The following is a 72,089-nucleotide window of genomic DNA, read 5'->3' as shown; positions in this document are numbered from 1 at the left end:
GCAGCTGTGGCTCAACTCAGCCTGTTGTCAACACCTATTGTATAAACGAATTCACACGTTCATTGAATCCCCTTAGGACAACCACTTAAAGACAAGTTAAAAAAAAATCCTACCAAAATGTATATTGAGCTCTGCATGGAAAATAGCTTACACGATTACAAATTATTGCAAACAGATTTTGTGGAGGCAAATTGAGGCAGAGGCAAAAAGAGAAAGACTAGCCACCCAGGGACACAGGCAGGCCCTGGTGGGAACAACTGCCTGCCCCTCTCTGCCCACCCCCCACCTCCCAAGCCAGTCTTCCTGAACATCCTGCAGAAGCCTGGCACAAAGGGCTCAGCTGTTCCTCCTGGAGGTCAGGTGGACTATGACCCAAACACATACCAGAACATCAGATATTGAACCACAAGAGATAGAAAAGGGACACTTCATATATGCTACAACACACTGACAACTAATTTCTGGCCCCACTTGTCCCTCTCTAGCATCAACACATTTACACTGTCCTTTTTTGACTCTCCTTGCCTGGGAAGCAGGGGAACAAGACCTCAGACAACATGAGGCATCCTGCTTAGCCACAAGTCCTAGTTGGGGACTTGTACCAACCAACCTGCCAGTACTTAAGAGCATTTCCTGAGTTTCTTATTCTCACCTCCAAATTATCTTCCCTTTGCTCCTACTTTTCCTGCCTCATAATTCTTTATTTGCTGGGGACAAAAAACGGACCCTAGGCCCAAGATATCTCTAGGTGGTATCATCTTTGTGCGCGGATCCAGGATTTAGGAGACTCTAAAATCAGGGAGTGGTCCAGGTGCTGGTGGCTCCTGCCTGTAATACTAACTACATCAGGAGGCTGAGATCTGAGGATTGAGACTCTGATCTCCAATTAACCACTAAACAAGCCAGAAGTGTATATAGCTACAGGGGCTGAGGAACAGTGCCCAGGCCCTGAGTTTAAACCCCAGGACCAGACCAAACCAAACCAAAAACCCAGGAGCACAAGACAGACTCAAGGAATAACCATTGATTGTCCAGTGCCTCTGGGACTTCTACTTCTAGGGAGGTCTCCTAGCCACTGCTAGCAGGGCTGAAACCCCAGGCTTCGAGGCCCTTTTCTTTCTGATAGGCAGAAGGCCCTAATGCCCCTGATGGAAGTGGGACATCTTTCTTCATTCCCTATGGGGACTTTCCCTCCCCTGGGGATCTCAGGCATTGTTGGCCCTATGTGGGGTCAACAGGGAGCCCCTGTCCCTTCTGTCACTCTTCCTTTAATTGGCTTGCCCTTCCAGAGAACAAGGTAGGTTCTTAACTGGGGGCCTTCCTCAGTCACATCTCTTCCCATACTTCTGTAATTCACCCTTGAGTTAGCATATATATCCCAGGAATCCACATAAAGACCGAGAGAGAAAGAGAGAGAGAGACAGAGAGAGAGAGAGAGAGAGACAGAGACAGACAGAGAGACAGAGACAGAGAGACACAGAGAGAGAGAGAGAGAGAGAGAGAGGGAAGGAGAGAGAGAGAATTTATGTGGGTAACATATGGATGGGTCCCCCAAGAGTATCAGGCCTTTGTTCCCTTTCTAATTAGATCCCCCTTCAGAGGTATATGATGGCCTTGGCCAGTGGATGGTGGCTGTAGGGTTCTGAAAAAAATCCCTCATTGGCTGTACTGACTATGGAGACTGCTCTCCTGCCCTTTCTCCAGGCATCTAGGCACAAACTCACTGAGTTCTGGAGTCACAGAAACCACAAATACTTGGAGGACCAAGGGAAGGTCTCACCAGCTCCAAGCACCCAAAGCCAGATAAACCTCTTCTGTCTCCCACCTCCTGGATGCAGAGAGGTCAGGAGCACAAGGAGAGTGGTTGTTTCCTCTTAGGCACATTGGGGCTCACTTGGAAACATCTGAGATGGAGACCCTGACTTATGACGTCCCTTTTGCTGTCATCCAAAGATAGGCACAGATCCCCCTAAGTTCCATGAAAAATCTCCCTTTGCCTGTTGCAAAGACATTGGTGGGGCATTGACCCTCAAAACTTAAAATGAAAATTAAAAAGCTCAATATGTATTTTAATGTTTTTGTTTCTTTCATGCATGTGTTTCTAACGCATTTATAATATTATCTCTTTGTTGCTTTGTATGTCCCTCCCCCACAGTGTAACCCCCGCTTTCACTATATTTGATGTCAGTATAACATGTGGAGGAGATGGGGACAAACAAGTCGTTTAAGGATTCAGGTGGACCTGTTGCAACAATGAGAAGTACAAAATGTCATGTCAAAACCAGCTTTACAATGTCGGGGGGGGGGGGGGGGGGAGGGGGGGTATGATTGGGTGGGAGGGAGGGGGGAGGCTGGGAAGGGAGGTGAAGGGTAAACAAAGGAGGAGGCTGCAATGCTTGGTAAGAAATGTATGCATTATCCTGCCCATGTAATTGTAACCCCTCTGTACAGTATGTTCTCAAATAAAATAAAATTAAATTAAAAAAAAAAAAAAAAGAAAATTAAAAAGCTCCTCTTTCTCTGCCCTGAAGCTTCGCCTAAATGCCCTCTAAGAGATCAGGAAGTTGAGCTAATGTGGCATCATCAGTTATGACACTGTACTACAACTAGACTTTTTTTGTAAGAAGGCAATATGGACTTAGGTTCAGCTATTAGCCAAGCTCTCTATTGGTGAATTTTTAAATATATTCTGCTCGTGGTAACTGGTGATTGTTTAAAAGTAGAACCTCTCTTTATGGTTGACACATTGTCTTATGTGAGTCTTGCCCGATCAGAACTTTCTGGTGATGCCCACCACTTTTATGTATCATTGTACTGAGACACAGATTATCTTGGTGGTCTTTGTACATTTATCTTGAAACAGAGATGATAGAAGAGCTGAGATTCACACAAGGGATATGAAATGGGGATCATCATCACCAGGAGCCTATATAACAGGCTGCCAATTCAGGTTTCACTGCTTACTCATTTATACTGAGAAGCCCATACTCTGCTCCTCCTGTTCCTCCTCCTTTTCCTCCTCCTCCATCTCCACCTGCTCCTTTCCATTCTCCTCCTCCTCCTCCTTGCCTGGGAAACAGGTCGACAAGACCTCATATGCCATAAGGCAGGCCTCACAGGGTAGAGCTCTAGGTTGGGGGTTTGAACCAACCGGAGACTTGCTAAGAGGCTTTTCTCAGTTTCCCTGGCATCTCAGACTTTCACATCAACTTTGCCACTACTTCCACAATTCCTGACTCTTAATTGCTTGTTTGCCAGAAAAAAAATACCTTAAGACCCCTAGAAATTAGGTAACTGTTGTACAATATATTAAAATAAAGCTACATTCATAATATAAAATATAAACTGAGTTTCCAGCTTTTTCCTGTGCAGACTTTGTGCACATACCCTGTGTCCCCTTTTACACATTGTAGACAAGGGAATGGCTCCTACCGCAAGCAGTACTCAGGACTGCAGTCTTGGGAACTCTTGGCAACAAAGAATAAAATATCCCTAGACAGATGAATCCATAAGAAAATTGTGATGTGGACACACACACAAGGAAAGAGAGAATGGAATATTCCTTAGTACTTTAAAAAGTAGATGCTGTCATTTTGGGCAGCATGAATGAATCTCGCCTAAAAGTGCTAAGTGAAATAAGCAACATAGACACAGATACTGCAAGATTGACTACTCTGTAGAATATTTTAAAAGCTGGAAGTATGTAACTGAATAGAACAGTGGTTACCAGGAGTGGAGACTGAAAACATGGGGAAATGTAGGTCAAGGAAGACTAAGCAACACTCACATGAAATAAATAAATCTACAGTTCTAATACACAACACAGGAGTTATTCAAATGTGATTTTTTTAACATGGTGGTACAAGTATTTGAATCCATACCATCTATCTTCTTGAGATATGCTCTACCAAGGAGGAAGAAATTCTTCCTGCAGGGAGTCTTTAAATTGAGCAAAAAGAAAAACCAGCTCTTTTCTGGGTATTCAGACAATAATCTTATCTCCAGTTTCAAACTCTAGCTTTTGCAATTGTGTACATTTTACACACACACACACACACACACACACACACAGAGAGAGGTTGAATTTATTTTTTAACCTGGAGAACCGGCACTAATAAAATGATTACTTAGAAATATGTTCTCTTAGAAGTATGTTCTCTTGCTAACTATTGACAATATAGACGGAAGGCATTTTCCTTTGACTGGAGTAATTTCATCTCTAATTCGCCAGCTATTTAGGCTGCTTGAGTCCTGGCTAATGAAAATAAATTGGCCAAGCAGTGACTTTCCCACCAACACATGCAAGAATATTCCTTGTTTTCTGTTTTTGTTTTTGTTTTCCCTCTAGGTGGTCCAAAGAATCGAACTAGGGGCCTGGGTGCTCTCCTTAAGGTTTTGTGTTCAGTGCTAACACTACAATTTGAGACACAGCTCCTCGTCAGAATTTTTTGGATAGTTAACTGGAAATAAGAACCTTAAGGACTCACTTGTCTTGGCTGGCTTTCAGCTTAGGTGGTTACATTTCAGCCTCCTGAAGCTAGGCTTACAGGACAGAGCCACTGGAATATAGCCATTTTTCTTCCTTCTTCTGTTCCCTCCTCTTTCTTTTCTTTCTTCCTTCCTTTCTTTCTCTCTCCCTCCCTCCTTCCTTCCCTCCTCACTCTTCTTTCTTTCTTTCTTTCTCTTCTTCTTCCTCTCTGCTTTCCCCTCCTCCCCATTCCCCCCCTCTCATCCTCCTCCCTCTTCCCCTCCTTGCCCCTCCTCCTCCTCTTCCTCTCTTCCTCTCCTCCTCCTCTTCTCCTCCTCCTCCTCCCCCACTCCTTCCCCTTCCTCTTCCTCTTTTTTTATCAGGAAGCCTGTGAAGACTTAACTTATAGTACTGTAAATATGAATAGGCAATCGTTTTGTTTTCACAGGATCCTCAGTATGATTGGATCATTGTTTTACCTCATGGGGATACACTTGCTTTGAACAGCAGACGATCTTTCAGACTTAGGCAAATAGACAACAAAGCTGGTGATGGCAAAGGTGTCAGCACTGATGCCTGACACTGGACATTTGGTTTCTGTCCCTGTCTCTGCTAATGCTATGTCCTGCAGAGATGGAGGCCTGAGTCTTCTCAAGATTTGGCTTCATGGGTAGGAGAAGGCAGTCAAAATATTCCATGAATATATCTATCTATCTATCTATCTATCTATCTATCTATCTATCTATCTATCTATCTATCTATCTATCTATCTATCTATCTGTCTATCTATCTGTCTATCTATCTATCTATCTATCTGTCTACAGATAGATAGATAGATATGAAACTAGGGAAATTGAGGGGATGGGTGAGGTGAGGCAAGATGCATCATACTCATAAACTGATATGTTGACTACAACTCATTGTACAACCCACATAAAGACAATAAAAATGGCAATAGCAACAAAACTGATTTTGCTTCCTCCACACTCAGTACCAGGGCCCAGGAAGGTGTTGCTGCTACAGGGATTGACATAAATACTTCATTAGAACAGATACTGAAGCTTGCCTTCATTTACCATGGCCTGGTCCTGAAATTCACACTAAGTAAGGGAAAAGGGTTCACACTTGTCAATACAATAAATATGCTTCTGGAAATTTCTTAAAAACAATGCAATTGAGAGGCTGAGATCAGGAGGAACGAGGCCAGACAGGACAAAGCCAGTTTTGAAGAATCTTCAAGAAAGACTGGGCTTACACCAGCTATGAGAGAAAGTATAAAATTGGAAGACCAAACTCCAGGCCCAGCCGTAGGAAATCTAGACACCTGACATTAAATCACCAGGGACAATAAAGCATGGAAAAATAAAGCCTCAGTAATTGAGCATATGCCTAGCAAGAACAAAGCCCTGATTTCATAACATATTCTTGTCATTAATAATAATCAGAGGTACCAATTATGTTTGCCAAAATTATTCTTTTTTTAAAGAGAAGTTTTATTGGAAAAATAGCTGCAAACCAATTTAGGCTGAAATGATTACAACATTTTACAACTGAACCTCTTCTCCCTGCTTAAGGATCAAATTGGTTGAGCTCTACACTTGTCTGACACCATGCTGTGGTGAATATATAACCAATCAAAGAAGTAATCGGGCTCCAAAATTATTTTTTACAGTAACAAGGAGCTAGATTTTGGAATCTATTACTGTGCTTTCATCTCATATATTTCTAAACAATTTTCTCTTTGATTATCAGGTTCATTGGTTACCAGAGGCTGAGTGAAAAAAACGTGAAAATAGTTTCTTCTTTTTGTGTGTGTGTGTGTGCCAGTCCTTGGTCTTGAACTCAGGGTCTGGGTGCTCCCTAAACTTTTGTGCTCAAGGCTCCCACTGGAGTCACAGCTCCACTTCTGGCTTTTTCTGGTGATTAATTGGAGATAAGAGTCTTGTGGACTTTCCTGCCTGGGTTAGCTTTGACCAGGAATCCTCAGATCTCAGCCTCCCGAGTAACTCGGATTACAGGCGTAAGTCACCAGAGTAGAGCTGAAGATTTTTTATAACTAAATAGATGTGTCTTATGAACAGCAGTTTTTTACTTATAAATCTGCACTGAATACACATTCCACATGTGTCTGAAAATAGCAACATATACATAACGGGGATTAAAAGTCAGAAACCAAGCAAAAACTGTATCACTGAAGGTGAGCATCATACATTTGTTTCTCCCCATCCCCTAAATAGTTACCCACCTCAGACAAACCTGATTTAGTTTCACAGTAGTCATTTTAACAATCTGTCAGTTCAGGGCTGGGAAGGTGGTTTAGTGGTAGAGTGCTTGCCACATGTGCATGAAACCCTGGGTTCGATTCCTCACTACCACATACACAGAAAAAGCCAGAAGTGGCGCTGTTGCTCAAGGGGTAGAATGCTAGCCTTGAGCAAAAGAAGCTCAGGAACAGTGCTGAGCCCCTGAGTTCAAGATCCAGAACTGGCAATAATAATAATAATAATCTGTCAGTTCATTGTTCAAACAAGTTATATCATTTGAATCCAGCCCTGCCCATACCAAACATTTTTCAGTTGCTTCTGTATTATGCCTATGGCCCCAAGTATGAGTTCCTGTATGTGTATAATTTAGATCTAACTTCCACATCCAAGTGTGAGCTGTTCTGGCTTGTGCTTCGAGGGTATTCTGGGCAGGTTAGGAGCATCTGTTCTGTGTGAAGTGCTTAGTGTGTGTTTTAGGTACGATGCATAGAATATGTTCATGTGCACCATTCCCATTGTGAGATTGCCAGACACAACTTTTTCTGCATCAGGAACCTCACTACTTTTAGTTTGTTTCCTGTCTTGAAGATTATGGTATGGATGCATGCCTCCCTGGACGTTTGCAAATAGGAAGTATACATGGGAATAACAAAGCAGGTCCTCGGTAGCCAGGCTCTAGGAAGAACCATTCACATCAAGCTACCAGGGAGGGATGACTTATCACTGAGGATAGTAAGAGCCAGGGCCCTCAGCAATGCGGCCTACTCTCCAGCCAGAGTAAGTGCACTGTGCTAAGAGGGCGATCATTAGAATGGGCACGAGTGGATGAGTCTCCTCCTCTCAGTTTGCCCTGTCAGGCAGAACCAGCTATCAGTTTGACTTCTCCCCCAGACTGTGTAAAAATTGCCGTAGATACCTCCTAGGCTCTGTGGCCTGTTCTACGGACAACTCAAGGACTGAATAGAAACACTGGAGAATCACTTGGGTGTTCACGCCGATTAGGAAGACAGCTGATCGTGGCCTCTCAGAGGGCCACAAAGACCAGAAAGCTTTTCAGACTCTTGAAAGGAGCAAAGATAACTCAGTTAGTATACCGTCATTACAGAGAACACAGATTGTATCTGACAGTCATTTTACTATGAACAATTCATTAAAGCCACTTGCTCAACCATGTCCTTTGCTATACTATCCACCATAGACAATGTATGGAAACAACCCAGATGCATTTCAGTTGATACATGCAACAAGAAAATAGGAGATATATATCCATATCTATATATACACACATATACATATACATTATATGTACACACATGTTTGCATGCATATATAATGTATATACATATATACACAATGGAATTTTACTCATCAATCAGAAAGAATATTACGCCATTTGCAAAACTATGGATGGACCTGGGCCAAATTATGTAAAGTGAAATAAGTCAGGCTTACAGAAACAAAAGATGTTTTCTCATATGTGGAAGGTAGATTCGTATATACAAACATATGTAAAGATACATATGATTATATGCCCATGTGCACAAACCTATTAAGTAAAGTATGCCATATGAATGGGAGAATTCCAGTGGTGCAACTCCTTTGAACAACTGACAGATTAATAAAATGAATACCAGGAAGCTGGTACTTGAGATGTTAGGAGGGGCAAGGTTGAACAGAGGAGGGGTGGATGAAGAAAGACAGTAAAGGTAGGAGAACACAGTCAGAATATTCAATATGTATATGTGAAACAAAACGAGGAAAATTGAGGGGATAGGTGGGGATGGGAGAGATGGGGGAAATTATGAAAGAAGTGGCACTGTTGTAGTAATAAAGGAATATGTTGCCTTTTAATCTCTTTGTATGGCTACATAAGAGTATAATGAAAAGAAATACATATACGTGCTAATTCTTTGATGGAAGCGCCATTATTGTGTTTATTTATAGTTAAGGTATTTAACCTGACACTTTGCAAGATATGCACATTGAGAAATGATTACTACAGTTGAACAAAGTAGCCTGTCACCTTCCTTAATTGTCGTTTTGGTTCTATTTGCAAACATGACCTTTCCTGAAAGCCTTGCAGTCATGATCTATTTAGACTAATTACAATCATTGCAATTAGTCTAATTCTATTTAGGGAATGTGTAATCAGCCTCCATCTTGTAAATACATAGTCTCAGAGACACACTCAGTCTTTGGTGGCTCATGCTTGTAACCCTTGCTACTCAAGAGTCTGAGATAGGAGCAGCATGGAGCAAATCCAGCCTGGGAAGGAAAGTCCAAGAGACTTTCACCTCCAGTAAATCACCAAGAAGCTGGACCAGGAGCTTAGGCTAAGTGACAAAACATGCAAAACTGGAGACCCGACATTAGTATCAACCAGGAAAAACAAGGGCTGGAGCGCTGGCTCATTAGTTGAGTATGTGCCAAGCAGGAAAAATTATTGTCCCAAATCATTCTTTACAATAATGGAGAGCTAGATTTCTGGAATCTATTACTATTCTTTCTGCCCACATGGTTTTGAATGATTTTCTCTTTGACTTACCAGCTTCATTATCTACCTGGGGACTTAGGGAAAAATATTGAAAATCTTTATTTTTTTCTGCTGGGCCTGGGTGCAGTCCCTAAGCTCAAGGCTGGCCCTCCACAGTGGAGCTGTGCCACAGCTCCACTTCTTATACTAATTTTTATGTTATATAGTTATGGCATTTGACATGATGCTTTGCAATATATATGGTCAAAAATGATTAATACAGTTGAACAAAGTACCTGTCATCTTCCATAATTATTTTTTCAGAAATGTTTATTTGTAAAATGTCCTTACACCAAAAGCTTTGCTTGAAGCATCTAAATCTAATTAGTCTATTGAATGAATTTGTAATGAGTCTCCACCTAGTCAACATAGAGTTCCAGAGAGTTGGGCACTGGTGGGTCATGCCCTGTAATCCTAACTACTCAGGAGGCTGATATATGAGGATCATAGTTCAAGACCAGCCTGAGCACAACAGTCGGGAAGACTGTTACCTCTAGTGAATGGCCAAAAAGCTGGAAGTGGAGATGTGGCTCAAGTGGTAGAACTGTAGCAATGAGAAAGAAAAAAAAAAGATCAGGGCCAATGCAATGGCCCTGTTATAACTGATATACAGTCTCAAGAGAATATTCTTGTTTATACATCAGAGTGATCTGATGCCCCAGTAGAATAGTAATGACTGAAGCTGACCATCTACATATTTATTTTAAATATCTACATGACACACCATGGTATTCTCTCAGAGAAACACACCTTCCCCTTCACAGTCCCTAGACTCCCTTCTTACTCTCCCCTCCCCCACCTCAGCTTCTGGTGCTTGAACTCTGAACCTGGGCGCTGTCCCTGAGCTGCTTTGGCTCAAGGCCACCTCTACCACTTGAGCAGCAGTGCCACATTTGGCTTTTTCTGAGTAGTTTATTGGCGGTAACAGTCTCACTGAGTCTCTTGGCTAGGCTGGCTTCCAACTGCCATTCTAAGATATCAGCCTCCTGAGTAGTTAGGATTACAGGCTTGAGCCACTAGCACCCAGCTGTCGAGACGGCTTTTTTTTTCTCTTTTGTCTGTCTGGTCTGGAGGCCTGGGCATTTTCCCTGAGCCTCTTGGTACTCAAGGCTAGCGCTCTACCTCTTGAGCCACAGTGCCACATCTAGCATTTTCTGAGTGGTTTACTGGAGATAAAAGTCTCAGGGGCTCTCCTGCCTGGGCTGGCTTCGAACCATGATCCTCAGATCTCAGCCTCCTGAGTAGCTAGGATTACAGACTTGAGCCATCAGCTCCTGGTTAGACTCCCTTTTATAGTCCCTTTCTCTCTCCAGGAGGTAGGGGAGGGGCTTAGGGTACATGGTCTCTACTACTCTTCTGTGTGATGGAAGATGATCAGTTGCATCTGTAGTTTGGAAAGGAGACACAGATACGCATATGGAAAGTGGGAGTATACAGTTGCCTAGTGAGGAGAAAATGAAGCCATAGATACTTGTATTTGAATCAAGACTCCACCAATCATTCTTTCTGTAACTTTCGGCATGTTACTTATCTTCTCCGTGTCTCAAACACAACATTATTTTTACCTTTTAATTTTATTTAGCTATGCTGGAGATCAAACCAAGGGACTCTCTCTTCTGGAAGCCAAGTCTACTACCACTAGGCCTTTCCCAGCTGTGAGTGAATTTGTGATAGCCTTAAAGAGCAGCTTTTAACGGAGCATTGGCCACGCTTTTGAGACGCATGAAAAACTTCCTTTTCCACCACTGTCACACATAAAAGCTACCTCATTTGAGGCAGGGGACTGTGGCTCATGCCTCTAATCACACGACTCAGGAGACTTAGAGCTGAAGATACTGGTTCAAATCCAGGTATGAGACTCTTTAGTCAATTAACTCCAAAAAATCCAGAAGGAAAGCTATGCTTCAAGTGTTAGAAACCTAATCCTGAAAACAGAAAAGAGTAAGGGTGCAAGGCCTCTAGGTAAAGGTTACTTCATTTGTAAAATGAGGATGCTGATGATATTTGAGATAATTATGTATTTTCCCAGGTAAGTGATTTCTAGTGTAAAAGTAAAATGTCTCTCCTTATTGATTATACTCATATGGGTAGGTTGATAAATGCCCTGCTTTTTTTCACCATGTAGAGAATTATAAATTTCACTTGCATCCCTGAAATAAGCAGAGATAAAGAAATCCCTGTGTGCTTTTGTGAACTGCCACCCCCCCCCCACTGCCCCCCACCCCTGCTCCTCCACAGGAATCAGAGGGAGGCTTGCTAGCTGCTCATTTTATGCTATGGCTCCCAGAACACTGGGGAATGTCAAGTCCTCCTACTCCTGGTACTTTGACCATCCCATAGAACGTTCTAATTCAATGGGAAGTGTCTCCTCAACTATCAGGGAACACAGATAAATATTCCCAGCAGAACAGACAAGGTTCTTCTGATTACCAAAAACAAAACAAACAAACAAACAAACAAAACCCTCCTGATGTTAACGTGCCCACCTGTGGCAGGCCTGTCTTTTTCCTATGAAATTGAGAGGCAAAAGCAGTTCCCAGGAGACACTGATCTCCACATCTGGGGCACTCTGCCTTTGGCTACAGCCTGAATGCATGCACCTTCTTGATTTGGTTTTTCTTTTCCAGTGGCCTTATTCAGCCTAGACCAAGATATATACACGCATACCTAAATACCTACATGCATGTGTACATACTTTAAATAAAATTTTAAAACAGCAGGCACCTGTCCTCACATGTGTACTTAAAACCAGATCAGCACATTCAGGAGCAGGCACCACTGGTAACCTAGCCCAAGTTCCCAAGGGGTCCGTCCCACCAGTGACAGATATCACCTTGGTGTCCCTGAAGCTCCTCTGAAGGCTGCAGTCTGACTCCCCAGCAGGGGTCTCAGAGTCAGGCTGTGGGGAGGGTGGGCTGGACACCATCTCTGTGGAGCCAAAATTTGCATTGCCTTCTGTGTAGGGAAAGTGGCCACAGGCCTTCCTTCTACCAGGACAGCCTCCAGGGAAGCATAGGCCACAAAACAGGGACAGGTTCTATAAAGCATTCCCTTTTTGGTGGTCCATGCCCTGCTACTCTGACCAACACTTTCCCAGTGTGACCTCTACCTCTGAGAGTTGGCTTCTCCCTGTGGTTTTAACCCTCGGTTTCCCAACACAGTGCTGTTTGCTTGCAGGACTTGAGCAAAGGAGGCAGCACCACAGAAAGTAGATGGTTGACCTGCTCCAGAGCTAAGAGACAAGAGAAATAGCATGGGGTGGTGAAGAGTGAGAGAGATAGAGAGAGACAGAGAGAGACAGACAAACACAGAAAGAGACAGAGACATAGAGAGACAGAAAGAAAGGGAGAGAGGACGACCGTATGGGAGAGATACAACACAAGAGAGACATCATGAGAGATTGAGAAAGCATTAAAGAGACAGAGACAGAGAAACAGAGAGAAGGAGTGAGAGGAGGGAGAAGAAGGAAATTGGATGGGGTCAGAGAAGGAAAGAGCACAAGAGTGACAGCATGAGAGAGACAGCACAAAAACAGGAGGGCCAGGGAGAAAAAGAGGGACACAGAGTAGTAGAAGAGAGAGAGTAGAGTGAGAAGGGACAGAGCACTAGAGACAGCACCTGAGAGGGAGAGTCAGTGCTAGAGAGAGACATATCCTGAGACACAGCAAAAGAGTGACAGAGGATGGAGAGAAGAGAGAAAGAAAACAAATGAGAAGTGAGGTTAATGCAAGTTGCAAGCAGCAGTGTGTGATACCCAGAGGAGGCATCTGTAGGTCTCCTATTTATTGGAGTCTTGTCAGTTTGGTAACTGGCGTCTGCAGGAGCAGTAACATGGTATTGGAATTACATTTTTCTAGTGATACTGCATACATGCTCTATACATTGGCGCACACATATTGGGATATTGCTTTGTGTTTACCTGTGTGTCAGGATTCTTTTGTTACTTTTGCCCCTCAAAGCCAAGTGAATGGCTTTGGCTGGTTGGAGCTTTCCTTTGAGAACAGAGAGAAAGATCAGAATAGGAGATCTCCATATTGTGAAAAGCAGAATTTCAACAGCTACCACCTGTCAAGGGGATACTCTCTCTTTGCCTGGACTATCTTGGCATTCAAGACAATATTCTCAACAATTTTTGTCTGCCAAGACTGCTTTTCTTCTTTTCAGTTGGCAGTTGGTTACCTTGAAAATACTTGAGGGTATGAAACAGCTGGGTTAACACTAACCATCTGTGGTCAATTTTATTTCTTTATACAACATATCTGTGGGAAATAAACTCAATAATCTGGGCTTCAGGTCTAGGATGGGTAAAGAGTTGTGCATTGCGAAAATTGCTTACTTTCTCCAAGTACTAAGCCCATGCTCACAAAACATATGTGTAGTATATTTAGCTGAGTGTGGGCATTGCAATGTAAGGAGAGTGTCAGTTATGTATCAGATCATGAATGCCATTACAACCAGTGAGAAGAGAAACTGCTGTGCTGAGTAGTATGGAGACCATTGTCGTTTTTAATGTAATATGTTTCCATTGTTTATTGGCTTTCCTTTCTTTCTCTTTTCTTCAGGGGATGGGTGCCATCAGCCCTGGAGACACCTAGGAAACCCCTCACCAGTGAGTCTGATCCTGGAGATAGGGTCCACTGGCTGGGTTTGGCTGGGTCAAAACTCTGTGTGTGTGTGTGTGTGTGTGTGTGTGTGTGTGTGTGTGTGTGTGTGTGCGTGTGCGTGTAGGTGTGCGTGTGGGTGTGTATGTGTGTGTGTGTGTGCACGCCAGTCCTGGGTTTTGAACTGAAGGCCTTGGCACTGTCCGTGAGCTTTTGTGCACAATATTAGCACTCTAACACTTAAGCCACCTCTACCTCTGGCTTTCTTTTGGCAGGTAATTGGAGATAAGCGACTCCTGGACATTCATGTCCAGGCTGGCTTTGATTCGAGATTCTCAGATCTTAGCCTTCTGAATAGCTAAGATTATTGGTTTGAGCCACCATGATTTAAGCTAACACTGTCTTCTCATGGAAAAAAAACCCAAAACTAAGGAAGAATAGAAGGCTCAGCTGGGTCATCCCTCAATACTGAGCCTGAGCCTGGAAATAGGGGCTCTGATTGAGCCTGGCTCGGTCTCATGGATAGTTTGTGGATTGATGCTGGTTCTTTACATGAAAACATTAAACTAAAACTATAAGAGGAACTGGGAATATGCTTAGTGATAGAGTGCTTCCCTGGCATGCATGAAGCTCTGGGTTCAATTCCTCAGTAACACATGAACAGAAAAACCTAGAAGTGCTGCTGTGGCTCCAGTAGCAGAGTGCTGAGCAAAAAAATCTCAGGGACAGTGCCCAGTCCCTGAACTCAAAGCCCCAAGCCTGGCAAAGTTTTAATGATAATAATGATGATGATGATGATGATGATGACAGAAAAAGATGAAGAAGAAAAGAAGAAGAAGAAGAAGAGGAGGAGGAGGAGGAAAAACAAGTAGTGGTGGGAAAAAGCATGTCATTTACATGGTGAAAAAACAACCTTATCATTGAAAGAGAGGGCCTGCTAGCTGATGCTACCTTCTCAGTCCACACAGTTGCAGGGGATAAGAGTGGGGACAGAAAGTCAAGATACCTGTGTCACACTTAGCTGCTCCCTTCGTCCAACTTAAGGAGGCATAGGTGTTGGCCTGAAGCACCTGTTACATCACATGAGAACCTTGTATTTGGACATATAGAAGAGAAGTGTTCAGTATCATGACTAGGTTTGTAATATTTAATGAGTGGGTAAACATATGAGTAATAATACAGATTTGGTATTCATCACTTGAAGCTTAACCCCTAAAATAATTCAACTTACAAAATTTTGAGTACCACTGTCTTGTCACTGGTGACAATATTCAACTTATTATTAAAATACTATAATAGAGAAAGATCCAAAATTCTGGCTTTTAGTTTTTAGATTTGAGCTACTATTTACATGGGATAATCTACGTAAGATTATGTGTAAGTGCAAGAATTGACAAATGAATTTCACTGTATGAAAATGTATTGCTATCCTGCAAACATATCGCATCCCTTTGTGAATTATTTTTTACAGCTATTTAATGTTCTTTGCATTTCTGCTTTGCTGATTAATAAAAAGTTTTCTCAGAGAAAAAGTTTTCAGAATTTATCTGCCTAGACAAAAACTTTCTGATTAGAATGCCAGTAGCTCAGGAAATAGGGGCAAAGATTGACAAAGTGAAATTATATCAACCCAAAAATCTTCTGCAGAGCCAAGGGTGTAGAACCTGGCCTGAAAAGACATCCCAAGGAAAGGAAGAAAATCACAATCAGCTGTACTTCTGCCGAGAGACCAATATCCAGAAAGTACCGGGGAGCTTAAAAAATAAATGTCTCAATCATAAATGGGCCAATGAGCAGAACAGATAGTTCTTACAAGAAGTACAAGCAACCAATCAATAAAGAAATGTTCCACATGTCTGGCCATAAAGGTAACACAAATCAACATGATATTGAGATTCCAGATCACTCCAGTTAGTCAAAATGCCATCATCAAAAACACAATTTCTGACCAAGAGGCAGGGAGAAGGGAACCTTCTTCATACGCTGTTGGAGAGAACGTGAAATAGTGCAACCACTGTGGAAATCAGGGTAGACATTACTCAAAAAAGCAAAAACAAAAGTTTACCCTATGATCCAGAGAGGCAAAAAATGCAAATCAGGATACTACAGAGAGAGGGGCACAATTTGCAATTTATTTAGACAGTAGCCAAGCTATGGAAATGGCCCAGATGTCCTACTACTGATGCCTGGATTAGGGAAATGTGGGCTACGCACACGCACACGCACACAGGCACACCAACACACACAGACACACCCTGGACTACCGAGTCATCCCTCACACACCGGATTATGCAGTCATAATGAGATTACGGAGCAGAGCACAGCGGTGTGGGGGACCCTGTGCAGACCCGCGTGTGGCTGAAGGTAAGGACCGGAAATTCATCAGCCGCTGCCTTTCCAGTCGCCTTCGCCGGGCCTGAGTGCGAATTTTCGCCTCTGCGGCCGCTCAGAAATCAAGGCTGTCAGCGCAGCCATGACCAGCAACGACGAATGTTTCAGTTGTGGCCAAGCTGGCCACTGGGCCAGGGAATGCCCTACTGCTGCGAGACGGGGGCGAGGAGGACCGAGGGGTTGGGGCAGAGGGCTCCAGGTTTATCCCGCATCCCTGGTAGACTTCTGCTACCGCTGCGGGGAGTCCGGACACCTTGTCAGGGACTGTGATCTGGAGGAGGACGCCTGCTACAACTGCGGCGCAGGCGGCCACATCGCCAAGGACTGCAAGGAGCCCAAGAGAGAGCGGCAGCAGAGCTGCTACAACTGCGGCAGACTAGGCCACCTGGCTCGAGACTGCCAGCAGGCAGATGACCTCAAGTGCTATTGTTGTGGCCAACCTGGCCATATGCAGAAAGACTGCCACAAGGTGCAGTGTTACAAGTGCGGGGAACATGGACATGTGGCCATCAATTGCAAGAAAGTACTAGAAGTCAGCTGTTACCGCTGTGGTGAGACTGGACATTTTGCCTGGGAATGCACCATTGAGGCCTCGGCCTAATTCTTTTCCAGCATCGCCCCTCCTCATTTCTGCTGATAGTGTATTAATTTCTCTGATACTCTTTGCTGGCCAAAGTTGGCCGATGGAGGCTACTCCCAGGCCAGTGAGCTTTAATTGCTCTGTAAAAGGAGGAAAGAGGTGGATGAATAAAAATTGACATTCTGCATTTATGGTCTTTTGCTGTGTTACACAACCCCTTTCCATGCCCTGCTGAGTAGGGATTGATGCATAGGGAGAGTGGAGTCAGACCTCAGCCTCCCAAATAGCTAGACACACAGGACTGGAGTGCCTCACAAGTACCTCATTTATTTGTTTTGGTTTTCTTTCTCTGTTTTATTGGGGGTGGGGAGGGGGAGGTGTCTGCAAAGGAACTTTGCAAGGAAGGAGGGAACAAAATGCCATCGTGTTAGGGACTGGAACATCTGAGTGTAGAGGGAATACCAGTCTAAGAAAACTGAGGGAATGGGCTGAATTCCACAAACAGCCTTCAAACCCTCAAGTCTGCCTCGTTTCCCCAGATGGCCTTATCTCTGAGCCATTTGTCCCAGCTTTCAGTAGAGGGGCCAGCAGCTGCTCAGGACTATGAAGTAAGGTGAGGATGGACTGTCTTCAAACAGGCAACGTGGTTTGTTAATTCAACTGGTGGTGAACCTTTTTGTGGGGAGGGATCTGTTTACCCTGATACACAGCTGGGACACCCTTGGCAATAGAGACCACTGTCTGGGTCTGGGACAGACTCTCAGAGGGTCTGGGGAGAACCCTGATTTGGGGGGAAAGAGCTATCACTCGGGGGGTTCAAATTCAGGGCCTTTGTACTGTCTCTGGGGTGCTTTTGTGCTCAAGGCTACAATTGTACCACTCAGAGCCACAGCTCTGCTTCCAGATTCCTTTTGATAGTTAACTGGACGTAAGAATTTCCCAGACATATCTGCCTAGGCTGGCTTTGATCCTCAATCCTTACCCCCTACTTTTCAGCCTTCTGATTATCTAGTATTACAGTCAGGAGCCACTGGCACCTGGCTTGACACTGGCTCTTTTCATGAAAACAGAAGGGGGATGAGGAAAAGTGGGGAGGGAAGTAGGAGGAAGAGAAGGAGGAGAATGAGGAGGGGATCAAGGAGGAGGAGGGAGAAGGAGGAGGAGGAGGAATAACAGGAGGAAGAGGAGGAGGAGGAGAAGTGAGCAAGAACAGCATCTGGCTTGGAGCAAGGCTCCGTGTATTTCTGGTATCATCATCCCTGAAGATAGGGAGATTGGCATGTGGACACGTTTGGGGAGCATTTTTCTCCTATGTCACATGCCTGCCCAAAGCCAGCAAAACTAATGTCAGCACTTCGTTATCTCCGTGTCCTAACACTCCAAAGTTTGACTTTGAATGGAAGTTGCAAGGGGCAGCACAGAGTCCAGGACAGAATGGCCATCGTGTCACCCGATGGGCAAGCTGCTGAAGCTTGCTCAGCCTGCTTGTGCTGACCTTTCATTAGGGACCCTCCTCACACTCTGCAACTGGTCAAATTGATACCCCCTCCCTGTATTTGGAGACTTTCTTTTTTTTTTTAATTTAAATTTAATTTTATTTGTGAACATACTGTACAGAGGAGTTACAGTTACATGGGCAGGATAATGCGTACATTTCTTACCAAGCATTGCAGCCTCCTCCTTTGTTTACCCTTCACATCCCTTCCCAGCCTCCCCCTTCCCCCCCAATCCCAATCCTTCTCCTTCCCCCCTTCCCCGCCTTCCCCCCCCCGCCCCCCCCCCCCCCCCCCCCGCACCAACGTTGTAAATAAAGCTCGTTTTGGACATGACAACTTGTACTTCTCATTGTTGCAACAGGTCCACCTGTATCCTTAAACAACTGGTTTTTCCCCATCTCCTCCACAAGTTATACTGACATCAAATATAGTGAAAGCAGGGGTTATACTGTGGGGGAGGGACATACAAAGCAACAAAGAGATAATCTTATAAATGTGTTAGAAACACATGCATGAAAGAAAAAAACATTAAAATACACATCTAAGCGTTCATTTTCCTGACATCATATTATCTGACCTTTTCCGCTTGACTCATACATATAGTAGATATTACAAATAAGGGAAACCATGGGACCTACGTTTCTTTGGGCCTGGTTTACTTCACTTAATATAATTTTTTTCAAGTTTTTCCATTTCCTAACAAATGGGGCAATGTCATTCTTTCTGATGGAGGCATAGAATTCCATTGTGTATATATACCCCATTTTCTTAATCCATTCATCTACTGAGGGGCATCTGGGTTGGTTCCATATCTTAGCTATGGTAAATAATGCTGCAATAAACATAGTTGTGCTGGTAGCTTTAGTATGGTCTTGTTTGTGATCATTTGGATATGATTTCTTTGTTGCTTTGTATGGCCCTCCCCAACAGTATAACCCTTGCTCTCACTGTATTTGATGTTGGTATAATTTGTGGAGGGGAAGGACAAAAACAAATCGTTTTAATAGGGATACAGGTGGACCCATTGCAACAATGAGATGTACAAGCCCTTAAGTCGAAAAACAAACTTTACAACTTTGGCAAGGTGGAGGGCAGGGGGGATGGCTAAGGGGGGGAGATGGAAAGGAATTGGAAGGGTGAACAAAGGAGGAGGCAACAATGCTTGATAAGAAATGTACTCATTACCTTGCTCATGTAATTGTAACCCCTCTATGTGGTATTTTCACTCACACACACACACACACACACACACACAAGTATGAGAAGTGGATCCCCTCCTACTGTTCATTCCCTTAAGAGTCCAAGGAGCTAGTGCCCTCATTTTGTGGATTGAGAGCCAAAGTCTGGGGAGGAAGAACACAGTATATTTAGGAAAATAATAGAGATTTTGTTGAGGGTAATGCTTCCAACACTTTTTTTGAAATACAAAGGGAGGGGGAAGCGGCTGTTAAGTTGTCTACAAGGCACAATGCTGTCATCTAGTGGTCACACAATCATAACCACAGCTAGTATACAAAATTTCATATACTTCACTTGCCTTGAACCTGGAGGTGAAGGGTAAACAAAAGACCCACAGTACTCTCTAGTAGCTCCTAATAGACCAGGAGGACCACCCCTGGGAAGTAAGCCTTCCATAGTGCTGTCTTGGCATACACAGCCACTAATTCTCCCATCCTGACCACAAATCTGAGTTGATTCTGGGCTAGGGTTGTCAGGTGCTGGGACTAGGTATCTGCCATCTGTGCCAGTGTCCTTCTTGGTGCCTCAGATACCGTTCTTCCAAGACTGATTATTGAATGTCCACCTAGACCTGAGATTGGAAATGGATAAACTAGTACTGATCCTATACCTTTTGACCTGGTGGTCCAGTGCTCCTGGCACGCCCCTCCAACTCCCCCAGACTGTGCACTTGCTTCCTCTGTGAACACTCCCTGCTAACTGTGAGCCACACCATAGAATCACACCTCAGTGGACTCTGCCTGGCACCTCTGCTCTTTGGGGGAAAGTTCTCCTGACGTTCCCCTCCTGCCTTCAGGCCCTGGTGATGAGTGAGGGAAACCAGCAGGGCTTTCCCTGGGCTGTCACCTACTGTCAGTGGACTCCTGAGGAGACAGTGGCCTACTCCTGCAGTGACAGGGATTTCCTGCTGCTCTTGCTGTGGGTTCCAGGACAGACTCCATAAGGATTATTGGGCTGCTGTGGTCAGGTGGGCAGGATGGGGGGCGTGTGGCAGTGCTTTCACCTGTCCAGTTTGAATCACCTGTCATCAATGAGCAGGACTTTGGACACAAAAGGAAAGGAATACAAAATATCTGTCAATGAGTAAGGTTCTGCCTTTCTTTTTCTGTTTCATTGCCTGATATAAATTTTGTATACTGTGCCACGGTTTGTGGCGGAAAAGGTATTGGGCCTTTCCTTTTCTTTCTTTCTTTTTTTTTTTTAGGTCAGTCTTGGGGCTTAAACTCAGGGTCTGGGCACTGTCTCTGAGCTTCTTTGGCTCATGGCTAGCACTCTACCACTAGAGCCACAGCACCACTTTCGGCCTTTTCTGTTTATGTGGTACTGAGGACTTGAACCCATGACTTAATGCATGCTAGGTAAACACTCCAGCGATCCTCACCCCCCTCTAACTTTTAATTCTCCCTAGTTTTTATTGCTCACATACCAAATGAAAATTTGTTTCTAAACCATTACTCATGATGTAGTGTTTCTGCTGTTGATAGATGGCAGTGTTGCTCCATAACAATTTTGAACTTCTCTGTCCCCCTCCCTTCGCGGTGGAAAAAAAAAGCGCTGGGTTTTTTTCCCCTATACATGCCTAGCTAGTTCCTTTGCTTACCTGTTCCTAACATTCCTTGCTTGCCAGCCTCCTCAGCTTGCTTGCCTCCCTTCCTTTCTTCCTTTTTTTTTTTGTCAAGCTTGGGGCATGAACTCTGGGCTTAGGCCCTCTCCCTCATCTCTTTAGCTCAAGGCAAGCTCTCTACCATTTCCGCCATAGTGCCACTTCCAGCTTTTTTTGCTTATGTGGTGCTGAGGAATGGAACCCAGGGCCTCAGGCATGCTAGGCAAGCACTCTACCACTGAGCCACCTTCCCAGAGCCAACTTCCTTTTAACTACTATTTAAAATTGTTTACATATCTTCTTGGCTGATTAATAAAAAGTTATCAACTTCCCAGCCCCTTTCCTCCTTCTTAAACTTGAGTGTTCCTCTTCCAGCCCAGAGAGGGAATTTGTTATAGCTGGCACTTGAAGGTACAGTAAGCAGGTAACTTGTGGGGATAAGTGGACTTAGCAAAAATGGGAAGGAGACAGCTATGGGGACACAAGTGTGAACATGTTCAACACCCTGAGTACTCATACATTAACAATTAAAAGTGCACAAAGGACATAGCTTGTAAGATCAATAGAAAGCCCATGAATTAGGAGATCTTCACTAGCCATACAACAGACAAGGGTCTCATATCTAAAATATACTTGGAACTCAAAACATTAAATCCCCCAACAACAAATCCTCAAAGAAACACCTGCCCAATAAATAAGTGGGCTAAAGACTTAAAAGAAAAACTAAAAAAAGAAAAGAAAAGGAAAAAAAAAGAAAAACTTCTCCGAAGAGAAAATAAGAATGGCCAGTAGACACATGAAGAAATGCTCAACCTCTCTAGCCATTAAAGAAATGCAAATCAAAACAACATTGACATTCCCCTCAACCCAGTTAGAATGGTTATAATCAAGAACTCTAATAACAACAGATGCTGGAGGGGATGTGGACAGAAGGGAAGCCCACTGCATTGTTGGTGGGAGTGTAAATTTGTTCAACCACTTTGGAAAGTAGTATAGAGGTTCCTCAAAAGACTCCACATAGAGCTCCCCTATGACCGAGCAATCCTACTTTTGGGCATTTACCCAAATGATCACAAACAAGACCATACTAAACCTACCAGCACAACTATGTTTATTGCAGCATTATTCACCATAGCTAAGATATGGAACCAACCCAGATGCCTCTCATTACAAGAATGGATTAAGAAAATGTGGTATATATACACAATGGAAATCTATGCCTCCATTAGAAAGAATGACATGGCCCCATTTGTTAGGAAATGGAAAGACTTGGAAAAAATTATAGTAAGTGAAGTAAGCCAGGCCCAAAGAAACCTAGGTCCCATGGTTTCCCTTATTTGCAATAACTAGTATAGGCCTGAGTCAAGCAGAAAAAGTCAGATAAGATGATGATAAGCGAAATGAACCCCATATAGATAAGGACACAAGTGGATTTTCTTGCTGGCTATAAGATACCATGTGATTTTTTTATTGCTTTGTATGCCCCTCCCCCATGGTATAACATCTGTTTTCACTGTATTTGATGTTGGTATAATTTGTGGAGGGGAAGGGAAAAAACAAATCGTTTGAATAGTGATACAGGTTGGCCCATTGTAACAATGTACAAGACGCTATGTTGAAAAATGAACTTTACAATTTAGGTGGGACTGGCAGGGGTGGGGGGAAGGGGGGAGTGCAGTTGTGGAGAAGGAAGGGAAGGGATGGTAGAGGAAAAACAAAGGAGGAGGCAACAATGCTTGATAACAAATGTACTCATTACCTTGCTCATGTAACTAACTGTAACCCCTCTGTACAGTATTTTCACAATATAAAACCTATTGAAGTAAACAATTAAAATTGAAACCCATTTGGACAGCCACTTCAAAATAGTTAAAAACAAAAAATTAATATGGAGCTCTGCATAGAGAACAATAGCTTATACCTTGACAAATAATTGCAAACTGATTTTGTTCAGGTGAATTAAAGCAGAGGCACAAAGGGAAAGAATGGACAGTAAGGGAGAGAGTCAGCCCCATGTTAGAATATTCCCTACTCTTCTTCAAACCCTGGGAAACCTAGAACACCCTGAACACCCTGGAGCAGGCCTGCTCAGGGGTCAGGGAAGTCCAAGAGACTCCTATCTCCAATGAGCTACCATGAAAAAATATCACACCTAAAATTGAGGCCAGATGGGAACCTACAGCTATTCACCATGACTAGGAAGAAAGCAATTCATATATTGCATCTTCCAGAATTTGAAGAGGGCTAAAGTAACTCCGTTCAATTACTCCAGGCTGATGGCTATGCATCAAGGAGAGAATGAGTCCAAAGAAGCCCCTTCCCAATGATTAAAAGATGCTTTCTATAATCACACCAATGTGCAAGTAGGACAAAGAGACCTTGCTTAAAGATAAAATTTCAGGCCTGGGAAAGTGGCTCATTGGTAGAGTACTTGCCTTGCGTGCATGAGGCCCTGAGTTTGATTCCTCAGCACCACATAAGCACAAAAGGCTGGAAGTGGCTCTGTGGCTCAAGTGGTAGCGTGCTAGCTATAAGCTGAAAAACTGAAGGACAGGGCCCAGGCCCAGAGTCCAGGCCCCATAACCAAACAAAGAAAAGGTAAAATTTCTTTGCATTTTGTCTTTCTTTCCTCCATCCTTCCTTCCTTCTCTTTCTTCCTTCCTTCCTTCTCTTTCTTCCATCCTTCTCTTTCTTCCTTCCTTCTCTTTGCTTTCTTTCTTTTTTTTTTTAAATTTAATTTTATTTTATTTGTGAACATACTGTACAGAGGGGTTACAATTACATGGGTAGGATAATGTGTACATTTCTTACCAAGCATTGCATCCTCCTCCTTTGTTTACCATTCACCTCCCTTCCCAGCCTCCCCCCTCCCCCCCAATCCCAATCCTTCTCCTTCCTCCCGCTTCCCCCCCCTAGCCCCCCCCTCCCCCCGCACCGACATTGTAAAGCTCGTTTTGGACATGACAACTTGTACTTCTCATTGTTGCAACAGGTCCACTGGTTTTCCCCCATCTCCTCCACAAGTTATACTGACATCAAATATAGTGAAAGCAGGGGTTATACTGTGGGGGAGGGACATACAAAGCAACAAAGAGATAATCTTATAAATGCGTTAGAAACACATGCATGAAAGAAAAAAACATTAAAATACATAGCTAATAGTTCATTTTCCTGACATCACATTATCTGACCTTTTCCGCTTGACTCATACATATACTAGATATTGCAAATAAGAGAAACCATGGGACCTATGTTTCTTTGGGCCTGGCTTACTTCACTTAATATAATTTTTTCCAAGTTTTCCCATTTCCTAACAAATGGGGCAATGTCATTCTTTCTGATGGAGGCATAGAATTCCATTGTGTATATATACCACATTTTCTTTTTTTTTTTTTTTTTAATTTTATTTTATTTGAGAACATACTGTACAGAGGGGTTACAATTACATGGTCAGGATAATGCATACATTTCTTACCAAGCATTGCAGCCTCCTCCTTTGTTTACCCTTCACCTCCCTTCCCAGCCTCCCCCCTCCCCCCCACCCAATCATACCCCCCCCTCCCCCCCCCCCCGACATTGTAAAGCTGGTTTTGACATGACATTTTGTACTTCTCATTGTTGCAACAGGTCCATCTGAATCCTTAAACGACTTGTTTGTCCCCATCTCCTCCACATGTTATACTGACATCAAATATAGTGAAAGCAGGGGTTACACTGTGGGGGAGGGACATACAAAGCAACCAAGAAATAATCTTATAAATGCGTTCGAAACACATGCATGAAAGAAACAAAAACATTAAAATACATATTTGAGGGTTCGTTTTCCTAACATCACCTTCTCTGACTTTTTCCGCTTGACTCATACCTATACTAGATATTGCAAATAAGGGAAACCATGGGACCTAGGTTTCTTTGGGCCTGGCTTACTTCACTTAATATAATTTTTTGCAAGCCTTTCCATTTCCTAACAAATGGGGCAATGTCATTCTTTCTGATGGAGGCATAGAATTCCATTGTGTATATATACCACATTTTCTTGATCCATTCATCTACTGAGGGGCATCTGGGTTGGTTCCATATCTTAGCTATGGTAAGTAATGCTGCAATAAACATTGTTGTGCTGGTAGCTTTAGTGTGGTCTTGTTTGTAAACATTTGGGTAAATGCCCCAAAGTAGGATTGCTGGGTCATAGGGGAGCTCTATGTGAAGTCTTTTGAGGAACCTCCATACTGCTTTCCAAAGTGGTTGAACAAGTTTACATTCCCACCAACAATGAAGTAAGGTTCCTTTCTGTCCACATCCCCTCCAGCATCTGTTGTTGTTAGAGTTATTGATTTTTGCCGTTCTAACTGGGGGGAGGTGATATCTCAATGTTGTTTTGATTTGCATTTCTTTTATGGCTAGGGATGTTGAACATTTCTTCATGTGTCTATTGGCCATCCTTCTTTCTTCTTCAGAGAAGTTTCTCTTTAAGAATTTCGCCCACTTATATATTGGGCAGTTGTTTCTTTGAGGATTTGTTGTTGGGGGATTTAATTTTTTGAGTTCCAAGTATACTTTAGATATGAGACCCTTGTCCGTTGTATGGCTAGTAAAGATCTTCTCCCAATCCGTGGGCTTTCTATTGATCTTGCTAGCTATGTCATTTGCCCTGCAGAAGCTCTGCAACTTTATGCAATCCCATTTGCCCAACCTTTCTTTGATTTGTTGTGTTTCCGGGTCTCTATTCAAAAAATTTCGGCCTGAGCCAAGGAGACCTAGGGTTTCTCCTATTCCATCCTGTAATGTTTTCAGAGTGTCTGCTTTGACTTCAAGGTCTTTGATCCATTTGGAGTTGATTCTGGTGCAGGGTGATATATAAGGGTCTAGCTTTAGTTTTCTACATGTAGTTAACCAATTTTGCCAGCACCATTTACTGAAGAGGCTGTCTTTCTTCCATTCTATTGTTTTAGCTCCCTTATCGAAGATTAGATGGCTATAGGTCTGTAGGTTCATTTCTGGGTTTTCAATTCTATTCCTTTGGTCCTGAGGTCTGTTCTTATGCCAATAATAAGCTGTTTTGATTACTATGGCTTTATAGTAGAGTTTGAAATTTGGTATTGATATTCCTCCAGCAGTGTTCTTTCCATTGAGGAGCGTTTTTGCTATTCGGGGTCTTTTATTGTTCCATATGAATTTTTGGATTGCCTCTTCTATTTCCTTGAAGAATGAGGTTGGAATTTTGATAGGTATTGCGTTGAATTTGTAGATAGCCTTGGGAAGTATTGCCATTTTCACGATGTTAATCTTTCCAATCCAGGAGCATGGGAGGCTTTGCCATTTTTTTAGTTCTGTGTTGATTTCCTTTTTCAAGATTTTAAAGTTTTCATCATAGAGGTCCTTCACTTCTTTAGTTAAGTTAATTCCTAGGTATTTTATTTTTTGTGGGGCTATTACAAATGGAGTTGCTTTCCTAACTTCAGCCACACTTTTCTCATTGTTGGCATATAGAAAAGCCATTGATTTTGGGGGGTTAATTTTATAACCTGCTACTTTGCCAAAGTTTTGAATCAGCTTGAGTAATTTGGGAGTGGAGTCTATGGGATTCTTTAAATACAAGATCATATCATCTGCAAAGAGGGAGAGTTTTATTTCTTCTTTCCCTATTTGGATCCCCTTTATGTCTGCATCTTGTCTTATTGCTTTAGCTAGGCATTCTAATACTAGATTGAAGAGAAGTGGAGAAAGTGGGCATCCTTGTCTTGTTCCTGAGTTAAGAGGAAATGGCTTTAGCTTTTCACCATTGAGTATAATGCTGGCTGTAGGTTTGTCATATACAGCCTTTATTGTATTGAGGAATGTTCCATGGATTCCTAATTTTTCCAAAACCTTCATCATAAAGGGGTGTTGGATCTTGTCGAATGCTTTTTCTGCATCTATTGAGATAACCATGTGATTCTTATTCTTGCTCCTGTTGATGTGATGAATAATATTAATTGATTTGCGTATATTGAACCAGCTTTGCATCCCTGAAATGAATCCTGTTTGATCGTGGGGTATGATTTTTTGGATGAATTGTTGAAGTCGATTGGCCAAAATTTTGTTGAGAAGTTTTGCATCAATGTTCATCAACGAAATGGGTCTATAGTTCTCTTTCTTTGATGAGTCCCTGCCTGGTTTTGGGATGAGGTTTATGATGGCTTCATAGAATGTGTTCGGTAGTGAGCTTTCTCTTTCAATTTCATTGAAGAGTTGGAGGAGTATTGGTGTGAGCTCTGCTTTGAAGGCCTTGTAAAATTCCACTGTAAAACCATCTGGTCCTGGACTTTTATTAGCTGGGAGGTCTCTTATTGCTGTTTCTATTTCAATGCTTGATATGGGCCTGTTAAGATAGTGTAACTCATCTTGGTTTAGTTTTGGCATGTCAATATTTGCTAGGAAAAGGTCCATTTCTGTCAAGTTCTCAAACTTATTAGCATAAAGTTTTGAGAAGTATTCCCTTATAATGTTCTGAATCTTGGTTGTTTCCGTGGTGATGTTTCCATTCTCATCTCTGAGTTTATTAATTTGGGTGTGTTCTCTTCTTTTTCTGATAAGATTTGCTAAGGGTCTGTCAATTTTGTTAAGTTTTTTGAAGAACCAACTCTTTGTTTTGTTGATTCTTTCTATAGTTTTTTTGGATTCTAATTCATTTAATTCTGATTTAATTTTAATTATTTCTTTCCGTCTACTGGATTGGGGTTTATCTTGCTGCTCTTTTTGAAGGAGGTTTAGATGTGTCATTAAATTGTTAGTTTCAGCTCTCTCCAATTTGTTGATGTAGGAGCTCAGAGCTATAAACTTGCCTCAGACTACTGCCTTTGCTGTGTCCCAGAGGAGCTGGTAATTTGTGTGTTCATTTTTGTTGAATAGCATGAACATTTGTATTTCCTTTCTAATCTCTTCCACGACCCACTCATGATTCAGCAGTGTGTTGTTCAGCCTCCATGTGATACTGGACTTTCTTTGGTGGCTTTTGGTGTTGAGTTCTAATTTTATTCCCTTGTGGTCAGAGAGAATGCAATTTATAATTTCAATGTTTCTGAATTTAGACAAGTTTACTTTGTGGCCTAGAATGTGCTCTATTTTAGAAAACGTTCCATGTGCTGCTGAGAAAAACGTGTATTCTGATGCTGCTGGGTGAAATGTTCAGTAGATGTCTGTTAAGTCTAGTTGATCTATGCAGCTGTTTAGAACTGCGGTTTCTCTGTTGAGTTTTTGCAGAGTTGATCTATCTAGTGGGGAGAGTGGTGTGTTAAAATCCCCAACAATTAATGTCTTTGGATCTATATGGGATTTGAGGGAAAGTAGTGTTTCTTTGATAAATTTGGGTGCTCCATTGTTTGGCGAATAGATATTTAGAATTGTAATATCCTCCTGAAGGAGAGATCCTTTAATTAGTACGTAGCGACCTTCTTTATCTCTTCTCACGAATTTTAATTTGAAGTCTATTTTATCTGATATTAGGATTGCAACTCCCGCCTGTTTATGGGGGCCGTTTGCTTGGTAGATTTTGTTCCAGCCTTTAACATTGAAAATGTGTTTGTTTTTACAGGCAAGATGTGACTCCTGCAGGCAGCAGATAGAAGGGTCTTGTTTTTTAATCCAACTACACAGGCTACGTCGCTTAATTGGAGAGTTCAGTCCGTTAACGTTAAGAGATAGGACTGAGAGATATTTGGGAGTTCCTGCCATGTTATCCACCTTCTTGGGGGCTGTGAAAACTGGGTTCTTCCTATGGTTCTTGGATTCTCAGTTTGTGTGCAGTTTCTTGGCCTTTATTGTGGTCTTGTTGGTTTTCTATGTGTAGGACATCTTTAAGAATCTTTTGTAGGGCTGGTTTGGTGGAGATGTATTGTTTCAATTTTTCTTTGCTATGGAAGGTTTTTATTTGACCTTCAGTTATGAAGGAGAGTTTAGCTGGGTACAGTATTCTTGGTTGATAGTTGTTTATTTTTAGGGGATGGCATACATCATTCCAGGCTCTTCTTGGTTTGATTGTCTCTGCTGAGAAATCTGAGGTGATTCTAATTGGTTTCCCTTTATAGGTGATTAACCTTTTCTCCTTGACAGCTTTAAGGATCTTTTCCTTGGTCTGAGTTGATCCTGTGCGGATTATAATGTGGCGGTGGGATGTCCTATTCTGGTCTGGTCTATTTGGGGTTCTAAAAGCTTCTTGTATCTGAATAGGCCTATCTTTTGGTATGTTTGGGAAGTTCTCTGTTAGGATCCTGTTAAACAAATTTCCTAGACCATTAACTTCTGTTTCTAGGTGCTCCTCTACACCCATTATCCTTAGATTAGGCCTTCTGATGGTGTCTTCCAGGTGTTGGATAGATCTATCATATTTCTTGGACTTGTCTTGGATGGTTGTATGTTCTTTCTCTATGATATCTAGGCTGTCTTCAATCCCTGAGATTCGATCTTCTGCATGGTCTAACCTGCTGTCAAGACTCTCTACTTTGCTTTTTATCTCTTTTCCTTCCATTTGGTCAGCTTTGATGGCTTCAAATTCTTTGTTGAAGCTCTATTTTAGGTCTTGTATGAATTTCTTTACTTCCGTAATTTGGTGTTCAGTGTTTGTTCTCAAATCACTAAGTTGATTGGTTATGGTTTCTTTGGATTCCCATTCCTTCTGTTGGGTTCCATTCAGCATTCCCTTTGTGGTCTCCCTGACTTCCTTCAGCTCTTTGTTAATGGATTCCATGAATGCCTTTAGTGATCTTTTTGTATTCTCTATCTACTCTCCCAATTCGTGGGAGTCCTGCAGTTCTCTTTGAGTGTTCTCAGCAGCCTCACGCCATTCCTCCCTTTCTCTTTGAGTATTCTCAAGTTGCTCATGCAAATCCTGTATCAGTTTTTGAGTAGCTTCCTCACGCTTATGATATTCCTGTATAAACTTTTGGGATGCCTCCTCTCTCTCCCTCTCACGCTCATACAGAGTCCTTTGTAAGTTGTCAATCTTTTCAATTATCATGTTTGCCAGCAGTGTTTGTAGAGCTATTTGGGAACTCTCCTCTGGATTATTCATTATCTGTTATGTCCCCTGGTTATCAAGATTGGGAATTGAGATACCTGGATTTGCCATTTTTCTTGTGTTTTTCCGGCTTACTCTGCCCATTTGAGATGAAAATAGCACCAGTTTTGTGCTAGAACACTATCTTAAGGCAACCATCAACCAAAGTTTGCATTTGTACAGTCAATAGTCTACAAATACAATCTAGTTCAACAGATACATCTATTCAGCATCAAACAACTATATGTTAATGGGCTTCGAACCGCAGAGCAGAATTTGGAAAACCAGAAATTATTAGGGTTAGGGAGAGATGTGGGTAAAAAATACGAATAGATTGGTGTGGGGAGGCACAGGGAGAGTTAACTATGTCCTAATCTCAATGCAGGAAATAGGTTGGGTAGGATGCAAGTAGAGAGAGAGAGAAAAAGAAGAAAGGGAAAGGGAAATGGAAAGAGACCAGAAAAAAATAGAAACGTAAAAATTAATATTATTATGGAGATTAAAAGACAATCTGTTTGGAGAGGAATGTGAATATATTGGGAGAAGGGGAGGGACATAGAGGAGATGTGAAAAACTTTAAAAAAATGCTTAAAATATTATATAGGTATAAAGAGGTAGTACTGCTATTAATGAATTTAAGTCTCAGAGGTTTTGAATTGAGTAATAAATTTGTGGATTAAGTGTGTACACAATGGGGGATAGGGTCTACTAGTTAACTACGGGTTTATCTGAGGATGTGCAGGACAAGAATTAAGTCACATAAAGAAGAACGAAAGAGAGGAGAAGGTGAAAAGGATAAGAAAGGAAGAAGGAAAAGATGAGAAGTTCAGTAGAGCTAAACAAAAAACAAAAAGATAATTTAAAAAGAGAGAAAAAAAAAAGAGAAAGAAGACCAAAAACGAAAGCAAAAACGCACACTCCCGTATCCCCAAAATAAAATTATAAGAGGAAAAGACAGTTTCTGGAAAACATTATTTTTTATCAAAAAAGGCAAAGATTAAAGATTGAAAAAAGTTTTAGAAAAGAAAAAAACATTTTTTTTTATATAAGGTACCAAAAATAAAAACTAAAAAAAAAGACAAAGAAGTGAAAAAAAGAAAAAAAACAAAAATCAAAAAACAAAAAAAAAAACCACACGATTACAGCCATATTAAATATTGTATTAATTCACTTTAGTTCTCTGTGCAAAATGGGTATGGAAAACAAAGATATTTTATGTCTATACTTGGTTCCATGTTTAATGTATTTAATTATATACATGTTATATGCATTTATGTACATGTATATAAATCTATGTGTGTAATACAAATGGTCCAAAATCTGGAATTTTTCCAGATTTTGTTAAATCTGGGTTACGTTAATATGTTAAACATGGGTTACTCAACCTTAAAATGTCTAGTTAACAGAATTGCTGTCCTGGATCTGGATACATGAGGCAAGTCTCCAGGGCAATTCTCTTACTGTGAGCTGTTCTGGGGTGTGCTGCCATGTTAGGAGGGCTCTGAACTATGTAGCTTGTGTCCTGCTGAGAGTTCTGGGCTGGATAGGTACATCAGCCCTGCTATGAAGTATGTGGTGTGTATTTTATGTACTCTGTATGGAATACACACTTCTTGCACAGTTCCCACCTGGGATTCCCAGAAACAACTTTTTCTGCATCAGGAACCTCAGTGGTGTTAGTTTGTATCCTGTTCTGTGGATAATTGTTTGGATGGATACATCTCTGGCCCTTTGGAACAGTGTGGATGCATACATCTCTGGCCCTTTGGAACAAACATGTCCTCAGTAACCAGGGTCCCAGAAGAGTCATTCACAGGAGGCCAACAGGGAGTGGGGAGATGCATCACTGTGGATGACAACATGCTAGGGCTCTCTGGAATGTGTCCAGAGTATATACACTGTTCTGAGAGGGTAATCATTAGAAGGGGCAATAGTGAATGAGGCTTCTCCTCACAGATTGCCCTGTATCAGGCAGAACCAGTTGTCAGTTTGATTTCTGCTCAGACAGTGTAAACACTGGCATACTTACCTTCTTGTGTCTGGGGCCCTATTAAGGATACCACAGGGGTTGAATAACAACACTGGAGAATCACTTGGATGACCTGGCAGATTAGGAAGACAGGTGACCTTGGCCTCTCTGAGGGCCACAAAGACCAGTGAATATATCAGACTCTTTGCAAGGGAGAATAATTCCGTTAGTACACTATCATTAAGTGAACACAGATTGTACGTGACAGTCATCTATTTTATAAACAATTCAGTAAAACCACCTGCACAAACATGTTCATTGTTGTACAACTCAGCATAGTCAAGACATAGAAATAGGCTATATGCATACAAATAGGCTCTAGCTTTGAGCTGAAGAGCTCAGGGACAGGGCCCAGGTCCAGAGTTCAAGCCCCATGTCTGACAATAAAAAAGAAAAGGAAAGAAAGAAAAGAAAATTTGATAAAAATGAAGTAACCCCCTGTGTCCTGATCAACCATAATGGAATAAAACTAAAGGTTAACAAGAATAGGAAATATTGAAAGTCATGAACACTGAACAATACATAGTTGAATGATGAGTGGGTCATCGAAGAATTAAAAGAGAAATATCAAAAGTTCCTAGAATCCAATGAAAATGAAAAAAAATAATAATGTGCCAGAACCTGTGGGACAGAGTAAAGGAAATGTCAAGAGAAAAAGTCTATAGCTGGGCATTGGTGGCTCACAATTGTAATCCTAGCTACCAGATGCCACGATCTGAGGATTGTAGGTCAAAGCCAGCCAAGGCAGGAAAGTCTTTGAGACACTTATCTCCAATAAGCTACTCAAAAAAAAAAATAAAAAAAGGTGGAAGTGGAAGTGGGGCTCTAGTAGTAGAGTGATAGTCTTGAGCCCAAAAAGTAGCTCAAGGACAGAGCCAGGCCCTGGGTTCAAGTGCCAGAACCAGCACACACACACATACACACACACACACACACACACACACACACACACACACACACACACACACAGAGAAATGGGGGAAATATTTATAGCTTTGAGCTCCTACATCAATAAAACATAGCGATATGAAGTTTATACTACAATGACACACCCAAGCCCTAGAAACTAAGGTCAATCCAAACACAAAAACCAGTGCATGGGAGAAATAATAAAACTTAGGACAGGAATCAACAAAACAGGGCCTTAAGAAAAGTATACAAAGAATGAACTGGGTGCTGGTGGTTCATGCTTATAATCATAGCTACTTAGGAAGCTGAGATCCATGGACTGGAGTTCAAAGCCAGCCTGGGCAGCAAAGTCTCTGAGACTCTTATTTCCACTAAACTAAAAAAAGAAAAAAAGAAAAAGCTTCAGGTGGAGCTATGTCTCAAGTGGTAGAGCACTAGCCTTGAGCAAAATGAAGCCCAAGGGCAGTACCCAGAACCTGCAGTGAAGCCCCAGGACTGTTACACACACACACACACACACACACACACACACACACACACACACACGCACGCACACACACGCACGCACAAATGCACACACAACTTACACATATAGAAAAAACAACAATACATGAAGGCTCAACACCACATTATTGAATAACATGTAAGTCACTGAGAAAAGAAAGTGAGAAGTAAGACAGTTGTTTCAATCCAGTGAAAACAAGACTACATAAACCAGAACCTCTACGATACAGCAAAAGCAGTCTAGAGAAGAAAGTTTATAAATCTAAATGCCTAGAGAGAACGAAGTCGCTCAAGTAAATAATCTCAAGATGCAACTAAACCTTCTGGAAAAATGGGAACAAGGAAAACCCTACACAAAACTACCATACAAGGGCTGGGAAGGTGGCTCAGTGGTAGAGCGCTTGCCTTGCATGCTCGAGGCCCTGGGTTCGATTCCTCAGCACCACATAAGCAAAAAGAAAAAAGCTGGAAGTGGCGCTGTGGCTCCAGTGGTAGAGCCCTAGCCTTGAGCTGAAGAGCTGAGGGACAGCGCCCAGGCCCAGAGTTCAGGCCCCACGACCGGACAAAAAAAAAACACAAAAAAAACCCTACTACACAAATAGAGACAGTCAAAACCAGGAGCGACATCACTGAATTAGTGACTAAATATGCATAGAATCAACAAAGGTAAAAGCTGGTTCATTGTAAACAGTAATACAACTGGCAAACCCTTAGCTACATTAACAACATAGAGAAGAGACCTCAATCAACAAAGTTAGACTTCAAAGAGGGAACACCAGAATATGAATGGAAGAAATCCAAAAGATTTTAAAACCTATACTCAAGATGGGAAATCTAGTAGACATCGACAAATTCCTCAAGTCATATGAGTTGCCTAAGCTGAACCAAGAAGATATAGATGACTTAAACATACCCATAACAAGCAATGAGACTAAGGATGTAATGAAGAGCCTGCCTACATGGAAAAGTCTAGGTCTCAAGGCATTTGCAGCTGAAATCTACAAGATCTTTAAAAACAAACATCAGCCCTCCACTAATTTTTCCATGAAACAGAAAAGGAAGGATCACTCCCAAGCATATTTTATGAAGCCAGCATTATACTAATCTCAAAACTCGGTAGAAACCCAAATTAAAAGGAATTGTATGTAGACTAATCACTTTAATGAATATAGATCAAACTTCTTGTTAATGAATTTCACAACTAATCAGAAAGACTAAGTACCATGACCAAATTGGTTTCAATCCATATATTCAAGGTTGGGTCAATATCCCTTAGTGAGCATAATATAGAACCAAAAAGAAGCTGGGCACTGGTGGCTCATGCCTGCAATCCTGGCTACTCAGCGGGCTGAGATCTGACGAACATGGTTCAAAGCCAGCCCGGGCAGGAAAGTCCATGAGACACTTACCTCCAAATAACCACCAGAAAACTGGAAGTGGTGCTGTGGCTCAAGTGGTAGAGTACTCACCTTGAGCTGAAGACCTGAGGGAAAGCACCCAGGCCCAGAGTTCAAGCTCCACGACCAACAGTTAAAAAATTAAATACATAAAAGAAAAAAAAAAGAAAAGAAAAGAAAGAAAATAAAGTCAAAAAGAAACATTTTTCTTTACCTTATGTATGGTCTACTCAGGTGTGTATCTTTGGGCATATGGTCGGGAGGGCACAGAACTCAAAGGAAAAAGGCTTAAGAAGTGTAGCAGGGGAGCTCACTCGACCATGATGAAAATGAAACATACAACTCATGGGTGGAGACCAGAGGGAGGGACTGGGAGAGAATGAGGCTACAGAGGACACATTGCCTTACTCAGGTCGTTGTAAACGCTCTGTACATCACCTCTAATAAAAATTAAGTAACAAATTTTTTATACTTTTTATTGTGATTAACTGATTACATAAATTTCACAATTTTCACAGTATTATGAGATAGTGATACTTGTTGAAGTCACAAACACATTCTAAACTTCATGAGACAAATTGTCATTATTATGGTCTATAACGTTTGTGAATTCCATGAGCTTTGACAACACAGCTATTTCTTCCACATCAGGTAGTATGTACATTTCTTCCCTTTTGCTTAGTGTTAGCTGTTCCCTCTATCCCTCTCATTCCCTCCCTCCCATAGCTGCCGTTGAGTTGCTTGGTTTCTTTTCATCAGTGTCCAGTGCAGCTGATGGGCCCTCTGTTGTATGTTTTCCCGATTCTGTGTTCTCCTCCTAATTTCCCTCAGATGTGCATATATATAATATATTATAAACATTATATAGTTATAATATATATATATATATATATATATATATATATATATATATATATACCATATGTGTGGTCAACAACATGGGGACATTTAGTAATGTTATGACAAGATGTGTGGAAGTCCTATGTTTGTCGAGAACTGTTTTTGTTGTATCTCCTTGCATTTTTTGTAACTTATTTGTTTTAAAGGAAACTTACAGACAAGAAAACTTGCTCCAGAAATGGAACAAAATCCAGACATCTTGGAACTAGGAAGCCATATCCAGGAAGTGGAAACTGTTCTTCACTCTCTCAGGATAAAACAACCTGGAACATTGCCCAGAAGACCCAGGTGATCTGTTATAATCACCTCCTGGTTTTATATGCCATATACTGGTCTAGCCAATGGTAAAGTAGTAAAACAGCTACAGTCATAAAAACATACCTCCAAGAATATGATTTTCTTTTGTTCACTCGTTTATGTGCAGTAGAGAATAAGGTAGAGAACAGGGAAAAAGAGGGATCAGAATGGCTGTCAGAACATTCTGTTTAGAACATTCTTGGAGAACATTAATTACTGTCACTCATCTTCTCTTTGAGTCTGAGCAGAGGCAAGGCAGGTGATGAAGGGCACAACTGTAGGCTTAAAAGCTCTTTGAGATGCAATCTGCCACCACTACAGAAACCCACACTTAAGAGTTACTACTTTTAAGGGTTTTCACACCTTTAACTTTCCTAATTATGATGGCTAGTGTTAATATGGGCAATTTAGGTCAATTGAAGCAGAGAAAAAGAAAAATAAGACTGAAAGAACTTGGGGCTAGGCAGGTGACTCAGTGGTAGAGCGCTTGCCTTGCATGCATGAGGCCCTGGGTTCGATTCCTCAGCACCACATAAGCAAAAAGAAAAAACCCAAAGCGCTAGCCTTGAGCTGAAGAGTTGAAGGATAGTGCCCAGTCCCAGTGTTCAGGCCCTACAACCAGACCCCCCGCCCCAAAAAAAAAAGACTTCAAGAACTTTACTGCTGGAACTTTTGATGACCAATCAAGAAACAATTTACTGGGAACCAATGCAGTAGTTCTATTCAATGTATAGTATGTAAAAACTGAACTATATAACTTGATGGTGGAATGAGAAGGAGAAAATGGGGGAGGACAATGGAATGGGTGACACTGATCAAGATGCATTGTACACATAACCTGACTTACAGAATTGAAACTTCCTTGTATACCTACTTAATAAGCAAACATAAAATATGTAAAAAAGGAACAAAAGAAAAGTGATCATCTAAATTCATGTAGAAAAGGCCTTTATCAAAATTCAACATCACTTTTTTACTAAAATCTCTGAAGAAATTAAGAATAGAAAGAATTTACCTTAACATAAGAAGGGCAGGGTGAATACACCTACCGTCAACATCATGCTAAAAAGGAAAAAATCAAAACCATTTCCTATCAAACTGGGAAAAGATAAATGTATCCACTATCTCAACTCTTTTTTGTTGTTGGTCAAGGGGCCTGAACTCTGGGCCTGGGCACTGTCCCTCAGCTCTTCAGCTCAAGGCCAGCTCTTTACCACTTGAGCCACAAGGCCACTTCCAGGTTTTTCTGCTTATGTGGTACTAAGGAATCGAACCCAGGGCCTCATGCATACAAGGCAAGCACATTACCACTGAGACACCTTCCCAGCCCTATCTCAACTCTTATTCAGTACATTACTGTGATTGCTAGCCACAGCAATAAGGAAAGATATAGAACTAACACAAACTCAAATAGTAGAGGAGGAAATAAAATTATCCCAATTATCTCTCTCTATATATAATATGACCCCATCCCTAATGGACCCTAAAGATGTTTTCCAAGTTCCTAAAGCTGATGAAAACTTTGGCAACACAGCAGGATATAAAAATCAGACTAGCGGGGTGACTGCTGTTCATGCCTGTAATCCTAGCTACTCAGGAGGCTGAGATTGCAGTTCAAAGCCAGCCTGGGTAAGAAGCTCTGTTAGACTCTTCAATAAACCACTCAGAATACTGGAAGTTGTTCTGTGGCTCAAGTGGCAGAGCGTGTTCCTTCAGCTTAAGAGCTCAAGCATTTCTGCTATGCTGTTCACATTAAAAAAAATACCCACTGGATTTATTAGTATAGACAGAAAGTTTCTGAATAGAACTCCAGTAGCTCAGTAAATAGGGGCAAAGATTGACAAATGGTATTACATCAAGCTAAAACCTTCTGCATAGCAAAGGATATAAACACTCAGCTGAAAAGACTACCTACAGAAAGGGAGAAAAGCAGAAGCTGCAGAAGCAGTGCCAAGGGACTAATATTGAGAATATATAGAGGAGTTTAAAAATCGACCTCTCAAAGTATCAGTTAATAAATTGCCCAATGACTTGAGCAGATACTTCTTAAAATATGTACTAATGACTTATCAATAAAGAAATACTCAACATCTCAGACCATACAGAAAACACAAATCCAAATGACATTGAGATTCTAGCTCATTCCAATCATTCAGAATGACCGTCATCAAAAACACAAATTGGAAGTTCTCATGTCCAAAACGAGCTTTACAACGTTGGTGCGGGGGGAGGGGAGAAGGAGAAGGATTGGGATTTGGGGGGGGGGAGGCTGGGAAGGGATGTGAAAGGTAAACAGAGGAGGAGGCTGCAATGCTTGGTAAGAAATGTAAGCATTATCCTGCCCATGTAATTGTAACCCCTCTGTACAGTATGTTCACAAATAAAATTAAAAAAAAAAACACAAATTGGGGCTGGGAAGGTGGCTCACTGGTAGAGCACTTGCCTTGCATCGCTGCTGCCCTGGGTTCAATTCCTCAGTACCACATAAGCAAAAAGAAAAAAGCCGTAAGTGGCACTGTGGCTCAAGTGGTAGAGTGCTAGCCTTGAGCTGAAGAGCTGAGGGAGAGTGCCCAGGCCCAGAGTTCAGGCCTCACAACCAACCCCCCCCCAAAAAAAACCCCACAAATAACAAATCCTGAACAAGATGCAGAGGGAAGGGAACCCTCATATGCTGTTGGAGAGAATGGAAGGTAATGCAACCACTGTAGGAATCACTGTAGAAGTTACTCAAAATTTAAAAAAACAAAAACCTACCCTTCCATTCAGAGTTGCAAAGAAATATAAATCAGGATACTACACAGAGAGGGGCACAATTTGCAATTTATTTACAAGGAGGCCAGGTATGGAAAAGGCCCAAATGTCCAACTGATGCCTGGATCAGGGAAATGTGAGCTACTCACATGCACACGCACATGCCTATGCACACACACAGACACACACAGACTCACACAGACACACCCTGGTCTACTGAGTCTTCTCTCACGTACTGGATTATGCAGTCATAACGAAATTACAGAGCGGTGCACAGCAGCGTGGGGTCCCTGTGCAGACCCGCATCTGGAGTTGGGCATAAGTGCGAGTTTCGCCTCTGCGGCCCCTCAGAAATCAAGGTTGTCAGCGCAGCCATGACCAGCAACAACAAATGCTTCAGTTGTGGCCAAGCTGGCCACTGGGCCAGGGACTGCCCTACTGCTGCGAGACGGGGGCGAGGAGGACCGAGGGCTGGGGCAGAGGGCTCCAGGTTTATCCCGCATCCCTGGTAGACTTCTGCTACCGCTGCGGGGAGTCCGGACACCTTGTCAAGGACTGTGATCTGGAGGAGGACGCCTGCTACAACTGCGGCGCAGGCGGCCACATCGCCAAGGACTGCAAGGAGCCCAAGAGAGAGCGGCAGCAGAGCTGCTACAACTGCGGCAGACTAGGCCACCTGGCTCGAGACTGCCAGCAGGCAGATGACCTCAAGTGCTATTGTTGTGGCCAACCTGGCCATATGCAGAAAGACTGCCACAAGGTGCAGTGTTACAAGTGTGGGGAACATGGACATGTGGCCATCAATTGCAAGAAAGTACTAGAAGTCAGCTGTTACCGCTGTGGTGAGACTGGGCATTTTGCCCCGGAATGCACCATTGAGGCCTCGACCTAATTCTTTTCCAGCATCGCCCCTCCTCATTTCTGCTGATAGTGTATTAATTTCTCTGACACTCTTTGCTGGCCAAAGTTGGCCGATGGAGGTTCCTCCCAGGCTAGTGAGCTTTAATTGCTCTGTAAAAGCTGGAAGGGGGGTAGACAAATTACAAAACAAAAACTATTTTCTGAATTTACCTGGGTCTTGTGTGTAATGCTTTGTTATACAAACCCTTTCTGAGTCTCTGATGAATAGGAATTGTGGGGAGGGAAGAGTTGAATCAGATCATTAAGCCCATCCTGGTTTTCTTAAATATTTCTACATAAGATGTAAAACCAAATCTAGAAGTCTCTATGAACTCCCATTAGTTACTTCAATTTTATCATAATGAAGGCCTTGTGTTGCCTGACCTCAGGACCTACTAAATAATATCAAGTAACATCTGTGACAGGCCACTGTGGGATAGACATATAAGCGACAGTAAATGAAATGAGAAGGACAACATATGTGTTGAAGTGTATGGGAGAGAAATTGGAATAAAAACCTAAACTGGTACAGCTTCATTGCAGGACTGCTGCTGGATATATAAATCGTGAAGGCAAAAGATAAAAACACACATTTTCTAAAACTAAATCTAATACTTAAAGATAACATTGATTCTCAGAGCTAGCATAACTAGGATTCATTCAGGAATTGTAGAGAAATGCATTTTCACAGAAGTGAGCATGTTATTTTTGTATAATATTATTATTAATTGGGCAGCTGAGTTTCATTTGCTCGAATTACACGTTTTAAAATCGGATGGGAAAAGAAACTGAGTCCTAGAAGATACATAATGTAATTTTAAACTATTTTTACAAAGCTGGAACCCCTCATAGACTACTTGTGCAACAAGATAGTGAAACAATTGGGAGGACCCTGAAAGGCAACAGCTGAAAGAATACACCTGCAGGATCAGTCCCATTTCCCACATCAAATGCACTACCCATGGAAGGGAAGGCTGAGGTCCAGGAGGGACTAAACCACACAGACTACTCACTAAATAGCCCTAAAACCCTCTTATCCTAAGCTGAAAACAAAGGGGGACCCTGGTGAGGTGAGGTTTGATCAGTGCCTCAGATTATTACATGAAGCCATTTGCTCTCTCCTTCTCATGATCCACAACTCATGCATTATAGTGGCCCAGATACTCCCAAACACCACCAATCTTGCTTTGAAGATCTTAAATCCATTAAGCAGCACCCAGCAACAGTCCAAAGATCAATTTGGTATACCAATGCACAGCCCAGTTCTCTACCAGGGATGTTTTTCAAATATTCTGCTCCTGGCAACCTGCACTTATTTCCAAGCAGAGCCTGTTTATTGTTGCTATTTCTCTTTTGTGTATCCAGTTGATTAGGAATTTTTAGTGATGCCCAGTTCTTTTCTGTATCATTATGTTGTGGCATATATGTTTCCTTGGTGGTCTTTTCTTTCCATCTTAATAAAAAATGATAGAAAAGCTGAGATTTGCACAACAGATATAAAGTGGGCAATCCATTTCCAGGCCTCTTTTCTTACTGTCCTGTACTGAGAGACCCATACTCTGCTCCTCCTCCCCCTCCAGTAAAACTTTCCTTTGTGTCCTAGAGGGCCTTGCAAGAAGGATTGCTTAGAGGCAGAAGCAACCTCAGGGCCCCTGCCCCATCTGTAAAGGAAACCACTGAGAAATCTGATGTCTTTAAATCCTAGCATAGCTGAGTGCATGGCCTTCAAGACAGCAGTGAGCCTGCAGCCCATTTTTCAATCATATTCTTTTCTCCTGGACCCAGACCCCCAAAATCTTAAATCATAATAGTAATTGTATTATTAATAACAATACATCCATCTTCACCTCCTTTTCTTCCTTCATTTGCAGGAAAACTTTCCTCTGTGTACTAGAGGGTCTTAAAATAGGAAATGCGTAGAGGCAGAAGCAACCTCAGGATCCCTGCCCCATCTGTAAACAAAATCATTGAGAAATATGATGGCTTGAAATCCTAGTATAGTTGGGTGCATGGTCTTCAGGAGAGCAGTGAGCTTGTAGCCCAGTTTTCAGCCATGCTCTTTGCTCCTGGACCCAGAACCCCAAGAAACTTAATATCATGAGAATAGTAACATTAGTAATAATTTAAAAAGACATATTGTATTATGCCCTGCAGCCTTATTTCTCCCAACCAACGGCCTGCTGTGTGTGGATCTGTCACTCAGTTCTGGGAGCCCTTGTATTAGAAAGAGACTTTTTGTTGAGCTACAGATTAAGGTGCTTTTTGCCCCCAGAGAAGACTTCTCCTAATGGAATTCTTGATAGACTCCTTTTTAGGGCCAGATAGTCAGATTCTTGGGAGAGCCCAGAGACAGCAAATAAATAAATTGTACCTCTGGGATCATTCCCTATTCGCACAACAAAGACAGTACCCATTGAAGGCTGAGGTCCTGGAGGGGCTAATTCCCATCCTAAAGGGGCTAAAACAGAGATTCCCTACTAAGGAGCCCTGAAAACATGCGTATCCAAAACTAAACAAATGGCGGGGTTGGGGGACCCTAAAGAGTGGAGGCTGGACCAGGAACTGGGATTCATCAATGAAGCAATCATCCCCCTCTATCTCATGGTCCATAATCCATATATTCTTCTTGGCACAAGTACTCCAAAATACTACTCCTTCTCTTTATAAGACCTTAAATAGATTAAGGACCACCTAGGGATGCTTCAGTGGTCAATTTAGTATGGTAAGATAAAGCCACATTCTCCATCAGGGATGATCTAAAAATATTCTGTGCTTAGTAACTTGTTGTTTAAAAGTACAGCCTCTGTTTGTTGTTGGCATTTTCCCATAAATATTTCTTGACCGTTCAGGAGTTTCTGGTGATGTCAGATCTTTTCTGTAATACTATGTTGTGGCTTGTTTTCTTGGTGGTCTTTGTCTTTCTATATTGAAACAAAGATGATGGAAAAGTTGAGATTCATATAAGGGATATGAAAGGGGGATCACCAGGAGCTTATAGCGGGCTACCAATTTCTAGGCCTCACTTCCTACTCTCTTTTACTGAGAAGCCCTTACTTTGCTTCTCCACTTCCTCCATTCATTTTCCCAGCTCCTTTATACCTGTGAATGTGGACCAGACCTCATATAACATAAGGCAGCCCTCACAGCCAGGACTTCTAGTTGGGGCTGTACCAACCTGCCAGTTGTCCTGGCATCTCTCACTCACTGATAAACTTTGCCTCTGCTTGCACTTTTCCTGACTCACAATTCTTTATTTGCTGTAGAATAAAGGGCTTAAGACCCTAGAATTTAGGGAAATATTATATAATAAATGGAAATAAACTATATTCATAATATAAAAACATAAACTAAGTTTCCAGCTCTTTCATTGGCAGGCTTTGTACATACACAGTGATCCCTGTTATACCTTCTACCCAAGGGAATGTCTCCCACCTTAAGCAGCTGGCAGACTGCAGTCTTGGGAACTTGTTGGAAATGAAGAATGAAATATACCCCAACAGCCCAATCCATAAGGCAATTGTGGCTCAGTCACACACACTCACACACACACAGATACACACAAACAAACACAGAATGGAATATATTTAGTACTTTAAAACACAGATGCCATTTTTGTGACATTAATGAACATGTGCATGTGAAATAAGCATCATAGAGGCAAAGTATTGCAAGATTCTACTGCTATGTGATATATATATAAAGTCATATGCTTTAAGCTCTATATATAATACATATATATATATATAGAGAGAGAGAGAGAGAGAGACAGACAGAGAGAGAGAGAGAGAGAGAGAGAGAGAGAGAGAGAGAGAGAGTTGTAAGCATACGACTGAATATATCAGTGGTTACCAGGAGTGGAGACTGTAGAAATGGGGAAATGTAGCTGAAACTGCACTAAGCAGAATTCACATGGAATAATTAAATCTTTGCACTTAGGGACAGTTCAAAGATCAATTTGGTATACTAATGTACAGCCCAGTTCTCTACCAGGGATGTTTGTTAAAATATTCTGATCTTGGTAACCTACACTTCTTTCCAAGTAGAGCCTGTGTTTATTGTTGCTATTTTTTCATATGTGTGTCTGGCTGTCCAGGATTTTCTGGTGATGCCCAGCTCTTTTTAGTATCACTATTCTGTGGCATATGTGTTTCCTTGGAGGTCTTTGGCTTCCTAGTTTTTTTTTTTTAAAAAAGATGATAGAAAACCAGTGATTTGCACAACAAATATAAAGGGACTATAGTAGGCTATCCATTTCTAGGCCTCTTTTCTTACTGTCCTATACTGAGAAACCCAAACTCTGCTCCTCCTCCACCTCCAGAAAAACCTTCCTTTGTGTCCTAAAGGGTCTTGCAAGAAGGATTGCCTAGAGGCAGAAGCAACCTCAGGGCCCTTGCCCCATCTGTAAAGGAAACCATTGAGAAATCTGATGTCTTGAAATCCTAGCATAGCTGAGTGCATGGCCTTCATATCAGCAGTGAACCTGCAGTCTATTTTTCAACCATACTTTTCTCCTGGACCCAGACCTCCAAGAAGCTTAAATCATAATAGTAATTATATTAATAATAATAATAACAAAAATAATAGTAATAGGGGTATTTTGTATCATTCCTAACAGTCTTATTTCACCCAATTGGTATGCTTCTGTGGAGATCTCCCCTTCTGTCACTCATTTCTGGTAGGTCTTTTATTATTTACCAGCAACAGGTTAAGTTGCTTTTGTTCCCCTCAACCCCATCACCATCCACAGGAGGGCCAGATAGTCAAACCCCACCACCACCCCTTGTAGGGCCAGATAGTCAAACACGTGGGAGAGCCTAGAAACAACACATGAAAAATTGCACCTCTGGCATAAGTCCCAATACCTATATTAAATGCAATACCCATTGAAGGCTCAGGTCCAGGAGGGGCTAATTCCTATTCTTAAGGGCTTAAAACACAGATACCTCACTAATTAGCCCATAAAACCTGCCTCTGCAAAGCTAAACAAAAGGGAACCCTGAAGAGTAGAGGCTGTATCAGGACCTCTGATTCACAAATGAAGCAATTATCCCCCTCTATTCTACAAAGGGAAATTCAAGATAAAGCCCAGTTCTCTATCACGAATATTCTAAAAGTATTCTGCTCTTAGTAACCTTCTGTTGTTTAAAAGTACAGACTTTGTTGTTGGAATTTTCTTAGCTAGATTTCTTGAGTGTTCATGAATTTCTGGAGATGCCAGCTCTTTTCTATATCAACACTCAGTTGTGGTATGTTTTCTTGGTGGTCTTTTTCTTTTTTTTTAATAATTTTTTTTACTGAGATTAAATGATTACATAAATTGCACATTATTGTAGGATACTGATACTTATTTAAAGTCACAAACACATTTTAACCTTCCAAAGGCAAATTGTCATTATCTTGCTCTATAAAGTTTGGTGACTTCTATAAGCTTCGACAATATAACTATTTCTTCTGCATTGGGTGATATGTACATTTCTTTCCTTTTGCTTAGTGTTAGCTGTTCCTTCTTTCTGGTCTTTGTCTTTTTAACTTGAAACAAAGATGATAGCAAATATAAGATTCCCACACGGGCTATAAATGGAATGTATAGTAGACTACCAATTTCCAGGCCTCACTTCCTACTCTCTTTTACTGAGAAGTCCTTACTCTGCTCCTCCTTGCCCTCTCCTCCCTCCTTTCCATTCCGCTCCTCCTTCTTGCATGGGAAATAGGTAGACAGACCTCATGAAACCTAAGGCAGCCCTCACAACCAGGACTGCCAGTCACTAAGAGGCTTTCCTCAGTTTCCCTGGCACCTCTTACTTTCTAATCAGCTTTGTTTCAACTTCCATATTTCCTGACTGATAATTTTTTATTACATGGATAATAAAGGGCTTAAGACACCTAGAGCTTAGAGAAACATTTTAGAACAAATGGAAATAAAGTGATAGTTATAATATCAAAATGTAAAATGTGTTTCCAGCTTTTTCCTGTGCTGACATTTGCACATTCCCTGAGCTCTCTTTTACACTCTAGCCAAAGGAGTGTCTCCTACCTCAAGCAGTTGACAGGACTGTGTGGGAACTCTTGGGAAGTAAAGAATAAAATAATCCCACAATAGTTCAGTCCATAAAGAAATTGTGTTTCAGGGGGCTGGAGATTTAGCCCAGTGGAAGGGCGCCTGCTGGCGCGCGCAAGGCCCTGGGTTTGGTCCTCAGCCCTGGAAAAAAAAAGAAATTGTGTTTGGTGGGGGGGGGGGGAGAGAGGACTAATCCCTCATGCTTTTAAAAGCAGATGTTGTCATTTTTTGTAAATTAAAGAACCTGCCTAAAAATGTGCATATGAAAGAAGCAACACAGAGGCTAAAGTATTGCAAGATTCCACTACTATGATGTGTCTTTAAAAAGCTGAAAGCATATGACTGAGTACATCAATGGTTGCCAGGAATGGCGACTGCAGAAATGGGTCAGAGTGCACTAAACAGAACTCACATAGAGATCGCCGCCGCCGCCAACGCTGCTGCCATAGCCATGAATGGTGAGGCTTGCACTGACATGAAGCGCGAATAGGAACAGTGCTTCAACTGCTGGTTTGCCGAGAAGTTCCTCAAGGGGGATGGTTCTGGGGACCCGTGCACCGATCTCTTCAAGCATTACCAACAGTGTGTTCAGAAAGCAATAAAGGAGAAAGAGAGAAGTTCCTCAAGGGGGATGGTTCTGGGGACCCGTGTACCGATCTCTTCAAGCATTACCAGCAGTGTGTTCAGAAAGCAATAAAAGGAGAAAGAGATTCCTATTGAAGGATTGGAGTTCATGGGTCATGGCAAAGAAAAGCCTGAAAATTCTTCTTGACTCTGCTTGTCACCTTGAAAATGGATTCCTCATATCAGGAAATTGAGAGGACTTTGGAAGTTGTCAGCTTAAGGCTATGAAGTCATCACTATTTAATGAGTTTTGGAGGAAGTTGCCTCTTCCTCCCACTTGTAAAGATGCTGCTTTGAGATGATTTCTCACTTGCTTTTCACAGGAATTCACTGTGCTAAAGTGAACCATTTCTTGGGATATGGTTGCAATATATGGTCTGGAATCAACTTCAAATATACCTTCTGCATAAATCATGATAAGCTAGACAAGGTGATCGGGGCTCCTTAACCTTTTGATTTCTGCTGCAAAGGACATTACATACAGAGTATGGGGGTCCTTGTTCATGAAAGTAGTCAGGACCTTTTTGTTTCCTCAGGGAGCTAATGCTCTAAAAAGGGATCCAAGCAAGTTTTGATCAATACTTGGATTTCCTTCTATATGACATTTAAGATTGCTGATGGCTTGGGTTAACAAAGAGGAAGCAGCTTTTAACAGCTTAGCAAGAGCTGTCTGATTTACGATGTGAATGCTGCAAGACCACTGAAATGAATACTGTCTCAGAGTTCACAGCAAATAATTGAATATAATACATGGAATGGCTACAGAAAAACCTAAATTACAAAGATTCGCTGCTAATGGCTTCCATCTGAATTAAGTCAAACTGCAGTATAAACAGGAAAAACGCATCTGCTTAAATGTGAGAGATGGGTGCTTTGGTTTATTTTTGTTTGTCTAGCCTACCCTATGTCTATACTCATCAAGATGAAATAAATTCTAACATTTAGTTTTTTTTTTACAAGCAGAACTCACATAGAATAACTAAATCGAGAGCTCATATGTAAAATATGAGAGTCACCCAAACAATTTTTTAATCTAGTGCTACAGGGTTTGAACCACAGAATCTCCCTTGCTAGGCAGATCTCTAACCAGGAGGAGGAAATATCTGCCCACAGATAATCTGCAGATTGAACCAGAATACCAGCTCTTTCTTACGTATTCAGATAGTAAAGCTAGTCTAGTTTGACTTGTCAGCTTTTAAAATTGTGGACCATGTGAAAATTACATTTTATACACACATACACTTACACACAGACACCCACGTTGCTTCTTTTTCTCTGGAGAGTTAGTGCTAATTCAATGATAATTTAGAAACAGGCTTATTTTTTTCCTTTGGCAAACTGTAGACAATAGAGCCTTAAGATGCATTTTTTGGAATGGAATGTTTTCATATGTAATTCATCAGCTCTTTAGGTTACTTGGGTTCTGGCTAATACAAACTAATTGTCAAAGCAGTGACTATCCACCCACCATATTCAAGAATCACTTGCTGATTGTTTATTTATTTACTTATTTATTTTTATTGGTTCAGAGACTTGAACTGGGGACCTGGGTACTGTCCCTGAGCTTTTATGCTTAAGGCTAGCACTCTATCTCCAGAGCTATACCTCCACTTCCAGTGTTCTGGTTTAATTGGAGATAAATATCTCAAGCACTCTCTTGGCCTAGATGCATTGGAATCTCAATTCTGGAATTCCAACCTCATTAGTTTCTAGGATTACAGGAGAGAGCCACTCCTACATAGCCCTGTTTATTTTATTTTTATTATTACTATTATTGGTATTCAAAAAAAATTGAATCCCATGTAGGTTTAAGTTGTAATACTGTAATGTGAGCAGGAAAGTTGGCCTTCTAAACACTAGCCTGAAAAGAATGGGATCAATTTTTTAAACTCCTGGGTGCACATACTCGCTTTAAACAGAAGCTGATCTTTCAGACTTAGGCAAATAGACAATGAAGCTGCTGTTAGCAATGGTGCCAGCAATGATGCCCAACTCTGAACACTTAGTTTCTTTCTTCTTTCTCAGTTCCTGCAAATGCTAGGTCATACAGGGATGGAGGCCTGAGTCTTCTCCAGATTTAGCTTCATAATTGAGAAAATGCCAAGCTCAGACACACAAACAGTGCATGTTTTCTGTCATATGTGGAAGCTAGATCTAAAATACACCAAGACATGATAAATTACACAGGTTTCTAAGCATCCACACACAGTGAGAATAAAGGTTACTCTTAGGGGAGGAACACTAAGGCTTCATGCTTCTGTGCCTTTGATCATATAAAATATTATTTATCAAAATGAATTATAGGAAACAGAAATAAGAGATGTTGGTTCTTTTTGTCTTGTTTATCTGTCTCTGTGGGGAAGAGCCCTGCTCTCAGGGTGTAATTCCAATAGGTCAGTCCATGTAGGATATTGATAATAAGTCTCCATGCAATAAAAATGCAGTCTCAGAGAAACATGAACTGGTGGCTCATGACTGTAATTCTAAAACTCAGTTGTCTCAGATCTGAGAATCGCAGTTCAAACCAGCCCAGGCAGGAATGTCCAAGAGATCCCGATCTCCAGTTAACTACCAAGAAGCTAGAAGTGGAGCTATGGCTCAAGTACACAGCTCAGGCTCAGATATACAGTCTCAAGTAATGCTCTCCCTTTTAAAATATATAATTATACTCTTATTATTAAGATATTCTGCAGAGACTTTATTATTTTACAACTTAGATGATGAGCACAATTGTTTCTGGACAAGGTCACCCCTTTCTTCCCTTTTCCCTAGATTCCCCCTCCCATCCCTGCCCACAAGTTGCATAGTTCATTTCCCACATAATACATACTGAATACCATGAGTGCATTTGTTTTCCTCTCCTCCCTCCATTTTTGGGACCCCTCTTTGCTCTCAGAAAGACACAAAAAGGCAAACAATAATGCAAAAAGAAAAAGAAAAAACAAAAGAAAAGATCAATGACAACACCCAGGCTCTGATATATAGTCTCAGACAATGTTCCCATTTTATACATCATACTGAGTTGGTGGCCTTGGTAAAATAGAAATGACTCTATTTACCCATCTATCTCTTTGGTTTTAAATAAAATCTATACCAGGAAATGGATGGAGCTAGAAGAAATCATGTGGAGTGAGGTAAGCCAAGAGCAAAGAGACAAACAGCACATGGTCTCCCTGATAAGTGCATGTTAAATCCAAAATGTAAGGGATATGACAAAATTAACAAGACTTAAGAAACAAAGGACTTCCACTCATCTGGTCGAATCACTACTAAATAACCCCATGCTGCTGATCACATGTATGGCATATATGTGCACACTGGAGGGAAACCAGGAGGATGACACAGAACTAAAGGGAATCAGGGGAAAACATACAACAGCAGTACCCATCAATTGCACTGGACATTGACCAAAATGAACTAAGCAACTCAATGGCAGCGATGGGAGGGAGAGAACAAGCGGGAAAGAGGGAACAGCTGATGCTAAGCAAAACAAAAGAAATGTACATATCACCCAATGTGGAAGAAATAACTGTATTGCAAAGCTCATAAATGTTATAGACCTTGATAGACAATTTACCCCATGAAAGTTAGAATGTGTTTGTGACTTTCACTAAGCACCACTATCCCACAATACTGTGAAAATTGGGAAGTTATGTAACCTCTTAATCACAATAAAAAACTGAAAAAAAGAGATAAGGGAAGATCTAAAAAAAATAGTATCTGTACCACACACCATGGTATTATTAAAGATTAAATAAATAAATACACAAATGAGCAACAAAATAAGATGGATGCAAAAACTAGACTATCAACAGCAAATTTGTCCTACATAGTGACCAGGCTATAGAGCAAGACTCAGCCCCCCCAAAATAGGAGTAAATGCACAGAACATAATCAGTGTTTATTATCACATAAGTGGTAATACTTTTGTCACTCAGAGAAACACACCATGCCCCTTCACAGCCTCTAGCCTCTCTCCAAGAGCCTCTTTCTCTCTCCAAGGGGTTGGGAAGGGCTTTTGGGCCCCATGGTCTCTCTTCACTGTGAAGTCCTGGTGAGTGTAATGTGACTGAAGGGCTGCCAGTTGGACTTACAATTGGAGAGGACACACCAAGATGTAGGCATGGAATGTGACAGTGTTTGGTTGCCTAGCAGAGAGAAAATGAAACCACAGACAATTGTATTGATGAATCATGAATCCAGCCATTATTCTTTCTGAAATTTTGGGCATTTTATTCAGCATCTCTGCTCAATTACATTATTATCTTTACCCTTTCACATTTTGTTTTGTTTAGCTTTGCTATGCCAGAGATCAAACTCAGAGACTCTCTCATCCTGGCAGTCAGCTGTACGTTAATTTGTAATGGCCTTAAATGCAGCTCAGTAGTAAAACACTACCAAGCTTTTGAGAATTCCAAGTTCCATCCTCACCCTGTCACCCACAAGGCACTTTATTTGGGTCTGGGGACTGTGGCTCATGCTTGAATACTACTACTCAGGAGACTGAGATCTAAGCATCGTGGGTCAAGGACAGCCCAGAAAGTCTCTGACATTCATAGCCAATTAACTACCAAAATGTCAGAATTGAAGATTTAGCTCCAGTGGTAGAGCCCAGCCCTGAGTTAAAAAGCAAAGGACACAGTGCCTATGCCCTGAGCACAAGGCCCAATACTCACACAAAAATCACCTCATTTGTAAAATGAGGATGCTGAAGATATCTGGGATAATTGTTCATTTTGAAGGATTAGCTATTTCCAAGGTAAAAATAACATGTACCTCCTTATTGGCTGTCCTGCCATGGGTAGGAATGACAAATATCCCAACTTCTTTTAACCTTCTTGAGAATTGTAAATTTCACCTGCTTGCATGAAATAAATAGTGATAAAGAAATCCCTGTGTGCTTTTGTGTTCTAGAATATGGCTGATCATCAGTAACCCCCACCCCTACAAGAATCAGATGGAAGCTTGCTAGCTATCCACTCTTTGTTATGGCTCCAGAACACTAGGGAATGCACTCTCATAGACTCATCTCCTCTGACAACAAAACAACCCCCACCCCTGCACAGTTGACCTGCCCAGCCATGTCAGCTATGTTCCTTCCCTACGAAACTGATGCAAAAGCAGCACCACAGAGACACTGGTCTCCACATTGGGGGTGCTCTGCCTTGGTTGTAGCCAAATGCATGCAAATTCTTTTTTTTTGGTGGGGGGGGTCCGGTCGTGGGGCCTGAACTCTGGGCCTGAGCACTGTCCCTCAGCTCTTCAGCTCAAGGCTAGCGCTCTACCCCTTGAGCCACAGCGCCACTTCCAGCTTTTTTCTTTTTGCGTACGTGGTGCTGAGGAATCGAACCCAGGGCCTCAGGCATGCAAGGCAAGCGCTCTACCACTGAGCCACCTTCCCAGTCCCTGCATGCAAATTCTTGACGTTGCTTTTCTTTTCCGGTATGCTTCTTCCTCCTAGGCCCAAATACATAGATATATACATATACACATACATATATACATACCAAAAATAAACTCAAAGTGCAGGCACTTGTCCTCCCATGCACACTTTACACAAGCACTAATAGCCCATCCCAGAGTAGGCCCCATCTAGTGACCTGTCAGGGGTTCCCATGGGTGCCACCAGTGACATTACCTCTGCTTTCCAGAATCTCTTCTCTAAGCAACCTCCTGACTCCTCATGGAAAGGTCATCCTGGACCCCAGAGTTGTACTGCCAGGAGGATGGTCTCCACATCATCTCTGGGAAGCCAAACACTGCCTTGCCCTCCAGGCACAGAAACTGGGCGCAGCTTTCTTTCTAGCTACCATGGCAAGTAGTGGCCCCAAATCAAGTGCAGCCTAGTGAGAAGTATTCCTTTCCCAGTGTCCATGTGGGCCCACAGACACTGCCTTCCCAATGCTGCCTCTCTACCAATACAAGTGGGCTCCTCTCTGTGGTCTTAACTCTTAAGTTCCCAGTGAAAGGCTGTTTAAGGGACTTGAGCAGAGAAAGCAGCACCACAGGAACCACAGGAGGCATGGCCTGCTGCAGAGCAACAAGGCATGTGAAACAGCACAAGAATGAGAAAGAATGTAAGAAAAGCAAGGGAGAAGGGAACAGAGAGAACCAGAGGGCTGGGTGCCACAGAGAGAAAAGAGGAAGAGACAGACCTAAAAAGAAGAATGGGAGAAAAGCTTAGAGGGAGCAAGAGATGCAGAGACAGATAAGAAGAGAGTGGTGTAGGTGCATTTAACAAAGAGGGAGAATGAGTGTCAGAGTCCCTAGAATAAGCTAGGTGAGAGAAAAAGAGCACAGAGACTCTGAGCAAACTTCCTAGAACAAGCAATGTGTGCACTCCGTTCCTGGAACTTGGCATTGTGCTTTGGACAATCAAGGATGCTTTCAGAGAGAAGCCACATTTTCCTCAGATGTCCTGCAGGTTTGTTTGTCTTGAGACACTCAACTCATGTTAGAATGGTGATTGGACAGTCTATATGTGACATATTTCTCTCTCTCTAGCTGGGAATTTTGTCTTTTAAGTGGAAAAACAGTAATGAAGCTTCCCATGGCCCACTTTATGCCCTGGGGCCTGGCTAGGCTCCAAACAGTGTTGAACAGGTTCACAAATAAGCTGTTTTCTTGGTGTCACCTCCCTACACTGTCTCATGTACTACCTCAGGATAGGAATAAAAATTACTGTTTTCTTTTTTTAAAGTTTGATATTCTTTGTATTTAAAAATGTAATGTGCATATTTATCTTGGCGTTTCTTTTACTCGAATAAGAGGAAATTTATTTGAAAGTTAGAAAAGAAAAGCTTGAAAAGAAAGCAGCAAAAATTCTCCACCTGGAGAGGGTAATAAAGAGGAGTACCGTGTCAGAGATTTTATTGTTGTTGTTTGTTTGTTTCATTTTGCTTTTTAATTAAAAAGTCCTGTTATTTCTCTCCCACAGTCCTAGTCTAGATAGAAAACATTTTTGGCAAAATACAGCTCTTTAGCAGTAATTTAAATTCCTGGACATTAATCGGTACACCATAAACTTTTAGGGTCCATAAACTATGTTTTCCTGGAAGGAGAATAGTGAATTAGTAAGGAACATAAACATATTCTAATGGAAGTGTTTTCAAGGAAGGCAATATTTCCTGAATGGAAACGTGAGAAGCTCTTCCTGGGCCCTGTGAGAAACATAAGGATCCTGTTATGATTTAGGAATAGACATGCTTTTAGTAGGGTCTGAGATGGTAGCATGCAAATATTTAGAGCATTTTCATCATGTAAGTATACAAGCTGCCATCTGCAGTGTCTGATACCCAGTAGGACAGAGGCATCAGTACTTGTTCTATTTGCTAAAGTCCAGACACTTCTCAACTCTAGACCTCTACAGAATCGGTTTCCACTGAATTCTTCTTACACATTCTATACATCATATTGATTTGTGTGTTTATCTGTGCGTGTCAGGGTTGTTTTGTTAGTATTCTCCCAAAGGTCAATTGAATGTCCATGCATGGCTGACCCACTTCATTTCCACAACAGGGAGAAAGGTCATGAAATAGCATAATTTCAACAGATACATCAAGGTTGGTGTACTTTCTCTTTATATGCCAAAAAATTAAGAAAAGTAGGAGTGTGTCAAAAGGGGTTGAGAATGTTGAAGTAGATGACACCATTCAAGATGTGTAGCGTTGCTGAATGGCATATCAGTTTTACAACTATACAAAGATAATAAAAATGTTTAAGAATTTGTCAACAATTTTTAAGGCAACTGCTGCTAACCCTTTTTGGTTGGCAGTTGATTACCTTGAAAATGCTACTTGGGATTGTGTGAAATGGCTATGCTAACACTAACCCTCAGTGGTCAATTTTTCTTTATACAACGTGTCAGTGGAGATAAACTAAAGAAACAAATAGGTGTACATCGCGAAGACTGCTTACCTTCTCCAAGTAATAGTCTCATAGTTACCAAAAAATCAATATAGTGGATTTAGCTGATGGTGGGAATTGAAATCTAAGGAGAGACCGAGTTAAATATAAGATCATGAATGCCAGCTGGACCTCTGTGGTTCTCGCATGTAAGCCACCTAATGAGTAGGCTCAGAAAGCAGAGTCTATGATACATTTTTCTCTAGTTACCCACTTAAAAGCTGGAAGTAGACCAGGGGCTCAAGTTGTAGAGCACTAGCCTTGAGTGGACAAATCTCAGGGTCAGTGCCCAGTCCCTGAAGTCCAGCTCTAGGCCTGGCACCAAAAAAAGAAAAATCATGAAAGTGACAACCAGGTGGGGAGAGAGAATGATGTACTGAATAGTATTTTTTAAGTAGAACATATTTCCTCATTTATTTATTTTGCTTTCCCCCTTTTTAATGGTGTGTGGGTGTGATGTTTCTCACCTAGGAATAGTCTACTGTGAAGAAGAGACATGGCAGTTTCTGTGCTTTCTTTTAGGGGAGTGAGAAGTTTGGAGTCTTCTGTCCACATTCTGTCTCCATGTGTCTAGTATCAGGGTGGGCCACAACTCTTGGCATTGATGGTATATTGTGGAGAACCTCTTGCCTCCTCAGACTGAACTCTGTCCTCAGGATAGGCCTCCAATTGATAGTTCCTCCCCCTCCTCTCCAAACATCACAGCTTTCACTGATTCAGAACATCTAAAACTTCATTTAAGCTTCATAACCACGTTTTTGTTGGCATTGTAAGTCTTTAAGAAACCATTCTAAGCAGGCACAGGTGGCTCATACCTGTAATCTTAACTACTTAGTAGGCTGAGGTTGATGATCATAATTGAAGCCAGACTGCATAGGAAAGTCCCTGAAATTCTTATCTTTAATTAACCACCAGAAAGCCAGAAGTGGAACTGTGACTTTAGGGGATAGAGTGTCAGATTTGAGCAAAAAAGCTCAAGGATAATGCCCAGGGCCAGATTTCAAGCCTCGAGTACAGCAAACATACACACACACACACACACACACACACACACACACACACACACACACACACACACACACACACACACACACACACACACACACACACAGAAAGAGAGAGAGAGAATGTGTGTGATAGTTATATCACAGTTAATGAACATACATAAATTCAATGTTATCGCTAAAGCACTCAAGGAAGTGTCACTGTCGCTCAAGTGATAGCCTTGAGCTGAAGAGCTCAGGGACAATGCCAAGTTCAAGCCCCACAACCAAAGGGGAAAAAAGCACTCAAATGCCTCTTGTTGTTCATAGAGAACTCTTTGTCTGTGTGTCATTTAATGGGAGCTGTGCTTGCAGAGCTATCTGACATCCATATTAGCCAAACTCTCACTAACTGCAAAACCATCTTAGACTTTGCCAGTTCTTTGGGAGTCATTATAACTCTCTGGGATTACTATGAATTTTGATTTGTATTAAGTCTTCATAACATTTTAGTGAGGAATTGATGCAAGCAAGGAAGCACACAGAACTGCCATCAAAATACTCACAAGAGAGGTGGGTTAACTTTGTGCCCCAGAGTGAAGTTATGCATAAAGTGGCAAACAAATATTAAAACAATGAAATCACCACTCATTAGTAAAACACACACATACTTCAAAACCCAAAATTAGGAATAGTGCTTGAATGGAAGGGTGGAGTACCTTTACATATAACAGTATAGGGCAATAAGATAACTGTATGTAGCACTAAAAAAATCTGCCTTTCCAGCCCAGAACATTGTTGGAAACTATCAATTGAAGAGGGATCGTTTCCTTCACATTAAATAAAGTGTTCAAACTTGTCAATACAATAAATCTGTTTCTGGAAAGATATTCAAAATAAAACATTTAAAAGGTTGAGATCCAGGAGGATCAATGCCAGCCAGTGCAACCCACTTTTGAAGAATCCTTCTCAAGCAAGTCTGGGCTTGATGCTGTGTGAGTTATCCCAGCTATGACAGGAAGCAAAAAATGGAAGAAAAAAAAGCCCAGGCCCACCTCTATCAAAATTGAAGATCTGACATTGAGATCACCAAGGAATACAAGTATAGAATGCCAGCTCATTAGTTTAGCATGTATCTAGAAAAATAAAACTCTGATTTCATACCACATTATTGACATAATAATAATCCAGGCTGCCAGAGCTTTTGTTCAAAAATATTGTTTACAATAATGAAGAGCTACTCCAGTTCTCTTCAATTTAGTATTAGAATGCCTAGCTGGAGCAACAAGACAAGATATAAACATAAAGGGGATCCAAATAGGAAAAGATGAAGTAAAACTCTACCTCTTTGCAGATGACATGATCTTGTATTAAAAGAACCCCATGGACTCCACTCCCAAGTTACCTGAGTTGATTGGAAACTTTGGCAAAGTAGCTGGATACAAAATTAACCCTCAAAAACCAATGGCTTTTCTGTATGCCAATAACTAGAAGAGCATGGCTGAAATCAGGAAAGCAACTCCTTTTGTAATAGCCCCACAAAAAATAAAATACCTAGGAGTTAACTTAACTAAAGAAGTAAAGGAACTCTATGATGAAAACTTTATAAACCTGAAAAAGGAAATTAAAGCAGAACTAAGGAAGTGGAAAAACCTCCTATGCTCCTGGATTGGGAGGATTAACATCATGAAAATAGCAATACTGCCAAACACAATCTACAAATTCAATGCGATACGTATACATATCCCAACCTCATTCTTCAATGAAATAGAAGAAGCAATCCAAAAATTCATATGGAACAATAAAAGTCCCCAAATAGCAAAAACAATCCTTAGCAGAAAGAACAGTGCTGGAGGAATATTAATACCAAACTTCACACTCTACTACAAAGCCATAGTAATCAAAACAGCTTGGTACTGCACAAGAACAGACTTGAGGACCAATAGAATAGAACTGAAGACCCAGAAATGAATCCACAGATGTATAGTCACCCAATTTTCAATAAGGGAGCTAAAAATATAGAATGAAAGACAGCCTCTTCAGTAAATGGTGCTGGCAAAATTGGTTAATCACTTGTAGAAAACTAAAGCTAGATCCATATATATCACCCTGCACCAGAATCAACTCCAAATGGATCAAAGATCTCGAAGGCAAAGCAGACACCCGGAAAACATTACAGGAAGGAATAGAAGAAACTCTCAGGCTCCTTGGCACAGGCTGAAATTTTCTTAATAAAGACCCAGAAACACAGCAAATCAAAGAAAGGTTGGATAAATGGGATTACATGAAACTGCAGAGCTTCTGCATGGCAAAGGACATAGCTAGCAAGATCAATAGAAAGCCCACGGATTAGGAGAAGATCTTCATAGCCACACAACGGACAAGGGTCTCATAACTAAATTATACTTAGCACTCAAAAAACTAAATCCCCCAACAATAAATCCTCAAAGAAACAACTGCTCAGTTAGTAAGTGGGCTCAAGACTTAAAGAGAGACTTCTCTGAAGAGAAAATAAGAATGGCCAATAGACACATGAAGAAATGCTCAACTTCTCTAGCCATAAAATAAATGCAAATCAAAACAACATTGAGATTCCACCCCCTCACCCCAGTTAGAATGACTATAATTAAGAAATCCAATAACAATAGATGCTGGAGGAGATGTGGACAGAAGGGGACCCTACTGCATTGTTGGTGGGAGTGTAAACTTGTTCAACCACTTTGGAAAGCATGACCCAGCAATCCCACTTTTAGGCATTTACCCAAATGATCACAAACAAGGCCATACTAAAGCTATCAGCACAACAATGTTTATCGCAGAATTATTCACAATAGTTAAGATATGGAACCAACCCAGATGCCTCTCAGTAAATGAATGGATCAAGAACATGTGGTATTTATATATACAATGGAATTCTATGCCTCCATCAGAAAGAATGATATCGCCCCATTTGTTAGGAAATGGAAAGACCTGGAAAAAATTATAGTAAGTGAAGTAAGCCAGGCCCAAAGAAACATAGGTCCCATGGTTATCTGCAATAACTAGTGTATGTCTAGGACAAGCAGAAAAGGTCAAAACCTATGTACATATGACCATATAAGATGATGCTAAATGAAAGGAACCCCAAGATAGGGACACAAGAGGTTTTATCTTTCTTGCTGTTGTTTTTAATGTAATTATAATATACAATGTGATTTTTTTGTTTCTTTTGAATGTTCTTCCCCCATGGTATAACCCCTGTTTTCACTGTATTTGATTGCAGTGCCCTGCATCTTGTTTATACATTTTTCTAATTTGGGGAGGGGAAGGGAAATAACTAAATGCTGAGATAAGGGTACAGGTAACAACAAGATGTACAAGACACTATGTTGAAAATGAACTTTACAACTTTGGGGGGCGGGGAGAGAGGAGTTGGGGAGGTGGGGAGGAAAGGGATGTAGGGGAAAAACAAAGGAGGAGGTAACAATGCTCAATAGGAAATGGACTCCTTACCTTACTCATGTACTGTAACCCCTCTGTATAGTATTTTTCCAAACATATATATATGAGAGCTAGATTTTTGGAATCTATTACTGTACTTAAATCCTAGATATTTCTGAACTGATTTTCTCTTTGAATTATCAGGTTTGTTTTCTGAGAATAAAACTAAAATCTTTGCTTTTCCTCCTCCTTTCCTCCTGGTCCTCATCCTCGTCCTCGTCCTCGTCCTCGTCCTCCTCCTCCTCCTCCTCCTCCTCCTCCTCCTCCTTCTCTCCTCCTCCTCCTTTCCTCCTCCTCCACCTTTTCCTTCTCCTCCTTTTCCTTCTCCTTCTCTTCCTCCTCCTCCTCCTAGTAGTAGTTGTTGTTCTTATTCTTCCTCCCTGCTCTCTCTGGGTGGGTGTGTAGGAGACAGAGAGAGAGGTGTGTTTGCCAGTCTTGGACTTGAATTCAGAGCCTGAACACAATCCCTATGCTTTTATGATCACATTTGCCCTCTACCACTTCAACTATATCTCCAGTTCTGGCTTCTTGTGATTAATTGGATATAAGCATCTGGTGGATTGTACCACCTGGGATGCCCTTGAACCATGGTCCTTAGATCAGAAACTCATGAATAATTAGGATTACAGTAAAACGAACCAGAGTCTGGTTGAAAATCTTTCATAATTAACACATGAGTCATATCCAAGGCAGTTCCTTTACTTACAAATCTGCACCTAATACACATTTCAGATGTTTGGAAATATCAGCGACAACAATTGTACAACAGTGATAAAAGTCATAAATCAAGCAAAGAAACTTCTTTATAATTTAAGGTGAGCTCCATTCATTTGTCTCTCTCGATCCCTTTAATATTCACCCTCCTTAGACAAAACCTGATTCTGTTTCCTGGTATTTATTTTTTAATCTGTCATTTAATTGTTCAAACAAGTTACACCATTTGAATCCAACCCTGTTAGTTTGTGGTGTATATATGCACATGGCCTCAAATATGCATTCATGTACATGTATACTTTAGATCTAATGTCCACAACTAAGTGTGAACTTTTCTGGAGTGTGCTTTGAGGGTATGAAGGCTCTGGATTGTAGAGGACTTGTGTCCAGGGTAAGAGTTTGGGGCTGGTTATTTGCACCTGTCCTGGTGGTAATTACCTGGTGTGGGATTTCGGTACTCTACCTGCACACTTCCCATTGTGAGATTCTCAGATAAAACTTTTTCTGCATCAGAAACATAACTACTATTAGATCATCTCCTGTTCTGAAGATTATGCTATAATTGCATACTTCTCTGGACCTTTGAAAATAAGAAGTATACATGTGAGGAACACTGCAGGTCCTCAGTAGCCAGGGTCCAGGAAGAACCATTCTCACCAGGACACATGGGAGTGATTTAGACATATCCATAAGGATGGCAAAAGGCCAGGGCTCACAGGAATGTGGCCTACTCTTTGACCAGATTAGGTGCACTATGCTAAGAGGGCAATCATTAGAAGGGGCAATAGTGAATGAGGTCCTCAATTTGCCCTGTATCAGGCACAACCAGCTGTCAATTTGACCTATCCCCCAGACAGTGTAAAACTTAGCATAGTTACCTCCTTGTGTATGAGGCCTCTACTAAGGACAACTCAGGGGTTTCATAGAAACACTATAGAATCACTTACATATTCCCACGGATTAGGAGGCCAGCGATCTTGGTCTCCCACAGGTCTACAAAGACCAGTAAGTATATCAGACTCCTTGCAAGAGAAAGATAACTCAGTTCACTGTCATTACAGGGAACTCAGTTTGTATCTGATGACAATCATCTTACTATGAACAATTCATTAAAGCCACTTACACAACCATTTTCACCACAGCACTATTCACCACAGTCAAGTATGAAAACAGCCCAGAGGCCATTCAACTGACACATGGAGCAAGAAGATGTCAGACACACACACACACACACACACACACACACACACACACACACGCACACACACACACACTGTGCATTTATCTGTCTGTGTCTGTGTCTGTGTGTCTGTGCTCACAATAGAACTTTACTCATCTATTAGGAAGTAGATTATATCATTAGCACAAAAATGAATGTGCCTGGAATTCTATGCCTCCATCGGAAAGAATGACATTGCCCCATTTGTTAGGAAATGGAAAGACTTGGAAAAAAATTATATAAAGTGAAGTAAGCCAGGCCCAAAGAAACATAGGTCCCATGGTTTCCCTTATTTGCAATAACTAGTATATGTCTGAGACAAGCAGAAAAGGTCAGATAAGTTGATGTTAGGTGAAATGAACCCCAAGATAAGTATTCAAATGTTTTTACTTTCATGCGATTGTTTCTAACATATTTATAAGATGATTTCTTTGTTGCTTTGTATGTCCCTCCCCCACGGTATATACCCTGCTTTCACTGTATTTGATGTTGATATAATTTGTGGAGGGGAAGGGAAAAAAACAAATCGTTTAAATAGAGACACAGGTGAACTCAATGCAACAATGAGATGTACAAGTCGTTATGTCGAAAAATGAACTTTACAACTTTGGCAGGGGGAGTGGGAAGGGATGGGAAGGGGAAACAAAGGAGGAGGCAACAATGCTTGATAAGAAATGTACTCATTATCTTTCCCATGTAATTGTAACCCCTCTGTACAGTATGTTCACAATAAAAAAATTTTTAAAAAAAGAAATGTACTCATTATCTTGCCCATGTAATTGTAACCCCTCTGTACGGTATAAATGTACCTGGAAAAAATTATATTAAGTGAAGGACATCAGGCCTAGAGAGACAAAGGACATCTGTGGTTTCATATATATATATATATATATATATATATATATATACATATATATATGTATATATATAATTTGGATTTCATTTATAAATAAATATATATGCACACACAGGATCATATACACATGTACACGAGTGTTTTATGTATGGCATGGGAAGGGGAGTAGTCCAATGAGGTAACTTTTTGAATGATTAACAGATTAATACAATGAATATGAGAATATTGGTACTTGAAGTGTCAGGAAGGGGTGAGGTGAATGGGAGAAGGGGTAGATAAATAAAGAGAATGAAGGTGAAAGAATGCCAACAGAATGTTTGAAGTTTATATGTAAAAATAAAACTAGGAAAATGGCCAGGTGCCAGTGGCTCATACCTGTAATCTTAGCTACTCAAGAAGCTGAGATCTGAGGATCACAGAATGAAGTCAGTAGGGACATGAAAGACCATGGGACTCATCTCCAATTAATCACAAAAAAAAGCTGGAAGTGGCACTGTGGCACAAGTGGTAGAGTGGTAGCCTTGAGCAAAAAAGAAGCTCAGGGACAACACCCAAGCCCAAAGTTCAAATTCCAGGACCAGCAAAACAACAACAACAACAAAACCTAGGAAAATGAAGGTGATAGATGGGGATGGGAGAGATAGGGGAGAATAGTGAAAAGAGTGATATTGACCGTGATGCGTTGTACTAATAAACTGACATATTACTTTGTAACCCCTTTATACAAGTTAAGAAAGGTATAATAAAATAATCTTATCTATATGCCTTATTTTATGTTGGTGCTGTTATTGTTTTTACAATTGCTTTTATTTTATGTGGTTAAGATATTTAACCAGATGAAAGCATCCACAGTGAAAAATGATTAGACTCCCTTCTATACCCCATTTTCTTTCCAGAGGCTATGGGAGGGCCTTGGGCCCCATGGTCTCTATTACTCTTCTCTGTGAAGACTTGGTGAGTGAAATGTGACAGGATGGCTATCAGTTGGATCAGGAGATCTGTAGCTTAGAAAGAACATAAGAAGTTGTAGATATGGGAAATGGCAGTAATGGTTGTTTAGAAGGTAGAAAATGAAGACACAGACACCTGGATTTGAATCAAGAATCTACAATTATACTTTCTATAACCTTGAGACTATTGATTAACCTTTCCATGGCTCAATTACCACACTATGTCTGCCTTTTAAATACCTGTGGCTTCCCTGGACATCAAAGTTAAAGACTCTCTTCTGTCAGTCAAGGCCTCTAAGTTTATTTGTGATGGTCTTAAAGTGCACCTCAGTAGAAGAGCACCTGTCAAGCTTTTGAGAGGCAAAAAAAACCCAAAAAAACCCAAAAAAAACCTTCCATCCTCACCACTGTCTCACACAAAAGCCACCTCATTTGAGCCACGGGATCATGGCTCATGCATGTAATCATACTACTCATGAGACTTTAGTTTTGAGGATCTTGGATCAAAGCCAGCCCAGAAAGTCCATGAGCCTCTTATTGTGAATTAACCACCAAAAATCCAGAAATAGGGCTATTACTCAAGTGATAGACTCCCCAGATCTGAACAAAAAGCTGAGAAGGCAATGCTTTGTCCCTGAGTTTAAGACTGAGTACTCATTAAAAATACTCACCTTATTTGTAAAATCAGGATATCGATCATATTTGGGATTATTATTTAATTTTGCCAGGTTACTCATCTCCAGGGTAAAAATAACATCTTTCTCCTTATTGATTGTACTGATATGGGCAGGAATGACACATACACTGCTTCTATTCACCTTGTTGAGAAATGTAAATTATACCTGCTTCTCTAAAATAAGCAGTGATAAAGAAATAACTGCATGATTTTTTGTTCTACAAAATGGCTGCCCACCCAGAATCACCCGCCCCACAGGAATCAGATGGAATCAGATGGAATCAGCTGTTCATTCTATGACATGGCTCCCAGAAAACTGGGGAATATCAGGTCCTCCACTGCTATTACTTAGTCCATCTCATGGAAGGTCTAATTCAATGGAAAGTTTCTCACTATCAGGGAACAGAAATAAACATTCCCTGCATATCACACAGAGTTCCTCTGATTATACCCCACCCGCCCGCACACACGCGCACACACACACACACACACACACACACACACACACACACACACACAGAAATAAACATTCCTTGCATATCACAGAGTTCCTGATTATACCCCGCCCGCACGCACACACGCACATGCGCACGTGTGCACGTACACACACACAAACACACACACACACACACACACACACACACACACACACACACCCTGTTTGTCTGCCTTCCCATGGCAGGCATGTCTCCTTCCTATGTAATTGAAAAGCAAAAGCAGCTCCACAGAGATTTTGGTCTCTATCTGGGGCACTCTGCCTTTGGTTTCAGCCAGAATGCATGCAACTTTAGCTTTCCTTTTCTAGTGGGCTTCTTCAGCTTAGATCAAAATACATACATACACACATACATACATACTTGCATATACAACGGAAATAAATAAAATCAAAGAGCAGCACCTGTCCTTGCATGCATACTTGAAACCAGAACAGCCCCTCCATGAGTGGGCACCATCTAGAGACCACTCTCAGATTTCCAGGGATTCCACCACTGATATTACCTTGGCCTCCCAGAAGCTCCTCTGATGGCTGCCTCCTGATTCCCCATGGAAAAGTCGTGTGGTCTCGAGAGTTGAGCTGTTAGGAGTGTGGCTAAAATACCATTTCCAAGGAGCCGAAACCCGCCATGCATTACAGTCACAGAAACTGGCCTCCGTCCTTCCTTCTAGCTACCAGAGCAGCATAGTCCACAAAATGAGGGATCTGACCTCTATAAAACATTCCCTTCCTGGTCACTCAGGCCCCACCTCTCTGACCAATACTTTCCCAGGGTGGACAATCTACCTCTGGATGTGGGCTCTTCTCTGTGGTCTTAACCCTTGGGCTCCCAGCACAGCTGTGTTTACAGGACTTGAGCAGGGGAGGCAGCACCACAGGAACCTGATGGCCTGACATGCTCCAGGGAAGCAAGAGATTTGGCCTCCTGAATAAATAGGATTACAGACATAAGCCTTCAGCATAAGGCAAAAAAACTGTTTCTTTTCATGAAATAAAACTGAAGCTAAAAAAAGAGAGAAAGGATGAGACTCAGATGAGTCATGTCTCACTACTGAGCCTCAGCCTGGTAATAGGGGTTCCCATAGAACCAGGCTGGGTCTCTTGGAGGGTCTGTGGATTAACACTAATTCTTTTCATGAAAAAATTAAATGAAAAAAAAAGAGAAAAAGCATGTCATACTCACTAGGAAGACAGCCACATTGTAATTGAATAAGAAATCTTGCTAGCTAAGAATACAGGAGTGTGAACAGAAAGGCAGGGTAGGCTGGGTGCTGATGACTCTCTTCAGTAACCCTGGCTACTCAAAAAACTGAGCTCTGAGGATCACAGTTAAAAGCTAGCCTGGACAAGAAAGTCTGTGACCCTCTCCCACAGTATAACCCCTGCTTTCACTGTATTTGATGTCGGTATAATTTGTGGAGGGGAAGGGGAAAAACAAGATGTTTAAATAAGGATACAGGTGGACCCGTTGCAGCAATGAGAAGTGCAAGTTGTCATGTGGAAAACGAACTTTACAACTTTGGGAGGGGGCGAGGATTGGGGGGGGGGGCGAGGATTGGGTGGGGGGGCGGAGGGAGGCTGAGAAGGGATGGGAAGGGGAAACAAAGGAGGAGGCTACAATGCTTGATAAGAAATGTACTCATTATCTTGCCCATGTAATTGTAACCCCTCTGTACAGTATTTTTACAATAAAAAAATTTTTTTTAAAGAAACCTGTGAGATTCTTGGCTCCAATTAAAAACTGGAAAACCACAAGTGGAGCTGTGGTTCAAAGTTGTAGAGCACTAGCTTTGAGCAAAACAGCTCAGAGACAGTGCTCCGGCCCTGAATTCAAGCCCCACAACCACCCCTGGCCACGTGGAAGCTGCTTTCTTCCTCCCATTTAAAGCACTCATAGGTATGAGACTGAAGTGCTGATTACATCACATGAGAATTTTATATTTTAATACTTACAAGTGGTCAGTATCCTGACTAGTTTTGTATTCTACAATGAGTGGGTGAATATAGAGCAGACATCCATCACCTGAAGCTATAATATCCAAAGTATTTCAGCTTCCAAAATTTATGAATACTACTTTGATGTCACGTTACAAATTTCACAGTTGATCTCACTGACAGTTTGTGGTTAGGATGTAGGTGGGGATGGGTGCATGACTAAGAGGTACAAAGTGAGAAAAGCATAGCTGAGACCCTGAATTAAATCTTCTGTGAACACTTGCTCATGAACACACAAACACACACAGAAATGCAGGCATATTAAATATTGTATAAAATAAATTTGATTCTCTGAGTAAAATGCGTAATGGGAAACAAATAAATTTTGTGATTTTACCTCAGTTCCATGTCCACAATATCTCATGATATACATATATATGTATTTATGTATATCTGTGAATGAATCTATATATTACGCAAATGTTCCAAAACTTGGGAATTTTCTAAAATCCACTGAATATCTGGCCCTTGCCTTTTTTTCTGTTTCAGTCTTTCTGTATGTCTCTGTCTCTGTCTCTCTTTGTGTTTCTTTTTCTTTTCTTTTCTTTTTTTTTCTTCTTTCTTTTTTTTTTTTTTTTTGGTCATGGGGCCTGAACTCTGGGCCTGGGCGCTCTCCCTCAGCTCTTCAGCTCAAGGCAAGTGCTCTACCACTTGAGCCACTGTGCCACTTTCGTTTTTTCTGGTGGTTAATTGGAGATACGAGTCTCAGGGGCTTTCCTGTCCTGGCTGGCTTTGAGCTGTGATCCTCAGATCTCAGCCTCCTGAGTAGCTAGGATTACAGGCGTGAGCCACCAGAGCCTGGCTTCTCTCTGTGTTTCTGAGTCTCTCTCTCTCTCTCTCTCTCTCTCTCTCTCTCTCTCTCTCTCTCTCTCTCTCTTTCTGCCCATGCACCCATACCACTCTCTCACTATCTGTCTGTGCATCTCTTGTTTTCTCCAAGCTTCATCTATCTCTCTGTCATACCCAGCTCTCAGGGTTCTTTCTCTCTGATTCTCCCTCTCTCTTTCATGCTTTCTCTCTCTCCCCTGCTGTCTCACACTGTCTTGCTCATGCTGGTTTTCTCTCTCTTGTACTCTCTCTCTTTTGCTGTCTCTTGTTTTCTTTTCCTTGCCTATGTTCTCTTTCTCCTGCATCCCCCGTGTGCTGTCTCTCTCTAATGCTGTCTCTCTCTTTTGTGCTCTCTCATGCTTTCTCCTGCCTGCCTCTTGTTCTCTCCCCTTCCCTTCTCTATTGGTGTTCTATCTCCCTCCTTTCTCTCAAGCTGTCTTTCTCATGCTGTCTCTCCTCTCTGTTATTCTCTCTCCCTCTTCTCTCCTTCTCTCATTGCTCAGTTCTCACTCCTTCCCTTTTCTCCTCTTTCCTCTAACCTCCTCTCTCTTCTCTCTCATGCTTTCTCTCTTTCATGTGCTCTCTCTCTTAACCACCCTCTCTCTCTCTCTCTCTCTCTCCCTCCCTCCCTCCCTCCCCCCCTCTCCCTCTCTCTCTCTCTCTCTTTCTTTCTCTCTCTCTCTCTCTGTGGCTTTCTCTCTGGCCTTCCTGCTCTGGAGCAAGTCAGGCCATCTAGTTCTTGCAGTGCTGCCTCCAATGTTCAAGTTCCACAAACAGAGCTGCACTGGGATCTCAAGGGTTAAGACCACAGAGAGGAGCCGACTTCCAGAGCTAGAGAGGCCACACTGGGAAGATATTGTTCAGAGCAAGGAGGCCTGGGTAGCCAAGTAGGGAATGCTTTATTGAGGCCTGCCTTTGGTTTGTGGCCCAGGTTGCCCTGGTAGCTAGAAGGAAGGCCTAGGGCCAGTTTCTGTGCCAGGAAGCCAAGAAGGGTTCAGCTCCTCAGAGAGGTGGCATCCTGGTCACCCACCCTGCAGCCCAACTCTGGGGAATCTGCAGGGTTTCTCCATGAAGAGTCAGGAAACAACCTCCAGAGAAGATTATGGGAAGCCAAGGTGATGTTATTGGTGGGAACCCTGGGAACCGAGAATAGGGCTTTAGGTGGTGGCCACTTCTGGATGGACTGTTCTGGTTTAAAGTGTGCATGGAAGGACAAGTGCCTGTTCGTTGGTTTTATTTATTTACTGTATGTATGTATGTATTTTGGTCTAAGTTGAAGCTGACTGAAAAAGAATTTGCATACATTCAGGCTGCTTCCTAAGGCAGAGAGCCCCCTGACATGGAGACCAATGTATCTGGGGAGCTGCTTTTGCCTTTCAATTTCATCTGAAGGTCACATGTCTGCCATCAGTGGGAAGTTTAACACTAGAGGGGGTGATTTTTGTAATCAGAAGAACTTTGCATGTACAGTATTGCAGGGAATGTTTATCTCTGTTTCCTGATAGTTGATGAGAACCTTCCCATTGAATTACACCTTCCAAGAGATGGTCAAAGTGCTAGGTGTAAGAGGACCTGGCATTCTCCAGTGTTTGGGAACCATAACAAAGAGTGGACAGCTGGCAAGCCTCCATGTGATTCCTGTGGGGGAGGGAAGTTCCTTATAGACAACCATTTTCTAGAACACAAAAGCACACAGGGGTTTTTTAAAAAATCACTGCTAATTTCAGGGAGGCAGGTAAAATTACAGTTTTCAACAACGTGAAAAAAAGCAAGTTATTTGTCATTCCTATCATGCCAGTACAACCAACAGGGAGAAGCATTTTATTTTTACCCTGCAAGTAAATAACTAGGCAAAATGAATACCAAATATCAGCATCCTCATTTTACAAATGAGGTCACTTTTTGTGTAGGTTCTGAGGTGTGATCTTGGGGCCCAGGTCCTGCCCTGTACTCATTTTCTCTCAGGTCTGAGGCTCTACCACTTGAGCTATAACTCCACTTCTTTATTTTGGATGCTAAATGGCTATAAGTCTCATGGACTTTCCAGGCTAACTTTGATCCTCAGAGCTAAGTCTCCTGGGTAGTATGATTACAGGCATAAGTCCCAGTGCCCTGGCTCAAATAAGGTGGCTTTTGTGTGTGTGAATGCACTGGGGATGAAAGTTTCTAGTCTCTCAAAAGTTTAGCAGGTGCTCTACTACTGAGCTGCACTTTAAAGCCATCCCAAATTTACTGGGGATAAGGCCTAGTAGTAGAGGATTTGACTGCCAGATGAAGATTTCTTGGGTTTGATCTCCTGCAAAGCCACAACGTTTTAAGAAGGTAAAGATAATGTGGTCATTGAGCTACAGAGAGGTTATGTAACATACCCAAAGTTATAGAAAGAATGATTGGTGGATTCTTGACTCAAATCCCAGTGTTATTGGATTTATCTTCTATCTCTCAGGTAACCATATAGTCCCGCTTTCCATATCCACACACTGGTATGTGCTCTTCAAACTATAGATCTTCTGATCCAACTGACAGCTCTCCAGTGTCATCACACTCACCAGGACTTCACAGAGAAGAGTATTAAAGACCGTGGGGCCCAAGACTTTCCCCTCCCCCTGATGAGAGAAAGGGGCTATAGAAGGGAGTCTACAGGCTGTGAAGGGGGATGTGTGTTTCTTTGAGGGACAAACTGATATCCAATAGGACTCCACACAAAAAACAATGAACACTGATTATAGTCAATATTTTTATCCCATATTTAGAGGCCGAGTCTTGCTATCTAGTCTGATTACTATGAAGTCCAATTTGGCCTTATATACCTGCTCTTCCAGCCACTGCCCTCCCCCCCACTCTCATTTAGTTGTTTTCTTTTCTTCCATTTTTTTTAACCTTTGTCAATACCATGATGTGTCATGTAGATATTTAAAACCAAATATGTAGGTATGTAGGATAAGTCATTCCTATTTTATGTGAAGCATCATCTCACTCTGATGTATAAAACAAGAATATTCTCTGAGACTATATATCAACAATAACAGGTCCATTGCATTGGCCCTCAGCTTGTTTTTTGTTTGTGTCTGTTCTCAGAACTAGAGATCTACCACTTAAGCCATTTCTCTACTTCCAGCTTTTTGGTGATTAACTGGAGATAAGCATCTCCCAGATTGTACTACCCTTGCTGGCTTTGAACAATGATCCTCAGAGCTCAGACTCCTGAGCAGCCATGATTACAGTCATGAGCCACCAGTGCTTAGCTCTCTGAGACTCTATTTACTGGATGAAGACTCTGTACAAATTCCCTAAATAGATTAACCGATTGGAATTAGACCCTGTGAGCAGGGAAATACTTTGTGTAAATAAACCTTATTTCTGAAAAGGTAATTATGGAAGGTGACAGGTACTTTGATCAAGTGTATTAATCATTTTTATTGTGCATGTATTAAAAGGCATCATGTCAAATGCCATAACTAAATAACATAAAAACTAATATAAGAAGTGGAGCTGTGGCTCAAGTGGTAGAGGGCCAGCCTTGAGCATAAAAATTAGGAACAGCACCCAAGCCCTGAGTTCAAGCCCTAGGACTGGTAGACACACACACACAAACAAAAGATTTTCAGTGTTTTTGCTGTCATCTGGTAGAAAATGAACCTGTAAATACAAAGAGAAAATAATTCAGAAATATGTGGGATGAAAAGACAGTAATGGATTCCAGCAATCAAGGTCTCCATTGCTGTAAGTAATAATTTTGGACACTATATTCGAAACATAGATTCTTATTATTGGCAGTAATGTGATATGAAATGAGGGCTTTTTCTTGCTAGGCACATGCTCAGCTAATGAACCAACATCCCAGCCCTTCTATTTTTTTTGGTTGGTCGTGGTGCTTTGACTCTAGGCCTGGGCACTGTCCCTCAGCTCTTCAGCTCAAGGCAAGCCCTCTACCACTTGAGCCATGGCGCCACTTCCGGTTTTCTAGTGGTTAATTGGAGATGAGTCCCATAGACTTTTCTGCCCCAGCTGGCTTTGAAGCAAGATCCTCAGATCTCAGCCTCCTGAGTAGCTATAATTACAGGCGTGAGCCACCGGCGCTCATACCAGCCCTTCTTTTCCCTGATTTTAATGTTAGGTCTCCAGTTTTGCCAGGCTAGGCTGGGACTTTGGTCTTCCAATTTTATGCTTCCCGCTTGTATAACTCGCATGGCATTAAACCCAGCCTTGACTGAGAAGGATTCTTCAAAACGGTTTTGTCCTGACTGTGTATGGTTCTCTGGATCTCAACCTTTTAATTGTATTATTTTTAATATATTTTCAGATGTAGCTATATTGTATTAACAAGTGTAAAGCCTTTTTCCTTACTTAGTGTGAAGTACAGGCAGGATAAATATCCCTCTGCTACTGACTCTTCCTAGAAATGTCCTGGCTTTCTCTCTGCATATCAGAATTTATTAGTGAGTATATATAGTTATTTTAGTGCCCTACACAGTTATATGTAATGATCCTGACACCCTTCCAAGCCTGCCACATATATTTCAAGTACTTTTCCCAGCTTTTGGTTTTGAAATATGCATGTGGTTTTAATATAACTAGTGATTTATTTTTTATTTTTTTGTTGGTCATTGGGCTTGCACTCAGGACGCAGGCACTTTCTCTGAGCTCTTTGCTCATGGCTAGTGCTCTACCACTTTGACCCACAGCACCACTTACAAGTTTTTGGTGGTTAATTTGAGATGAGTCTCATAGACTTTCTTGCCTGGGCTGGCTTTGAACTGCGATCCTCAGATATTAGTTTCCTGAATAGCTAAGATCACAGTTGTGAGTCATCGACACCTGGACTAATGATTTATTTTTGTTTAGTTACTTCTATTGGCCTTTTTATGCATAACTTCACTCCTAGGCACAAAGGTAATCCATCTGTCCTGTTAGTCATTTATGTCAGTTTTTTTCTCTTTTTTTAAATTTTAATTTTTTTGTTAGGGCTGTGTACAGAGGGTTTACAGTTACATAGGTCAGGTAATCAGTACATTTCTTTTTTAACAATGTCACCCCTTCCCTTATTTTCTCCCAGTTTTTTCCCTCTTGAGCCCCTCCCCCACAAGTTGTATAGTTCATTTTCAACATAGTGTCTAGTGAGTAGTCTTGGTTAAAGGGCCTGATCTAACTGTGATTGCCTATCAGAAATGACCTTATTTTTAAAGAGCTAGTGTTTTATATGTTCTTTTCTGGTGTTTGAAGTACCTTTCTGTGACATCCCTAGCCTGAGACACTGAGCTCTAATCCTTTACTACTACCCAGCTATAACCAACTATAGGATTTCAGAGACCTACCTGCTCCCCTATTTTCTTGTTGTCATCAAACTTAATGAGGTTGCTTTGGTCCACCACACAAAAAGGGCCTGCAACAACTTCACAGATATAAGCT

General features: G+C 41.6%; 1 protein-coding gene and 2 pseudogenes across 1 annotated transcript; all 3 read left to right on the top strand.

The window, feature by feature from the left end:
• Positions 1-16,339: 16,339 nt before the first annotated feature.
• Positions 16,340-16,858, top strand: LOC122112043 (cellular nucleic acid-binding protein-like). Its single transcript, XM_042684861.1, has one exon. The coding sequence runs from the start codon at positions 16,340-16,342 to the stop codon at positions 16,856-16,858; it is 519 nt and encodes a 172-aa protein (XP_042540795.1).
• A 22,512-nt stretch (positions 16,859-39,370) lies between these two features.
• On the top strand, positions 39,371-39,888 carry LOC122112036 (annotated as a pseudogene).
• Positions 39,889-46,405: 6,517 nt separating this feature from the next.
• Positions 46,406-46,996, top strand: LOC122112044 (annotated as a pseudogene).
• Positions 46,997-72,089: the final 25,093 nt, after the last annotated feature.

Source organism: Dipodomys spectabilis, unplaced genomic scaffold, assembly GCF_019054845.1.
Source record: "Dipodomys spectabilis isolate Male_0828 unplaced genomic scaffold, ASM1905484v1 ptg000091l, whole genome shotgun sequence".
Classification (NCBI taxonomy): Eukaryota; Metazoa; Chordata; class Mammalia; order Rodentia; family Heteromyidae; genus Dipodomys; species Dipodomys spectabilis.
The sequence above is the reverse complement of the archived record's forward strand: the minus strand, read 5'-3'. Positions and strand labels throughout refer to the sequence as shown.

What these genes read in the sequence shown, in the direction of transcription:
- LOC122112043 (XM_042684861.1), top strand. Translation starts at nt 16,340, where the DNA reads ATGACCAGCAACGACGAATGTTTCAGTTGTGGCCAAGCTGGCCACTGG.